The sequence below is a fragment of the Lepidochelys kempii genome, chromosome 3 (assembly GCF_965140265.1).
Source record: "Lepidochelys kempii isolate rLepKem1 chromosome 3, rLepKem1.hap2, whole genome shotgun sequence".
NCBI lineage: Eukaryota > Metazoa > Chordata > Testudines > Cheloniidae > Lepidochelys > Lepidochelys kempii.
In genome coordinates this window covers 11,503,853-11,574,958 of record NC_133258.1, presented here as the reverse complement: position 1 = coordinate 11,574,958, position 71,106 = coordinate 11,503,853, and the positions used below count along the sequence as shown (strand labels likewise).

General features: G+C 47.1%; 3 protein-coding genes across 3 annotated transcripts in view; 1 reads left to right on the top strand and 2 right to left on the bottom strand.

Annotated features, from left to right (window-relative positions):
• Positions 1 to 4,557, top strand: part of LOC140908370 (interleukin-17F-like) — a 5,137-nt gene extending 580 nt beyond the window's left edge. Inside the window, exons 2-4 of the mRNA XM_073335347.1 lie at positions 747 to 763; positions 3,278 to 3,536; positions 4,323 to 4,557. Of these exons, the coding sequence (XP_073191448.1) occupies positions 747 to 763; positions 3,278 to 3,536; positions 4,323 to 4,557 (511 nt within the window). The remainder of the gene's footprint in view (positions 1 to 746; positions 764 to 3,277; positions 3,537 to 4,322) is intronic.
• A 19,701-nt stretch (positions 4,558 to 24,258) lies between these two features.
• On the bottom strand, positions 24,259 to 29,088 carry LOC140908116 (interleukin-17F-like). Its single transcript, XM_073335083.1, has 3 exons — positions 29,056 to 29,088; positions 25,460 to 25,698; positions 24,259 to 24,496 (listed from the first exon to the last, which is right to left on the bottom strand). The coding sequence occupies exons 1-3, from the start codon at positions 29,080 to 29,082 to the stop codon at positions 24,259 to 24,261; spliced, it is 504 nt and encodes a 167-aa protein (XP_073191184.1). The 5' UTR covers positions 29,083 to 29,088.
• A 19,328-nt stretch (positions 29,089 to 48,416) lies between these two features.
• MCM3 (minichromosome maintenance complex component 3) lies at positions 48,417 to 70,282 on the bottom strand. Its single transcript, XM_073335702.1, has 17 exons — positions 69,998 to 70,282; positions 66,896 to 67,008; positions 65,629 to 65,837; positions 63,959 to 64,089; positions 62,825 to 63,063; positions 62,215 to 62,323; positions 60,928 to 61,081; positions 60,698 to 60,829; positions 59,779 to 59,987; positions 58,962 to 59,136; positions 57,152 to 57,278; positions 56,503 to 56,653; positions 55,600 to 55,740; positions 54,239 to 54,336; positions 53,610 to 53,704; positions 52,503 to 52,578; positions 48,417 to 50,377 (listed from the first exon to the last, which is right to left on the bottom strand). Exons 1-17 carry the CDS (start codon positions 70,076 to 70,078, stop codon positions 50,179 to 50,181), a joined length of 2,439 nt encoding a protein of 812 aa, XP_073191803.1. The 5' UTR covers positions 70,079 to 70,282; the 3' UTR covers positions 48,417 to 50,178.
• Positions 70,283 to 71,106: the final 824 nt, after the last annotated feature.

Sequence of the window (71,106 nt, the reverse complement as noted above, 5' to 3'; positions counted from 1 at the left end):
GAACTCACAACCCTGGGTTTAGCAGGCCAATGCTTAAACCACTGATCTATCTCTCCCCTAGGTTCAGTTGAAAATATCCTATACACACATCAGACAAGCTAGCCTTGTCTATCCTGGGACACTCTTAGCACGTCCTGTGTGTTGTTAAGTCCCATATGTTTTCCCTCTCTTAATGGTGTCCGAAGGAGGGATTCCTTCTGCTGGCCTCTTTCGGTCCAGCCAATGAGTCTAGAATGAAAAATCAACTGTAAAACAAGGCCCTGAATAATGAACCAATCTGCTCTTTGTACCAGTGTGTGATGACTCTTCTCCCATCTGTGAATAGGCTGCCTTAAGGGAAAGATTAGGCGCATGGAAAAATTCTTGTATGAAGAGCGGCTGAAAAGAGAAGGACTGTTCACCTTAGGGAGAAGGGGAACAAGAGGGGACCATTTCAGTTGAGGGGATCCAGCGATGGAACAAACTTCCAGAGGAGGTCAGACGAATCCAGAGTCTGACTGGCTTTAGGAAACAATGCAAAATCTTCCCCTTCAAAAAAAAAGCCTTTTCATCATGAAAATGACACAGATGGCCCCTTTTAACTTAAACTCCTACCACCCAACATGAGTTCAAGTAGCCACTTCACTATTGCCATTGATTTTAAATAGCAAGTGTTCAGATACTACGGTGATCGGTGGCGACGGATAGATAGAGAGATAGATAATCATAGAATCATAGGACTGGAAGGGACCTTGAGAGTCATCTAGTCCAGTCCCCTGCACTCATGGCAGGACTAAGTATTATCTTCCTTCCAGCATAACAATAGCACATCTCATCTCTGCCTATCCTCCCAACAGAGTTTAACTTGTTGGCACTCTGAATGACCCATCTTCCAGACAGAAAGAATAATGAATGGGATAGAGAAAGTGGATTGAGAATTTCTCTTCTCCCGTTCTCAGAAAAAAAGAGGCCATTCAATGACACGGAAGGCTGGTAAATTCAAAACAGGTAAAAGGAAGTAAGGTTTCACATCATGCATTATTAGTCTGCAGAACTCATTACCACACTCTTAATTGAGGCCAAGATCTTAGCAGAATTGAAACAGAAATTGGGTATTGATATAGGTAACAAGATCATCCTGAGTTATAAGAGTAAACGTTAAAAGAAACCAAGTGTTCGGGAAGGGATTTAAATCCTTGTGTGTCAGGGTATAAGCCAGCCTCTAATAAATATTGGAAGACAGGAGGAAACTTTCCTTGCGGGCAGGTTCTCCCCAAAATGTCCACTTCAGGGAGGTTGTACCTTCCTGTGAAACATTTTGTGCTGGCCACTGTCAGAGACAGGACATTGGACTGGATGGACCATGGGTAGGATCCAGTCTGGCAATTCCTATATTTCTGTAACGCTACCGCATCTATGATTCATGTGGTGTTGCCAAGAAAGACCACAAAGTATCTCAACATACATCTGATGAATTAACCACAGTTACCTGAATTCACTTAGCACCTAACCTTATTTCTGATCAATACAGCATAAGGATTTTGTGTCTGACTTCAATTTTGTTCCAGAAAGGGAGCAAATTATGCAAATATTCCAAACTGATGACACTAATTTAGTACTTATGACATTTTATACTCAAACTCCTTGAAATCAAACGGGTTTTAAGGTTAACGAGTAGCAGTTTGTCAGTTACCACAATAACTTCATTTCCTGAAGTTCATGGAGTGGAAGTTTTATGTAAAGTTTTATGTAAAGTTAAGTCATAGTCCAGAGCAAGAACCACAAATAAGGTTGGGAAAAACCAATTGCAATGGAATTGCAATGGAAACTAGGGCAGTGAGAGAAGAAGTCCTTATATAAAGCCCTGAAGTTCGTGCACACAGACAGGTTCAGTTGAAAATATCCTATACACACATCAGACAAAGTAAGAGAGACTGCTATATGATGACTTTTACAAGAAGTGCTCCATTGGTAAGTACTAGCTTTGTTAAATTTGATTGTAACCGATGTAATTTCTAATAGATATTTTTAAAAATCAATGTAATCTAAATTGGGACCAGCAAATATTAAAACATATGGCTATTGCATAGCATCACTACAGGGCAGAGTAATGGTTATTAGCACCTTTACTATGCATTTTTGTACCTTAAAATGTTTACAATTCACTGTAATTCTGAATTACTGGGTTTATAATGCTTGATTTTTCTTTTACCATTTAGTTACCGGTTTGTACGGTCAACCTTAACTTAGTTTTTTGTTTGGGTATTTCCTTTTTTTTTTTCTTAATTGTTAAAAATGTCATACATGAAAAGTAAACAAGGAAACCACAGAGAATGCTACTATGTGATATCACTAACCAATTGAAGATATAAAATATCAATCCTAAATCTTTTCTTTTTAAAAAATTCTAATGTTTAGGATCAGAATCACTAGTATGCTGTGGCTGCTTGGCGCTGTTCTGGATTAGTAGGAGATATTATTTTTGATACCCAAAGCTAGCACTAATTCAATATTAACTTTGAGAACTCAGGCACTCGAAAGTCAGGAAATGAAACAATAAGGTTGAAAACTCAACCTTACTGTGTCTCCTTGTGCTTATTTCTTAGAGTAGAGATCCTTTATGTGAAATTATTTGTTAAATTAGATTATTTATTATTTAATACAACCTGGAATTTCTTAGACTACTAACTTACAATAAAAAAACTTATGGTCTTCAGACTTTGTTTTATATTTAGTCTCAATGAGATCAACAGAACAAACTAAGTTTGATGTTTCTACCTTCAGCCATTGACGAGTTATCTCTGCACAAAATTTGGAGTCAGGGGGACAAATTCTCTGCTTGTGTAAATGGTCAAAAGTCCACACATGTTAATGGAGTTATTCTATTTACACCAGCAGAGATTGGGCCTGGAAAGAGGATTCCTAGCTCCCAATCCTAAACACTAACCCACACTCTGCTTTATTTTTGCAAAGGTGTGTATCTTCCTATGAACTTACTTATATATATTAGATGTTTACAAGTGCATCCATCTCATAAAAATCATCAGAATTGTCATGGGTTCTCTTTAGACACAAAAGGTTTCTGTGAATGAAGGAGAACTTCGTTCATCTCTGAACCTACCAACCACAAGCAGAGTTGGGCCTGCATGAGACCTCCAAGCCAAGAATTGAATTTCAGGATATAACTTGTTGCTGAAGCTATACAGCACATTCCTGCGTTCTGTGCTCTGCATTAACTAATCATGATGTTTATTTATTATATATGTATTTATTAGGTCATTAACTAATCATGGTGTTTCTCTATTTCAGTTCTGTTCACTGCTGTTAATGCTGATCCTGGTGCTCCAGGCTAAGAATTCAGCCTATGGAAAGGCAGTACAGACTGGATTCAACATAGAGAGAGGCACTGATGAGAAAAAGAGTGATGACTGCCCTCTCCAAAAAGATTCCGGATTCCCTCTTAGTGTGAAAGTTGACATAAACATCAGTAGCACAAAGCATGCTACCAAAGTGGGTCATGATGTCAATAACCGGTCTATGTCTCCCTGGGATTACAGGTACAGTTCATGTCCCCATTGTCTGGAAATGCACTGGGCTCTTCCAAAGCACTGCTTAGGCATACAGAGGGGATGTCCCCAGGACAAAACACAGTGCACTGCTGTATCCAGAAATATTAACTTTGACCTGCCAGTCCATGTGGTGATGGTCAGATTCCTCATGCAAAAATGATAACTGGAAATTTATTAATTATTATTTATTTGTATTGTGGTAGCAACTAGGAGCCCCAGTCATGGACTAAGACCCCATTGTGCTAGGCGCTGTACAAACAGTGAACAAAAGGATGGTCCAACTCAGCCCTAAGGATAGAAAACTAATTAGCTTTAGGATTTATCACTGCTCTTTTATTCAGAGCCATTTCTGGTCTGACATATCTGAGTGCAAATCCTGCCTCAGAAAGTCCAGCAAAATACCCCCAAGGGCTCAATCCTACACCATTTAAGTCAATTGGAGTTTTGCCATTGATGTTAGTGGGACACTAGGCTTTGAGAACATTGGGCCTAATACTGAAGTCTTCATCCAGTTGTAATCAATCCTTATTCAGGCAAAAACTCCCATTGAAACTAGTCAGACTCATGAGGTGACTGAGCATTGCAGGAGCTCAGACATTGACCCAGCACAAGATGACTCTATGAATCATGGGAAAAGGTGAATCTCAAGGAGGCATTTGCAAACTGTGTCTGGGTGATGAGCAAGATTTAGCTGAGGAGAAAGCCCTGCTGATTCAGGGCAGTGGCCAGGCTTCCACTTTGACCAATTCATTCTCTTTGTATCTTGCTTCACAGCATTAATGAAGATCCCAACCGGTTCCCCCAAGTGATCGCTCAGGCCAAGTGCCGCCATTACAGCTGTGTGGACTCCACCGGACAGGAGGACTACAGCATGAACTCCATCCCCATCCAACATGAGATCCTTGTTCTCCAAAGGGAGCAGAGAGGCTGCCAGCACACCTACCGGCTGGAGAAACAGCTGGTCACTGTGGGCTGTACCTGTGCCAGGCCCATCATCCACTACCTGTAGTAAGAGAAGCCAGCAGATCAGAAGAAGGAACCACATGGAGAACCAGCCATGGGCATCAGATTTAACAAACGGCCTGAGCCAACTCCCACTGATTTCACTGGAATTGGGCCAAGCCATAATCAATAGCCAGATTCAAAGACAGCTGGCAAGAAAAGGGGGAGAAATACAATTTTTTTTAAAAAAAATTCCTCCAGATTTTGAAATTCTGAAATTCAAAATTCAACCAGATCCATAAGTGGGAGATAAAAGTGTAAAAACTTTCATAATTTCATATCAACCTTTTCCCCATTTGTTTGTTGTTTTTTATTTCAAAATTCAAACCATTTTGACCAGCTCTAGAGTCAACCAAAGGCTTGGGGAAATCAACCTGAATCTGATTCTAAAATCCAGAGGCTTTTTTAAGTGCTCATAAAAGTAAATTATTATATTTGAACAGATCAAGACTTTAAAAAAAGCAAAATGTCATTTTCTTTCTTTTTCTGCAAATGGATATTGAACATAAAACCAAATTTGCAGTCATTTAACTATCTATGTAAACCCCCAGGAAAACAGTGGTGAAATGGTATATTTTTGCATCTCTATTTAAATGATCTATTTATAAAATTATTTATAGCATTAAGGGGTGAGATTTCAAATAATCTGATTATTATCTGTATTTATTCAATAAAAATCTGGTGAATAAATCTACTGTTTCTTTGTGTGCAATGTTGCCATCTAATGAGTGATCCACTGAGAGGATAAGGTCCCTACTACTGCTGTCTCTTAAAGGAAATCTCCTAGAGCTCAAGTGACAGAGGTTCCTTTTTGGTAGAGCTGAAGAAGCAGGGTTCTTCAGCTCTCTTGTTTGTGTATGTCTGATTTACCTACTAATTGTGTTTGCCATCTGCAGCACAGTTTTCACATTATCTGTGACACAACATCGCCAAGTCACTCAATTCCAGTGGCAGGTATGTTGGTAGAGAGGGGTATAGCTTATTCAGGAAGGACAAGCAGCGAAAAAAGGGAGGAGGTGTTGCATTATAAATCAAGGATACATATACTTTTTCAGAGGTCCAGAAGAAGGTGAAAGGCAGAGCAGTTGAGAGTTTCTGAGTAAAGATAAAAGGGGGAAAAATAGGACTTAGGTCATGGTAGGGGTCTATCACATGCCACCAAATCAGGAACAAGGCAATAAACAGAGGTTCTTTAAATACATTAGGAGCAAGAGAAAGAGTAAGGAAAGTGTAGGTCCTCTACTTAGCAGGGAAGGAGAGCTAATAACTGATGATATCAAGAAGGCTGACAAGTTTAATGTTTATTTTGCTTTCAGGTCTCTCAAAAAGGTTAATAGTGACTGGATATTCAACACAATTAATATTAACAGCAAGGGCAAAGGAACACAAGCCAAAATAGGGAAAGAACACATTAAAGAGTATTTAGATCATTTAGATATATTCAAGTCAGCAGGGCCTGATGAAATTCAGTGTAGGAAACCTACGGAACTAGCTGAAGCAAACTTGGAACCTTTAGCAATTATATTCAAGAACTCATGGAGGACAGGTAAGGTTCCAGAAGGCTGTAGAAGGGCAAACATCATACCCTATCACATTCCAGGGTGCAATCCAGACCAGAGAATCACCACCTGCCCTGCAACCTTGGGTGCCTTACAGTGCTTTGCTGTTGTCTCTCCCAAGCTGGGCCACTCACAAACAGCTAAACAGCATGCAGGTCACACCCTGAGCGTCAGTGTATAGCTGCAGTCCTGGTCCAGCAACTCTGGCCCCAGCAACCAGTCAGCAACACATCAGCCACACTCAGGCTTCCAGCAGCCTTGGTTAGTACTTGCAGGGTGACCCCAGCACACTCCCAGTCCAAATTTTCCGAAAAAGTGTGTCCTGCACGGTCCAGCCCTCTCCTGGACAGTTCAGATATTTAGGTCCATTGCCCCTCTGAGGGGTCAATATCCAACAGCCTGCAACTTCAAATGGAGTTACCAAACAGCTCAGTTTAAACACAGCACGGGATTTGCTTTGATTAAAAATATTAAAAGTTTATTTAATAATAAAGAGAGAGATTTTAAGTGAGTACAGGTACAAGGCATTAAAGAGAAATAAAGATAAAACACTTTCTAGTAGCTAAAACTTAACAAATTAGACTGGGGTCAAGGTCAAATCCTTACCACATGTTCCCAGCAACATTGCTAAGCAAATTTTCATGCCTGGGTCCTTCACAAAGTCAAAAGGCTGCTTCCTTTATCTTCTTAGGTGAAAGTGAAAGAGCAACAGAGAGACGGAGAGAAAGAAAGAGAGATCTTGGGGTGTTTTTGCCCCTCCCTTTTATAGTCCAATCCCCCTTTGGATTGCATTTTCCTGAGGGTTACCACTAGATAAATTCCTTCCCACTCTGAGGATGGAGATATGGAGTCTCGAGGTGAAAGAGGTTTCATGTTGTTTGCTAAAATGCAAATCGACCTGTTCCTGCCCTGCTTCATTGCCAAAGAATGGCCACTTGACCAGTGAGTGCCAATCAACTTTGATGGCACCTGGCTAGAGGTGTCAGCTTGTCCTTTGTCTTTGAGAAACAGGTTTACCCCCTCCCCAGACTTGTGTGGTAAACACAGTTCAGACAGAATTTTAGCTTATGTTCATAACTTTATATATAATGTTGCTACACACATTTCAGCATATGATTGACCAGTACATTATTAGGTTTCAAATGATACTTCCCAACACACATTTGTTTACAAAGATTATTACAGTGGTGTGTAGGATGTGAATACAGGAATGCATTCAGTCATAGTACCTATCTTTAAAAGGGAGAACAAAGAGGAACTAGGGAATTATAGACAAATCAGCCTAACTTTGATACCTGGAAAGATACCAAAATAAATTATTAAACAATCAGTTTGTAAGTATCTAGAGGATAATAGGGATATAAGAAATAGCCAATATGGATTTGTCAAGAACAAATCATGCCAAACCAACCTAATTTCCTTCCTGGCCTAGTGGATGGGAGGCGGGGGAGCAGTAGACATGATATAACTTTATTTTAGTAAAGCTTTTGACACAGTGCCACATGACATTCTCATATGCAAACTAGGGAAATGTGGTCTAGATGAAATTACTATAGGGTGGGTGGACAGTAGGTTGGAAGACCATACTCAAAGAGTAGTTATCAATGGTTCTATGTCAAACTGGGAGGGTAGATTTAGTGGGGTCCTGCAGGGGTCAGTTCTGGGTCTGGCACTATTCAATATTTTCATTAATGACTTGGACAATAATGTGGATAGTATGCTTATAAAATTTGTGAATGACACCAGGCTGGGAGGGGTGGTGAACCCTTTGGAGGACAGGATCAGAATACAAAACTATCTAAACAAATTAGAGAATTGCTCTGAGATCAACAAGATGAAATTCAATAAAGACCAGGGCAACGTACCTTATGTAGGAAGGAAGAAAGAATGAACAATTACACAATGGGGAATAAGCAGCTAGGCGGTCATACTGCTGAAAAGGAGCTGGGGGTTATAGTGGATCACAAATGGAAAATGGGTCACCAGTGTGATTCAGTTGCAAAAAAAGGCTGCTATCGTCCTGTAAGACATGGGATGTGATTGTTCCTCTCTGCTCAGCACTGGTGAGACCTCAGACGGAATTCTGTATTCAATTCTGGTGCCATACTTCAGGAAAGATGTAGCTCAACTGGAGAGACTCCATTGGAGAGCAACCAAAATGATAAAAGTTTTGGAAACCCTGGCCTATAAGGAAAGGTTAAAAAAAAACCCTGGGCATATTTACCCTTGAGAAAAGAAGGCCGAAGAGGGGACCCGATAAGAGTCTTCAAATACGTTAAGGGCTGTTATAAAGAGGACTGTGCGTAGCTGTTCTCCACGTCCAGTGCGGTAGGACAAGAAGTGATGGGCTTAATCTGCAGCAGAGGTAGGCTACGTCCACACTGTGAGCTCTGGGTCTGATTCCCCTGCTCAGACACACATACCTGCAGTAGTGCTCATCAAGCTAGCGATGCAGCTGTGGTAGCAGCAACGGAGGCATGGCTGAGCTGTGCCAAGTACGTACCCACCAATTTCAGGCAAGTTGGTACTCAGCCCAGCTCAGCCATGCCTCTGCGGCCGCTACCTGTCTTAGCACAGCTACTCGGAGCTAGCGTGAGCGTGTGCACGCCAGCCGGGGAATCACACCCTGAGCTCGTAATGTAAACATAGCCTTAGGTTAGATATTAGGAAAAGCTTGCTAACTATGAGGGGTAGTTAAGCTCTGGAATAGGCTTCCAAAGAAGGTTGTGAAATTCCCATCGTTGGAGGTTTTTCAGAACAGGGTGGACAAACACCTGGCAGAAGTGGCCTACGTACACTTGGTCCTGCCTCAGCAGAGGCGGGAGGTCTAGATGACCTCTCAGGGACCCTCCTACATGTTTATTATTGTATGAACAGTAGAGCTGTGCAGAGAAAGGTGATTTCTTTTTACAGAGGATTTTGATATTTCATAATCTGGGTTGGTTCCAATTGAGAAGGAAAACCAAAAAATGTGTAAGTTATCCATGAAAGGGACTGGAACTCCAAGACAGTCCACATGGCTGGCTGGCACAAGGTCATAGACCCTACAAGACCTGGGACACAGGTTGCCACAAAGCCATGGACTCGGCAGACAACCAGGCAGGCTGCTGAGAGCCCAGACAGGCAACCTGGCAGGAAACCAGCACTTTTCCAACAGACACTTACCTAGACTCTGTCGGTACTTTGGCAAAATCGGACTGCCCCCCACAAAAAAGTTCCAATTTCACTGAATCAGCAAATTCTGACCACCTCTGTCTCAGTTATCTCATCTATAAAACCCAGGTGATTATACTAATTTCCCTACCCCACAGATCTAGTTCATTTTCATTTTCGGTACATTGTTCTTTGAAGATAAGAGCTGTGGAAATGCTACATGTGATTTTTGATGTGGAATGTGATATGAAATGCACAACAAAAGGCAGCTAAACCCTTAAAATTAGTTATTTAGCTCACTGATAGCTTAAAAACATCTGACTGATTTTTTCTCTAGAGCTGGTCATAAATGTTTCAGTGATTTTTTATATTGATATGTGATTTTTTTTTCAAATTTGAACATTTTTGTGTGAAAAATCTATTTTCAACATTTTAATTAAAATTGTTAATCAAAATGTATATAGAACATTTTGCTTTATTGTGTTATAGCTTTTTCCTCTTTTCCTTACTCTCTTTTTTACAGTATAGTGGTTGGGCCTAGTTAAGGACTTCAGAAATCCATGTTTGAGTCCCTGCTCTACCACTGACTACCTGGGTGACCTTGAGCAAGTGGTGCCTCATTTTCCCCATCTGTAAAATGGGGCTAATAATTCGCAAGGGTGTTGTGAGGATTAGTGCATTAAAGATTATGAAGTGTTTTGAAATCTACTGATGCAAGGCACTCTGTGAGACGTAGGTATTATATTCTTGTTTCTTTTTTCTGACAGTCATTTTGGAAAAACATTTTCATTTTTGAAAGCATTTTTTTTTTATTTTTATAAATACCAATATTTAGCTCCAAATTTTTATTTAGTTTTTTTTAGGGTCTATTTTACTAAAAGCAAACAACTTCAACATTTGTTCATCAAATTGCTTTTTTCAATTTCCAGCCAACTCAATTTATCTCAAAACTATTTGATGCAAGCAGACAGATTATCTGTTGTCAGGGTTCATTCCATGTGGGTAAGAGGAACTATACATGAATTCATTAGACTGCTGAGGGTAGAAGATAACCACCAGTGAGGTGAAACGCAGACTTGCCCATCTCTGGAGTGGTTTCTTCCATACTCATGCCCCTGCAATGCAAGCCTCACCACCAATCAGTGCTGTGCAGAGGTGTTGAATGTAGGGCAAGCTGACAAAGCATTTCTGCAGTGGCTGTGATGAGGCGTAGGTGGGGTGGAAAGCTAGCGCTCTGTCTGTCTGCGTTTATTTAAAGCATTATTTTGTTGAGAAAAGAAAAACAAAAATGTCCCACATTTCAAACGTCTGGCTGGTTTGAGCAGTCCCGGATGTTAGATGTTGCTGTCATTCCTGGAAGGAGTAAGTCTGTGGTCTGTCATTGTCACCACTGAAATCTCATTTGTGAAAACTACAGAAAATACAGACCTGCGAAGGATGCAGAGGTCAGGATGGGTTGCATGTACCTAACAACTGGTTAGTTTGAGGTTGGGTAAGTTAGTACCTGAAAAGAATTGAGGAGGAGATTTTCCAAAACACCTCAGGAATTTAGGAGCACAAATCACACTGAAAGTCAATGAGACTTGTACTCCTGGATCCCTCAAGTGCTTTAGAAAAATCTCCTTTTGGACAACAAATAGGGACACATTTTTCATGATTTTTTCCCCAGCTCTAGCTATAGATCGGAAGGATTGTCTGGTGGTTAGAATGCTAGCTAGAAGATGCAGGTTCAATACCCTGCAGTACCACAGACTTCCTGTGTGACCTCGGGCAAGTCAGTCTTTCTGTGCCTCAGCTTTCAATCTGTAAAATGGGGACAACAGCACCTCGAAAGATGTTGCAAGAAGACTGTAAGATTCTCCAAGACTATGTGAATGGGGGCGATACGTACTTCAGATCCATACTGTTACCAGCTGTTGTGGTTATCACCTTTGGGAGCCCTACCGACCACAAACAACACTCCAGCTGAGGCCCAACTATGCTGGTTAGATTTTCTGTGAGCAGCACTGTGCTGAAAACAGCTTCTGAAGCCAGGGAGCCAACTATGTTCAAGCCCCCAGAGTTGCTAACATCAGTGGCAATAGTGCAGACAAGGTTAGAGATAGAGCTAGTTGAGAAATTTCAAATTATTCTGATGAAAAACAGACACATTTTGCACGAAAAGTATTCCCATTTTTCAACCAACTCGAGTTACAGAGTGGACAGAGAGGAGCGAGTTCCTTGTCAGAGGTTCAGTGGGTCAGGAGACCCCCGACTGAGACTTCACCTATGCAGACAAGACTTGAGAGTGCTGGGTTATCTAAGGCAAATGACAGCAGGGGAAACTTCTGGCTGTGGACAATAACCCTGCAGCAAAGGCTGACTGCAGGGTTTGAGCCCAGGACCTTCCACACCAAAACACAGACTTCTGTCACTTCAACTGGCAGACTCAGTACACAAGGCGGATAGCTCCAGTTCTAGCTTCCTGAATTCCAGGCTAAGCCCCCCACAAGTTAAAGCTAGTCAGCAGCAGCAGCTTTAATACTTGCCACTGACGTTGGCTCTTACCCAGGCAGAGGATGTCCCAGGCGTTCCGCTCCTCCACCGTGCCTCTTCCCCAGGCCTGAGATAACAGGCTGATGGTCAGATGCACAGGGCCCAGTGATGCTGTAACTACACCAGCAGGTAGCTCTCCTCCAAAAATAGAACTCTCCACTGCACATTTGCAGGTGGATTATGCCTCTTCAGTATTGCAAAAGGGCTATAAAGAAGTTTGAGAATTTGCTCCTCGCGCCGATAGGTGCCAACACTGTCAACAGCAGGCCATTATCAAAGGGCGTGTCTTCACTGCACAGTTAACCCAGTGATCGGTACCCGGGTCTGAGCACCGGGGTTAGCCTAACCCAGCTGTGAGTGTCCTTACCTCAAAGCCCTGCCTGCACTGCTGTAGCCCTGTTGTTTCTGCATTCTGTGTGTGCCTGTGGCCATATCCCATGGTTCTTTGTGCTGAGACACTTTAGGATGCTTTCCCAGTCAATTTCTGTCAACTGGAGAACTCGTCTGTCCTTCGGGGGAATTGTGGGAAGGATGTTGGAGAACGATCATCACTTGAGTGATTTAGCCTGCAAAGTGGGCAGATTCCCAGCCCAAGTTAAATCCAGAGCCTGAGTAACTAACACTCCAGGCTTGAAAGCTAGCCCAGGTTTAAAATACCTCCAAAACCAACTCAGAGGTTCTTCAGTGTGGATGGTAGGAGGTGTTGGAATTATTATTATTTATTCAGGGCATTAGCACCACACTAATCTAACCATAAATTCCTCTATTAAATCCAAAGATCAAATGGTATTTATACAATTGCTCTAAGCATGCCTAACAAGCCTAAATAATATGCAATTTACTACATCCAAACAGTAACAAAACTTTTATAAGCATTTGATCAAGAGACATACAAACAGGCTAGCCACAGGGGTGCTTAGACCCATATTGGTCAGTGCCAATGTGGTCAGGCAGGTGTTAGCAATGACACCTTTAAGCATTTACTTTTTATACCCTTTAACAAAGTCGTGATGTCATTGCCTATTATCAACTTTAGCTAAAAACCCATCTCAGACAGTTCACCCCTTATTTTCAGTCTTACATTTGATAAGATTTACAACCTCCTTTCTCCCACGGCCTTTTCTCTCTGTCTCTGCCTTCTTGCTGACCCACAGTTTTTGCTTTGCAGCTTGTGGGGTGGGAAGGACCATGTTGGCTCCCTCCCACCCGGCACTGGACACTGTCAGAAGACAGGATACTGGGCTAGATGGACCTTTGGTCTGACCCAGTATAGCCGTTCTTATGTTCTAATACAAGATGGTGACAATGTCTCAAGGGGCTGGTGATGGGCTTTAGCCCCTTTCCCCTTCAGGACATCCCAACTCTGGTCTACACTGGTCAACACTCCATTTACAAGCTGCAAAGATACCCATGTCACGCTCCCCAATGTATGACTCACACCAGGAACACTTAACAGCTCACTCGGCCAGCATAATGAAATCTTAATCCAAGCCTCGTTAGTGGAGCTGGGTGGGAAAAGGTTTTCACATCCCCACAAAAGTTTTCAAACACTCCATCCTTGTCCTGACACACTTTCCCCAACAAAAGTTCAGTCTAAACTGAAACATTTCCACAAACAGTTTTAGTTTAAAGAAAAGGAGGACTTGTGGCACCTTAGAGACAAACAAATTTATTTGAGCATAAGCTTTCGTGAGCTACAGCTCACTTCATCGGATACATTCAGTGGAAAATACAGTGGGGAAATTTATATACATAGAGAACATGAAACAATGGGTGTTACCATACACACTGTAAGGAGAGTGATCACTTAAAGTGAGCTATTACCAGCAGGAGAGCGGGGGAGTGGGGGAACCTTTTGTAGTGATAATCAAGGTGGGCCATTTCCAGCAGTTGACAAGAACGTCTGAGGAACAATAGGGGGTAAGGGGTGGGGGAAATAAACATGGGGAAATAGTTTTACTTTGTGTAATGACCCATGCACTCCCAGTCTCTATTCAAGCCTAAGTTAATTGTATCCAGTTTGCAAATTAATTCCAATTCAGCAGTCTCTCGTTGGAGTCTGTTTTTGAAGTTTTTTTGTTGAAGAATTGCCACTTTTAGATCTGTAATCGAGTGACCAGAGAGATTGAAGTGTTCTCCAACTGATTTTTGAATGTTATAATTCTTGACGTCTGATTTGTGTCCATTTATTCTTTTACGTAGAGACTGTCCAGTTTGGCCAATGTACATGGCAGAGGGGCATTGCTGGCACATGATGGCATATATCACATTGGTGGATGTGCAGGTGAACGAGCCTCTGATAGTGTGGCTGATGTGATTAGGCCCTGTGATGGTGTCCCCTGAATAGATATGTGGACACAGTTGGCAATGGGCTTTCTTGCAAGGATAGGTTCCTGGGTTAGTGGTTCTGTTGTGTGGTTGCTGGTGAGTATTTGGTTCAGGTTGGGGGGCTGTCTGTAGGCAAGGACTGGCCAGTCTCCCAAGATCTGTGAGAGTGATGGGTCGTCCTTCAGGATAGGTTGTAGATCCTTGATGATGTGTTGGAGAGGTTTTAGTTGGGGGCTGAAAGTGACGGCTAGTGGAACACTTCAATCTCTCTGGTCACTCGATTACAGACCTAAAAGTGGCAATTCTTCAACAAAAAAACTTCAAAAACAGACTCCAACGAGAGGCTGCTGAATTGGAATTAATTTGCAAACTGGACACAATTAACTTAGGCTTGAATAGAGACTGGGAGTGGATGGGTCATTACACAAAGTAAAACTATTTCCCCATGTTTATTCCCCGCCCCCGTTCCTCAGACGTTCTTGTCAACTGCTGGAAATGGCTCACCTTGATTATTACTACAAAAGGTTCCCCCCCTCTACCCCTCCCCCCACCCCGGTTCTCCTGCTGGTAATAGCTCATCTTAAGTGATCACTCTCGTCACAGTGTGTATGGTAACACCCATTGTTTCATGTTCTCTGTGTATATAAATCTCCCCACTGTATTTTCCACTGAATGCATCCGATGAAGTGAGCTGTAGCTCACGAAAGCTCATGCTCAGATAAATTGGTTAGTCTCTAAGGTGCCACAAGTCCTCCTGTTCTTTTTGCGAATACAGACTAACACGGCTGCTACTCTGAAACCAGTTTTAGTTTAGTTGATCAACATTTTCTGACAAAAAAAGTTCCATGGAAAAATTCCCAGCTGACTATTCCTGCCTGCTGCTCCTGTTGTACTCACTTGCTGAGTTCAGAAAGCTTCTTGGGTATTGCACATGTTTCTTCGGTAATACTGAACTCGACTTTTGATTGCCTGGATTATTTTGCTACTAGGAAGGATTTCTTTTCAATTCTATCCAAAAATCTCATACGACCTCCATCACCATGAGAAACAGGTCTGTCTTTTCATTTCAGTACGCACCCAAAATGTTATCGAATAAATGTAAATAAACGGATACTTTACCATCTAATGGCCATTTAGTGGTTTCATTCCAGTCTCCTGTGGCCAAACTTCCATGACCATAGTCGACGCTGTCTGAAGTAAAGAACTGAGGAGAGTTGGAGGCTGCATTATTCTCTTTAGCCTAGAAATGGTGCTTCCAGGATTGGGATGGGTAGAGAGGAAAGCTTGCTCTGTCAGGGCTCATTCTGTGAATAAGGGACATCCATCTCCAGAACTGTCCATCCACCACCTTCTTTTGAAAATATAAATGACCACCACCATTTTTTTCAAAGACTTCAGTCTCTCCCTGATTTAAGCTCATGGGATGGAATTATGACTGTGTGATTTTTGCCTCAGTTCACAGCATTGGCTTCCCTTCCAGTTCGGGTCCATGAGTTTCCTGTCAGCTTTGTAAAACGTCAGCAGCAGCAGCAGCCCTGCTAAACTTAAAAAGTGATAAAAAATCAATGATTAAAGACAAACAGAAAGGAAGGTTTGAGATTTTGTTAGTGTAGCAAAAGAGCAGATAACTATGACTTTGAGTCCCAGTTAAAAAAGGAAGATGATCAGATACTATAGATAGATAGATAGATAGATAGATAGATAGATAGATAGATAGATAGATAGATAGATAGATAGATAGAGCTATGTCATGTAATGCCAGTTGATGAGAGCTAGGCTGAGGAAATGTGATACATACTTTAGAAGCTGGATATGAGCAGAAAATCAAGGCCAAAATCTCAAGGGGGAATTTGGTGAGATCTCTGATATATATTTGAGTTTGCCTGAATAAAGAAGCTGGTTTCAGGTTGCCAACCCTCCAGGATTGTCTTGGAGTCTCCAGGAATTAATGATTAATCTTTAATTAAAGATTATGTCATGTGATGAAACCTTCAGGAATGCTATCAACTGACATGCCCATACCCTCTCACCACTGGCTGATTGCAAACTTTAGATGATACGCAACAGCCTGGTGACCATGACAAAGGAAGGCCACTCCAGGCAGTTCCATCTTTTGGGGCTCCTCAGAATTTACTTGTGGCCTGGGTTAGAGGGGGAGGGCCTTTAGCTTTGGACCCAGCATCTCCTGGCAACTCCAATAGGTCCATCTTCTGGGGGTAGTGCTGGGGTGGAATAGTCCCACACGCTGAAGGGATGTCCATGAGACTGGGTAGAGGAAGGCTGTTCCAGGTGGCAGGAGCTGTAAAAGAAGGAGATTTTCACGCCAAAGGAGGAAGGACTGTGTGAAGGGACAGGGAGAGTCAGTGTCAGGCAAGCAGAAGGAATAAGAAGTGGACAGTAGAGAGGCAAAGGCCCCAACACTGAACTCTGGCCAAAGACTGTTCAGTCCAGCTTGGGTTGCGGGGAAGCACCAACATGGTTTTATGGTATCTGTGTGGCTCCCCAGTGTTGACGCTAACTGTGGACTGGTCAGGTCCTTGAAGGCTGCTCACTAGCTGCCTGTGACCCCACGGGCAATTTCAGTAGCTGCAGCTTGAAGGGTAGCTTACGAACTCCTATTATTATTATTTCTATTTCTGTAGCACTTAGGAGTCCAAGTCATAGATCAGGATCCCCTTGTGCTACGTGCTGTACAAACACAGAACAAAAAGATGGCCCCTGTCCCAAAGAGCTTCCAGTCTAAGTGTAAGATAAGAGACAACAGATGGATGCAGACAGACAGAGGAGTACAAGGAAGAAAAGTGACAGTATTGATCAGCGTGACAGGCTGTGGTCTCTGCACATCCGCAGCTCTGTGCCACAGGACATGGGATCATCTGAGGCCTGGATCCACTGGCTTAAGGGCTGCTTTGCCCCACTGGAGCACTGGCTTAGCTTTGTAAGATCCGCTGAGGTGGATGCAATTTGAAAAAAAAGCAGAGCTATTTTGAATTGGACTCATTTGATGCTGGTGGTGATGAAATTATGCTCTTGACAGGGAGTCAAGGACAGGTTTGTCTGCCATTTGGTTAGTTAGATTCCTGGCAACGAAAGCCAGTCAGATAGGTCATTGAAAATTTTGGCATTTGCTTTAAAATCAAATAATCTTTCACAGATAAATGGTCCTATTGCTCAGCCAACTCTCTCCAGGGAAATGGTCTCTTTAGAATGAAATAAACCTTGATACTGGTTCTGTTCAGGCCCAGTCTACACACAGGTTTGCTCTAGTTTAACTAAAGGTGTGCTTTTGAATCAGTATAGTTAGACAAGTCCAAAACCCTGTGTGGATGCTCTTAGTTACCTGGTTTATATCAATTTAGCTAAAGTTAATAAGTTGCTGGCTCGAGCTAAATTGAGAGGTTAAATTGAATTAAGAGTGTCCACACAGCCCCTTGCACCAATTTATCTAAAATTATTTAAAAGCCAGTTTAACTCTATGTTAAGACAAAGCCTTGGGCTGTTTATTCCAGCGCAGCAAATTAGCAGGGGTGGCAACCAAGAAAGGGCTTATCAGGAGGCAGAGAATTTAGGTCACCTTAAGTAACAATAACTGGTACACAGCATGCTGCTCGCTTCCCTTTCAGAGGGTTACTGTAACAAGGGAACTCATATCACGTGGGGAGCTGCCAGAGCGCCTTGGTGGGTTTACGTGCTCGCCACATGAAGGGCTTGGCAGTCATAAAGAAACTGCTCTGTTGTCACAGCCAACCAGAGTTCGCTTTGCTTTGTAACTGAATGAGAAATGCTTCCCCTCTAGTCACATCAAAGTAGTGTGTTTTACTGGTGTGGCTAGACCCCACTCACACACCCCCACCCCCAGGGAGGAGAAACACACTGCAAACTAGACAAGGGCTAGGTTAGTCGTCCAGACCTACCTCACCTCCAGTTCGGAAGAATACAAGGGCTCCAAACCAGAAGTTTGGGTCACAGATTTGTAATAAGCTGGGAAAAAGACAGGGCTTATCTGCATGAAAAAGTTTCACCAGTCTGAATTGAAACTGATTTTCTTACAGTCTTGTATGGGCACTCTTTTGGTTTAAGAGTGGCTTCTCTCTCTCTCTTTCTTTTTGGCTTAACTTAAATCAATTGGGAAGAATTTTAATTTAACTATTCCTAAACCAAAGATAGAGTATTAGCACAGGGATTTACACCAGTTTAAAAACTGATTTCATTTAAAACCGGTGCAACTTTCCCCATGTAAACAAGGAAACAGCTGACTTAAACTGAAGTTACAGCTACGCAAATTTACACCAGGGAAGACTCTAGCTCCCACTATGTCTAGAAAAAAGAATAACACTTTAAAATAGAAACCCTCAACAATCTAATCAAATAATAATAATTAATAATAATTAACAATAAATAGCAAGTCTTAATTACCAGATTATTTCCAGACTACAAATCGGAGTAAAAATGTAAAGGAGTAAAGGAAAATGAGTCAGTGAAGAGTAGGATATGCTCCTGCCCCACAGAAGATTCAGGGGGATCCCCTGCAAATTTCTGTAGGACATATAGTGATACATATGATAGCCCCAAGCTTGCAATCGGTTCAACGTGACCCTTAAAACAATTTGGGTCTGACTGCAGGATCAGGACCCACGATTGTAACTGGCAGCTTCACACCCAGGGCCATGTGCTGAAATAAGCATAACACAAAGGAAATACTCCGAAAACGCAAAGGTTTAGGGAGAACATAAGAGCAGATATACTGGGTCAGACCAAAGGTCCATCTAGCCCAGTATCCTGTCTTCTGACAGTGGCCAATGCCAAGTGCCTCAGCGGGAATGAACAGAACAGGGCAATCATACAGTGATCATCTGTTTCTAGCAATTAGCGATTTAGGACACCCACACCATGGGGTTGTATCCCTGATCATCTTAGCTAATAGCCATTAATGGACCTACCCGACAAGAACTTATCTAATACTTTTTTTAGCCCAGTTCTACTATCGGCCTTCACAACATCCTCTGGCAATGAGTTCCACAGGTTGATTGTGAATTGCGTGAAGACATTCTTCATTTTGTTTGTTTTAAACCTGCTGCCTATTAATTTCATTAGGTGACTCCTGGCTCTTGCGTTATGTGAAGGAGTAAATAAGATTTCCTTATTCACTTTCCTCACCCCACTCATGATTTTATAGCCCTCTGTCATCTCTCCCCCTAGTCGTCGCTTTTCCAAGTTGAAGAGGCCCAGTCTTTTTAATCTCTCCTCATACAGAAGCTGTTCCATACCCCGAATCAATGTTTAATTTTTGCCAGGGCATGGCAGGCCTGAACCCCAGCACCTCTAGGCTTGGCAGTACATAGCCCTGGCACCTCTGGGCTTGCTGCATCAGTTATGAAAGTAAAAAAAAAATTGCTTGAGGCCCAGTACCTCTCTGTTTACAAATTAAGCACTGACCCTAATCATTTTTGTTGACCTTCGCGGTACCTTTTCCAATTCTCGTATACATATTTTTTGAGATGGGATAACCAGAACTGCACGCAGTATTCAAGCTGTGGGCCTATTGTGGATTTATATCGGGGCATTATGATATTTGCCATCTTATTATCTATCCCTTTCCTAATGGTTCCTAACATTTGGGTAGCTTGTTTGACTGCTGTTGAATATTGAGTGGACATTTTCAGAGAACTATCCACAATGACTCCAAGATCCCTTTCTTGAGTGGCAGTAGCTAATTTAGACCCCATCATTTTGTATGTACTGCTGGGATTATGTTTTCTAATTTGCATTTATACACATTGAATTTCATCTGCCCTTTTGTTCCTGTAGCGAAGCGCCAACTCACCGGCGGGGCGCCTCCTACTGATCGGCCTGGGAATTAGCTCTCTAGTGTAGGGAGCGCCCTCTGCAGGATCCTCACCTGCCGCTGGCCCCTGTGTCCCTCCTGGACCCCAGTGCCCCTTACCTTGGGGTTCTGCCCCAGCAGTACCCCCTTGCTCTGTGTCTCCCCTCCCAGGGGACCCCCAACCCTCTAAACCCCCCTTGCCTCAGTGGCTACTGCCAGTCATCATCTAGCCCCCACTCACTGGGGCAGACTGCAGTGTAATAGCCACTCATCACTGGCAAAGGGTAGGACCTGCTGCCTTTGCCTACCTCTGGGCTAGCCCTCTGCAGCCCCAGTACCTTTGTAGGCCTTCACCAAGGCCTGCAGCCTGGGATTTTAACCAGGCTAGAGCTCGCTCGCTCACCATGGCTCCACCTGAGGTACCTTACCCCCAGGCAGCTAGCCCTTCCCACGCCAGGGCTAGCATGAGACTCCTCCACCTTCTGGCCCACAACCCTCTTATAAGGGCCAGGTGTGGCCTGATTGCGGTATGGCCGCAGCTGTGGCTGCTTCCCCCAATCAGCCTAGCTGTTCCCAGCCTCAGCCCTCTCCAGGGCTGCTTTTACTACTGGCTCCCCCAGGCAGCCATCTCCCAGGGTGGTTTTAACCCCTTCAGGGCTGGAGCAGGGTGACCACCCCACTACAATTCCCCAGTCACCCAGTTTTGTGAGATCCCTTTGTAACTCTTCACAGTCTGCTTTGGACTTATCTGTCTTAAATAATTTTATATCATCTGCTAACTTTGAAACCTCACCATTTACCCATTTTTCCAGATCATTTATGAATATGTTGAACGGCGCTGTTCCCAGAACAGATCCCTGGGGGTCACCGCTATTTACCTCTCTCCATTCTGAGAAATGACCATTTATTCCTACCCTTTGTTTCCTGTCTTTTAACCAATTGCTGATCCATGACAGAACCTTCCCCATTATCCCATGACTGCTTACTTTGCTTAACAGCCTTTGGTGAGGGACCTTGTGAAAGGCTTTCTAAAAGTGCAAGTACACTATATCCATCAGATCACCTTTGTCCACATGTTTGTTGACCCCCTCCATGTTTGTTGACCCCCTCCAAGAATTATAATAGATTGGTGAGGTCTGATTTCCCGTGTTGACTCTTCCCCAACAAATCATGTTCATCTATAAGTCTGATAATTCTCTTCATTACTGTAGTTTCAACCAATTTGCCCAGTGCTGAAGTCAGGCTTACCAGCCTGTAGTTGCCGGGATCACCTCTGGAGCCTTTTTTAAAATTTGGCATCATATTAGCTATCCTCCATCATCTGGTACAGAGGCTGATTTAAGCAATATGTTACATACCACAGTCAGTAGTTCTGCAGTTTCATATTTGAATTCCCTCAGACATGCTGGGTGAGTACCGCCGGGACCTGTGACTTATTACTGTTTAATATATCAATTTATTCCAAAACCTTAAGGAGGAAGGTTTAGCATATTTTTTGGACAAGGTGCATAAAATGTGCATCTTTATTCATAACATTACTGCAATTCATGTAATAAGTAACAATTGCAGGCGTGAATGGCTGTGAGTCTCGCAGCACAAAGGTGTGACGGAAGCATCTGAAGGCACAGTAGCTTGCTAAACATAGCAGACTGAAAAAGTGAGTGAGGTCGTTTTTATTGGACTAACCGCTGTTGGTGGAAGGGACAAGCTTCCAAGCTACACAGAGCTCTTCCTCAGGTCTGGGGAAGGTAACCAGTGTCTGAACTAACTACAAGGTGGGACAGACTGTTAAGCATAAAGAGGTTCACAAAGGCTGTCGGAGACTACTTAAACTGAAGTGGGCAATAAAGGGTTAGATGGTTAAGCATAAGGGGTTCAGATGCTGCAGGGACCACCCCTACCTTCTCTTTCTCATATCCTGGGACCAACACAGCTACAACACTAAAAACTGCAGGGTAACCATGGTAGCTCCAGGACAAGCTGCGGCTCAGGCTAGCCTCACAAGTACATGCCCAGGGCTCCAGGAAGGATCATAGCGGGGCGGCTAGTGCATGCCACTGTGACTTCACTGCTATCTTTAGCGAGCTAGTGAGATCAAAGCTAGCGGGGGTATGTCCTCACCTGCTGCAGTCACACCTCCCAATTGCAGCGTGGACGTACCCTTACACCTCAAACCATCCAGTTTATCTCATGTCAGTCCTGAGCCAAAGCCACCATTGTAGTCAGCAGGAGTCATTTCACTGACCTCAAGGGGCTTTGGATCAAGGCCTTCGACCTTTCGGATTGTGGCTTTTAAAAATCAAAGGGCGTCGTGCAGAGGGTCAATTTATCCTATTTCTACTCAGCCATGGCCCTGGCAAGAGGAGATGAAAAAATAAAGACGCTTAAACTGTAAATTTGCCCAGAGAATAGGAATATTGGAGTGACCACACAAGATCAGACCAATGGTCCATCTACCTATGATCCTGTCTCCGACAGAGGCTAGAATATCCTGTAGCAGTGAGTTTGGTGGGTCTTGTGTTGAAGAGGGCACAATGGGAGTTTCTCTCTCTCTCTCTTTCTCTCATAGTACACCCCAAGCCGGCATACCTGCCTGTACTCTTATAAGGCAAGCATGCTGCACACTTTGACATGGCTGGTAAGCAGCTGCCAGGACACCTAAGTCGCAAGCTGGTAGCCTTGAAAATAAGGGGCTAATACGGTGATATCGGAGGAGGGAGGGGCACTACAAGTATAATTAAATTTGACAAGAAGAGGGGGGCGAAAGAGGGAACTCCATCGGCATGTGGAGATAGGGGTTAGGAGAAGAAGGGGTTTCGATCAGAACAGTAGTTGGGGAAGAGGGGAGGAATCATTTTGGCGTATAGGGATAGCCTGACTGGTGTGAAGGGCTTCGGAAAATGCTTGCTTGTTTAGCCTGTTGAAACTAAAAGCAAGGCCAAAAGCCAAATTATTATTGTTTAGTCTCTACCCTATTTACTTCACATTCTCCTCACATCAGTGTAATACTGAACACAGCTTCTGACAAGGTGAGAGGCAGTGTCGTTCGGAGTGCGAGGGCACTGAACTGGATTCACAAGACCTACTCCCAGCTCTGCCACTGACCTCCTGTGTGACCTTGGGCAAGTCTCTGGGCCTCTCTTTTCCATCCCATCATTTTCATGCATTACCTATTTAGACCGTAATTTCAGGGCAGGGATTGTCTCTTACTATGTGTATGTACAACATCTATCACCACGGGGCCCTGGTTTTAGTTGGGATCTGTAGGTCCCTACTGGAATACTAACAACTTTTAATTGCCTGATTTCTTTCCCTGCCAGGAAAATAACATTTTTTAAAAGAAAGAAAACAGTAGCAAACAGGAGCCTGTCCTTGTCTTTATTGAATAAATACAAATAAACAGATACAATGTCCTTATACTCTGAGCACTTACAGGGCCATAAATACAGTCATATAAATAGATCATATAAATAGAAATATAAACATGTAACAGTTCTTTGCCATTTCTCCCGGAGTTTTTCATTTATGTCATATTTATTGCTAAACTCCAGCAGAAGCCAGTGGGTCCACTTCTCTCACTTAATCACAGGAGTTACAACAGGATAAAACCAGTGTAAATGAGATCAGAATCAGGCCCAAAGTCTCTTAGTCAGAGCTACACTAGAAACAGTTGCTGGAATAGCAAAGTCAATTAGAGGTGGGATTTTTTTTGGGGGGGGTGTCAATATTTCTATAAGAAAAAGCCCTAGTATAGATGCAGTTATATCAGCATAAAGATGCATTTGCCAGTATAGTTTATTTCCCTTGCTGAACCAGTATAAGCCATACTGGCAAAAGCACTCAGAGGGTGTCCTGGCAAACTCTTCCTAGTGTAGAGCTAGTCTTACATTGATTTTCAGTCTTCTATGTCAGATACAGACATGTACACACACAAAATGATTTGGGAACATAGCTGTGCTCTCTCACAAATCAGAATTTACATCTCCTGCTTCCCTTCCTTTTGTTTGTTGCTTGTCTTCTTAGACTTCAAGCTCTTCAGGGCATGGTCCATTTCTACTTTTATGTCAGTACAGCACCTAGCACAAAGGGGTCCATGATCAGAGCCTGGAGGCCCTACCATAATGTAAATATTAATTCATAACACTGATAATCAGCACTGGAAAAAATCCCCACCCCCACCTCCAATTCTGTATTGAAATTCAGGTTAAATTTCATGAGGATCTGGCAGATCAGAGTAATCACGAATTTGTTACACATGTCATTTGTTACATTGGCTAGCTGTCCATGTGTCTTCCTTGTCCTGACCCTCTTAGGACTGATGATGGAGAAGAGGCACAGCACAGGTACAGCCTACGGTGATGAGCTGCTTCTCCAGCCGGTAGGTGTGCTGGCAGCCTCTCTGCTCCCGTCGGAGAACAAGGATCTCCTGCTGGATGGGGACGGAGTTCATGCTGTAGTCCTCCTGCCCCAAGGCGTTCACGCAGCTGTAATGGCGGCACTTGGCCTCGGCGATCACTTCGGGGAACCGGTTGGGATCCTTGGTCATGCTGTGAATCAAGACACAAAGAGAATGAATTCTGTGAAATTGCTATTCCTCGGAGGACAATGCAGAGTGGCAGGGTCTGAGTCTCCTCCATGAATCACTCAACAGATCAGTGTTTATTCTCACCCAATAACCTATTTCCAAATGGGGTGACCAGACAGCAAGTGTGAAAAATCAGGGTGAGGGTGGGGGGCATTAGGCCCCTATGTAAGGCAAAGCCTCAACTATCGGGACTGTCCCTATACAATTGGGACAACTGGTCACCCTATTTCCAAATGAGGTCCGTGAAGGATGTTTCTGGAGAAGCATAGAGATGATGCACTTAGGAACCACGCAGTATACAATCTTGGGGCTAATTCATGAGCCTAAGCTTGTGATCAATTTTTAGCCTGAAGCAAACAGATTGATAGGCCTTGTAATTTTATTCTACTTAATAAATAGATGCTATTCTTAGTCTGGACATGGCTATGTTTACTGTAAATTTGCCCAGAGAATAGGAATATTGGAGTGACCACACAAGATCAGACCAATGGTCCATCTAGCCCATGATCCTATCCCCGACAGAGGCTAGAATATCCTGTAGCAGTGAGTTTCCTAGGTTCATTATGCACTGTGCAAAGGTACTTCCTTCTATTCATTTTATATTTTTATCCTTTTTCCCCCTTACATGCCTACTGATCTGCATTAGGAGACACAGTAAAAGGAATCCCCCTGTGTTATTTAGTTTAGAGTGATTTCCTAGAAATGGCTGAAAATTTAGGAGAGTGTTTTTAATTCCTCTGTATCAGATAAATGTAGCAGTGCTCTGGCTGAGGACACCTAGTGGAGTTCCATGGCAAATTCACCCAATACCCTTTGCAAATGCTGGAAGCACACAACGACCTTCTTGTTCACAATGGGAACATGCGGATAATTGTGCAGTGCAGCGTGGCCAGTGCATTTCCAGGCAATGGGATGTGCCTGTTACCTGTAATCCCAAGGAGATATAGACCGGTTCCTGACATCATGAGCCATTCTGATAGCATGACTGGGGCTGCTGATGTGTATGTTGACTTTCACACTTAGAGGGAATCTGGAATTCTTTTGGGTCTGGCAGTCGTCGCTCATTTTCTCATTAGTGCCTCCTTCCTTGTTGGGTACAGTCCGTACAACCCTCCCATGGGCTGGTTTAGCCGAGAGCACCAGGATCAGCAGCAGTGTCCTGAACTGAAAGAGAGAAACATCTTTCTTGATTCTATTCAGATCAGAGTTTGGAATTGACAAGGGCATCAAACAACTCCAGTGACACCTCACTCGGGAATCTCTTGTGAAGGAAGAGCAAAGCACAAGCGAAGCACGGTGAACAGTGATTTAGAGTGAAGGCCAATTCATCCATCCCGGGGAATCAGCGCTGGATTATGGTTACCATTCACCCGCAGCTCTAGCTCAGCTGGGTATAACATACTGGCCAGCACAGCAGCAGAGGCTTATGCTGCTTCCAATGGAAGACAATTCAAAGGTGGACAGAGCCCAGAGTTTTCAAGAAAATCTTTGTTTATGGTTATCTTTGTCTTTAAAATAAATAGTTGCACTCAGTAGAGATGCCTCTTCTAAGAACTATGACAGGTCCTGCTCTTGGGGGTTGATTATTATCAAGCTAGGATGCACAAGGCTGGATATGGAAGAGAAGCAGCTAGATGGTCCGCACCTCTGCAAAATCGAGCCACTTAGGAGCCTAAATATGGATTTAGGTGCCTAACTTTAGACACCCACATTTGAACATTTTGGCTACAGTGACTTGCCCAAAGCCAGCGCTGGCAGAAACAGAACCCAGGATGCTTGACTCCCTAGCTTGATCCAGAAGGCCACAGCTGCCCACTTGCATTGTCCCAGTCTCTTTTACACTTCTCCCTTTCCCCTACTCCCTTTTACTGCATCTGGTAGAGTACTTTTCAATGCAAAGTCCAGTCCATTTTCCCTGGTCTCTCTGTGCATGCAGGGGGCTCCAGGGACATAACCAAACATTGGAAATGCTGGGGAGGAGGGCACAGTGAAATCCAGCAAGGGGGGAGGCAGACACCATCACAAGGAGCAAAGCTAAGGACAAACAACAGAATCAGATAGTGGTGCTCTAAGCAGGATAAAGGCAAAGGAGCAAATCCAAGCCAATGAGAGACAGACCAGCCAAAGAAAATCTCTGTCCCTGTTAAGCAGAAAAGTAGGATCAGAGAAAGCCAGCTCCACAGCGGTTGGATTTGGATCCAGGACTGGATCGTTCCTATCCGATCGTTTCCCAAAGTCCAGGGGTGTTCAGATCAGGGGGATTTTCTGCAGATCCATGTCTACACATGGCCCAGGACATGAAGTGAGTGCTGGGTGAACAGGTTTGGATGAGATTCAAGGCTGAAGATTCAGGCGATCGAATCGCTCCTGGAAAGGTTATATCACACGCGGGCACCTGAGGAATGCTGCGCGTTCTCTCTTGGCTGAAGCTTTCAAAAAGGGGAGTACAATGCTAAGCTTTTAAATCCACACTGTGGGACCTGGTTCTCCAAAGTGTCCCAGCAATCAGGGAGGGCCTAATTTAGATGCTCAAAGTTAAGCTAAGCTTCAGAGAGGCCAAAGTATCCTCTACACCTCTCTGCCCCAGCACATCAGCTCTAACTGGCAAGTAGCATCCCCAGCTCTGTCAAGCCCAGGCCTCCCTACAGCCCTGCCCCAGCCTGCAGGATTCCTGACCTGCAATCATCCCTGCTAGGCTACATCCTTGGCCACGGTGCTACTCTGCCAAAGTCCCTCCGCCCTCAAACAGCCCCTGCAAGCCCTGAGGCCTCCTGCACCGCTCTGCCAAAGAAACTCAGCCCGGAGCTGGAGGAATTACCCCCTTCTTTTCCAGCCCCCAGCCTGCCTTTGGCAGAGTTGGCAATCGTGCCAGCTGGGTCCTGCGGTTTTGTGGCACACACAAAGACAGCCCTGCCATCCCAAAGCACTCGGCAATCACGGGTCAGGCCCCGACAATCATGAGATTTTTTTAAAAATAATAATGATTATTATTGGCTGCTTTTGATTTGGCTTCTGGTTTGGGGGGCGGTTGGGGTGCACTCGTGTCATGTGCTCAAGCTTTGCGGTGCTAGACACTCCCTTTGTCTTTGGAGTAAAAGCTGAGACGCTGACGCACCAAAACAGGGAACATTGCAAGAGTGTTGCTGCCATCCCGGGCTGTGGAAGGGGAAAACCCAGACACATTCCTGTTGAAGACAGGATTCAAACCCACATTCGTCAAAGGTTACAGCCGGGTGGCGGGGCAACCCAGCATCCGGGCAGGTGCCAAGGACTAAACGTGCCCGGCAACCCAACGGGGGACAGTCACAGCTGAGCGGCTTTGGCGGCACTGTGGGAAGAGGTGCCTGCCTCGCTGAAGCTTTGCGTAGCTCCATCAGGCTCGCATTGACTCCCCTGGGTATGCAGCCCTTTTGAAAAATCAGTGGATAAGGGCAATGAGCTGAAAGTCAGGGTTCAGTTCTCAGCTCTGACACTGACCTGCTCTGTGTCCTTAGGCAAATCGCCTTCCTGTCAGCTTCTCTTTCCCCACCCAAGCTTTGTCTGCTTAGATTGTAAGCTGGTCGAGGCAGGGGCTCATAGACTTTAAGGCCAGTAGAGACCACCATGATCATCTAAGTCTGACCTGCTGCACATTGCAGGCCACGGAACCTCATCCACCCACTCCTGGAATAGACCCCTAACCTCTGGCTGAGTTACTGAAATCCTCAAATCATGGTTTAAAGATTTCAAGTTACAGAGAATCCACCATTTACACTAGCTTAAACTTGCAAGTGACCCAGGCCCCATGTTGCAGAGAAAGGTGAAAATAACTGGGGGTCTCCTCCAATCTGACCCAGGAGAAAATTCCTTCCTGACCCCAAATACGGGGGTTAATTTGATCCCGAGCATGCGGGCAAGATCCATCAGCCAGACACCTGGGAAAGAATTCTCTGTAGTCACTCAGAGCCCTTCCCATCTAGTGTCCCAAAACTGTCTCTGTCGATGAACTTATACAGTGCCACTCCCAATCCGGACCAGTAAGTGGCACTGTCATTACAACTAAATAACAATAACGCACAGTCCTGTCCCCCTCGGAAGGGCTCCTTTCAAAACAGGCTTGGGGTAGGTTATTGAAACAGCGAAGGGCAGCTTGCACCGCCAGTGGAGAAATGGCAGAGGTAAGTCCCCAGGGCTATCAACCCAGCACTTCTCACCAGCCCTAAATCCACTTGAGAAAGCTTTAAAGAAAATCCCAAACTCGTCCCACTGCCCGAGGGCTTAATCATGCTGCCTGTGAGTAGCTCCCACTGCAGGCAAGAGGAGTCACTCATACGCACCTCTGGCATAAGTGGTCCCTTGGTAGGGTTACCAGATAGCAACTGTGAAAAACGGGACAGGGGGCTGGGGGCAATAGGCGCCTATATAAGAAAAAGTCCCCAAAAACGGGACTGTCCCTTTAAATATGGGACGGATGCTCACCCTCGCCCTTGGTGTCCAAAGGAGTGAGATTTGTGGCCACCTGGGTTAAATAAAAGTACTCACCAGTGAGGGGTGTCTTGCAAAAGCCATGGCGATCTCTCTTCCGCTGCAGAGCTGGACTGTCTGAAGCAGTAGGTGAGTATCCTTCTGCAGGAGGTCTTTCACTGCGAATATATCGATCAGCCAGCTACAGCTCCTTTTTATAAGGGTTTTCAATCACTCCCATCATTTCCATTGCAGCGAAGATGTGGCTTCTCCACCCTTCCTTGCGGTTCTGGGTCAGGAGGAGCTGACATTTGACGTTTTCTATGCCACATCCTCAAGCTGTTACGGGGGGGAGGCAGAAAGGAAAATACACGTGATGAACCGACTACCCAGATATCAGAATCCCAGACCAAATGATCAGATGCAGATAAAGTGATAAATAAGAGATAAAATAGCCCGAAAGAGATGTAGACTGGTGCCATCCGTTTTTGCACTTGTGTTGTCAGCATTTTTTTCTTTCTTCATATTAGTCAGTTCTCTCTCCATGCGTCTGCCACAGACACACACACCTATGTAGACAGACCTAAATACTGCCTACAAAAATCTACGTACAAGAACATTAAGATCACAAAGTCAAGCACTCAAAAGTTAGATTGCTGGTGCCACTTTAATTAAGTGCCCATGTACCTGAGCATGACAGTACAGTCTTTAACTACATGATCACCTGCTAGTTCCTCTACCGGTCCCCTGCCTCATTCTGTGCCCAGGCTGGACAGTGCATGGGGCAGCAGGCTACAAGACAAGAAAGGATGTTCCCTTGTGGTTAAAGGCACTGGGGACTAGGCTATATTCCTGACTCATTTCTGAGACGAGAAGAAAGTATTTTGTTTTGCCCATGATAAAAAAATTCCTTTGGAAAGCTCTTGGACCCCTATATTTTGGGGCATGGACTTGAAACTTGTCAAGGGTTTCGGTGTTCTTTGAAAATTCTCCCAAATTTGGCCAAATTATAAGCCTTTGAAAAACCCCAATTCCCACATGCTCAGTAGAGACTTCTCAGCGCTGAGCCGTTAAAATCCCTGAAGATTCTGACCTCACTGTGCATGTTGGAGCCTCTCTCAGGTCCTAGTACCGTTGACCAGACTGCGCATCCCCACAAAGTGATTAAGTATGGTCCTTCCAGTTCAGGGCTACATGGGACAAGCTGGACTTTCCCTGTAATGGCTGCTCAGGACCAAGGTGGGGCCGGGCACCAGAACCGAGAGCAGGGACCCTGCCTCTCCTATGTTCTCCGTGACTTCTCTGTTGGCAACCAGGCAGTGTGGAAGAGGAAGTCACTGGGTTCAAATGCAGAGGGGACAAGAGCTGGACCTAGGAGGGGAAGGTGTGAGAAGGAGATTGGGACAAGAAGCTGGGGTGGAGGAAGACTGGGATTGGTGGCTAGTGTGAGGGAGAGAAGGAAAGTGGGATTGGGTGTTGGGAGGAGAGTGGGATTGACTGGGCAAGGAGACTGGGACTGGAAGCTGGGGATGGAAATGTGGGATACTGGGAGCTAGTCGGGGGGGACACTGAAATTGGAGGAGGTGCCTTTGTAGAGTCTGGAACTGGGAACCAGTGGGGTGCAGAGAAAGAGGTGGGAGAGGAGAGACAGATCTGACAAGGAGCCAGAGTGCAAAGGGAGAACTGGGACTGGCTGGGCAAAGAGACTGGGACAAGACACCAGGGGAGGTGGAAACACCACGATTGGACAAGAAGCCTGGGTAGGGAGACTGGGAGCTGATGGGGAACATGGGTGGGTGGTGACTGGAGGCCAAGGGGGAGAAAGATGGATTGGGAGGGCAGAGAACTGGGACTGGCAGGGCAAGGAGCCAGGAGTGTGTCGTGGGAACGGGGAATGGTTTGGCAAGGAGACTGGATGGGGGAAAGACTGGAACTTGCTGGGCAAGGAACGTGTACAACCTTAATTCACCCCCTTGTGCATACATATTATGATATAGTTTTTAGTTACATGGTCACATAGTATTCTTTTTCCCAGGACCTCTGCCTCATTCAGTGCTCAGGATGGACCTGCTCTGGGGATGAATCAGGACTGTGCAGTGAAGGAGACATCTCTGCAGGGCCCCATCCTCCTTTGTTGCAGAAGCTGGAAGGTGTGCAGTGAATAAGGCAGGGGACTGCAGGAAGAGAAAGGATGGTCTCACGATTAAGGCAGTTAAATGCTGTCCTGGAGAACTGGAGTCTATCCCTTCCTCTGCCAGAGTTCCTGTGTGGTGCTGGGCAAGTCACTTAAACCAAACTTTTCACAGGTGGTTACTAACTGCGTGTGTCTGGGTACCTGCCTTGAGACCCTGCAGTCTGATTTGCAGAAGTACTGAGCACGCATAGCTGCAATGGGACCTGTGTTTTGACCATGTAGAGGGCTATACAATGATAAGTACCCTGAAAAATGAGGTTCCCTAAGCACCTTTCAAACTGGGCACTCAAAATGTATGGCTGCTTTTGACCTTAAGCTCCCTGTGCTTCAGTTCCCCCTCTATCAAATGGGGATAATACCAGCCCTTCATCTCAGAGCGGGGATTGTAAAAACATATGAATTGATGTTTGTGTGAGCACTCCGATACTATTGTGATGATCAGAGAAGCGCGGGAGGCACTCAGTGATTCAGTCTTCTGGGCAGGGTTCACACTGAACAATGAGGAGAAATCGAAATATTGAATGACTCATCTATCCTCACACTGAATGAGGCAGGAGTCTGTGGGGCAAAATAGTATGTGATCACATAATTAAAATCTTTTTCATAATGTACATGCACAAGGGGACCATACTGAGTTTGTACAAGCAACCATAACTTTTGTATTTCCTTCTTTCTGAGTGCTTGATTTGGCAACCTTAAATAATGTTGTTGTTGTTGATCTCAGGAGGGTTTTGCTTCTAATTCATATTTAGGAGATGCATGAATATTGCAAAAAATCCAAAACACATACTTGAAAATTTGTTAGAATAAAGCATGTGCACCCTCTTTGACTCTATGATGGGGTATACGATCCCTCAGAGGCTGGGGATGGTCAGGGGGATGACCAAGAAAGCCTTGTAAATTTCCCTTTATGCATACATTGTGCTTGAGAGGGCATTTGCCCTGGGTTAGTGTGTCTGGGCAAGGGTTCTGAATGGGCCTGGGGCCCCTGCATTGGAAGGTCATGCCATGCATAGAGGGCAGCATGGAGGATCCTAGTAAAGAAGCCCTCAAGACTGCCATCCTTGGCAAAGTGTCACCTGGAGCTAAGACGTCAGATATAAGCTGTGGGCTCGGGCCAACTTTTGCCAGGACTTGAAGGTAGGCTAAGGGAGTTGAGCTTACTCTGGTGGGCAAGATGGAGCCACTGAAGGTATCTGAATAGAGGTGTGAAGTGAATGGCTGGGGGAAATAATTTTAGCAGCTGCACTTTGGATGGACTAGAGGGGAGCAATGAAGAGCAAAGAGGGCAGAGAGGAACAGCCAGGCAATGGAGCATAATGGTTAAAGCCCTGGCCTGGGACTTATGAGACTTGGGTTCTGTTCCTGGCTCTACTCCCTGCTTGCTGGGTTATGTTGGGCAAATAATTTCACTCTCTGCCTCAGTTTCTCTATCTGGAAAATGGGGATAATAAGATTGCCCTTTCTTAGTAAAGAGCTTTGAGATCAACAAACACACTAAATAAGATTATCCTTGGATCATTATAGTAAACAGAACCATTCAACTCCATTCAGCATACACTTATTGTGTTGTGAGCTCTCCCAGATGGATCCTCATTCACTCCTGGACAGAGCTCATTACAGGATGAGACCCTTGGGCCCATTTTTTGCAAGAGCTCATCTTAGCATTGCTGTACATGCTTTTATTAAACACAGTGTAAAGGATCACAGTATGTGAAGTACTAAAAAGCAATGCTTATGTACCTGCCATTAACTCCACATGCGATGGGCTGGCAGCACTGAAAATACTCAGAGAAATGTGGTCAAGGAACCCTGGATTTGGATCACTGGTTTTGAATTTATGGTGGTTTCCCAGATTAGAAATGAAAGCTCAAAAAACCCCAACCCCTCAAAAGAAGTGGGAAAGTGACAGACTGTCATGCCGTGAAACAGCAACAGACACCAGGCTGCCTATCTCGGGGTTTCATCCCGGAGCCATCACAGTTACATTAGACAGCTCATTTTCTTAGCATTGTATTTTTCTTTGGTTAGTGAATTTGGTACTGGTGGACAAATAATTGCACTGGAGATCGGGGCCTCTCTTTAACCACTGAACTGACGTATCATGAGCCCTGAAAACTCTCCTCACAAGCACCTCATCCCTGTTGCCCAGGAACCCCCTCTAAAGCTTTCTGTCTGTCTAGATACTTACATGGCCCCCATCACCCATGCATCTTATTGTGGATTTTGGCCTCACAACAGCCCCGTGAAGTATTTGGGGAACTGAGGCACAGCATAGGTTAAGTCACTCACCCAAGGCCACCCAGGCAATCTGCGGCTGAGCGGGGAATTGACAACAAGTTGCCTACGATAGTGGTTTTCAAACCATGGGTCGCGACCCAGTTCTGGGAATGGAAGGCACTGGGTCATGGCCGCTCTGGTCAGCATCGCTGACTGAGCCATTAAAAGTCCCATTGGCAATGCTGCCCAGCTAAGGCAGGATAGTCCCTACCTGTTCCGACATCGCGCTGCATCCCGGAAGCAGCCAGCAGGTCCGGCTCCTAGGCAGGGGGGAGGCATGGGGCTCCACGTGCTGCCCCTGCCGCGAGCAATGGCCAATGGGAGCTGGAGGAGGGGGAGATGCCTGTTAGCGAGAGCCGCGAAAAGCCACTTGCACACTTCCACCTGGAGCGCAGCATGGGCCGCGATGCCAGGACAGGCAGCACGCCTGCCTCTGCACCCCAGCTGCGCCACTAACCAGGAGTCACCGGAGGTAAGCCCGTGCCCCAAACCTGTACCCCAATCCCCTACCCCAGCCCTGAGCCCCCCCAAACCTGAAGCCCCTTCCTGGAACCCAAACCCCTCATCCCTGGCCCCACCCCAGAGCCTGCACCCCCAGCCCAGAGTCCTGACCTCCTCTGGCACCCCAACTCCCTGCCCCAGCCCTGAGCCCCTCCCACACCCCAAAACCCTCATCCACAGCTCCGCTGGGTCGCGGGCATCAACAGTTTTCTTTAATTGGGTCGCCAGAAAAAAAGTTTGAAAACCACTGGCCTAGGGGGCACACCCCAACCCTATGCACTCAACCATCCTTCCTCATGCCGCTCATCAGGAAGCAGATTGGTGATAAGCGTGATGGTGGTCTCTGTGCTGTGACCTGGGGGGAGCCCACCACGCTCATGGCCGTGCATAAAATTTCCTAGCAGAGCTGCCCAAAACAAGCGCTCCTTTCGCTATTGCTTTGCATGGCTTTTTTTGAGACAATAAGACCAGGCTCCATTTCACCAACCTCAATGTTGAATCAAGAATTGCACAGACACTTTCCATATAACTAGAACTTAGATGCCAGTCGTTTCTCTCCACCCCCACCATTAGGGGAAAATACACCACTGATAGAACGTGATGCTGAGTTCTTGTTGACCTTTATTCACCCTTGCCAGGACATGGAGGGACCATTTCTAGGTGTTCAGATACTATGGTGATGGGCCCTGTACAATAACTAGTGTAGAATAATCGAATTGTTCTAGCATGAATGTAGTACTTCACATGTTCAAAGCACTTCATTATTGTTGCTTTGGTCTGGGGTAGCAACCAAGGGTTCCCAGCCCACTTTGCTAGACACTATACAAACATACGACAAAAGGTGATCCCTGCCTTGAAGAGCTTACAATTTAAGTATAAGATGAGAAACAAGAGGTAGATGCAACAAATAACTGGGGGAGCACAGAGCAACACTGAGACAATTACGATTATCATGATAAGCAGGGGTCACTCAGAGATAAACACTGTACAGATTATTTTAGAATCCTGACAACATTACTGTGAGGTGGATGGGTGAGCGTACTGCAGTACTAGGCATAGGGAGACACAGGAAACTGACCATAACAGCTGTTGCAGATAGCTCCCTGTGTGGACACTCGATTCCAGAATAAAAGTCACTCGATTCCAGAATAGTTACCCCACCGTGGAAGCGGAGTAATTATTCTGAAACAATAGTGACTTTTACTCCAGCCTAGAGTGTCCACACACAGAGAAGTTCCAGAATAGCTATTCCAGTCAATTCCCTCCTTGTAGACAAGCCCGGAGACAGAAGGTGAAGTAACTTTCCCACAGCCACATGGTAAATTCCAAGGCAGTACATTAAAACACAGGACTTCCTAACTCAACTTTGTGTTCGTTCCTCCAGTCCACACTACCTTTGTAGAAAGATAGGGACTAGAAAGCCATTATAGAGTCAGATTTTTAAGACCAAGAAGCCCCATTATGATCAACTAGTCTGACCTCCTGCAGAGTATTTCATTGTTTGCCTTATAATTCCTCCTTAAAACTCTTCTTCACTGGCATGCAGAGTCCACTGCCCATCATGCTGATCAATGTTTCCTTGTGCTCCCCTGTCTGTCTGTATCCATCTGTTGTTTCTTGTCATACACTTAGTTTGTATGCTCTAAGTATCTGGAGGGGCTGACTTTTTGCTCTGTGTTTGTACAGTGCCTAACACAATGGCCTCTTGCCCGAGAACCATACCCATCAACCCTTAGTGTCATTGCCACTTGTAATCTTGATTTTTGGACCCGGACACTTATCTGGTAGGAATCATGTTGACACCAGCCACTCGTGTCACATTAACTTTTGATATTTCAGGTCACTACAGTCACCATCCCGCTGGCTCCTCTCTTTGGATGACAGCAACTTTCATGACACATTTTCTCTTCTGACTGCTTCCTGTTTGCCAGTAATGGCCCAGACTGTCATCAGTCTCTACATCCACAGATGAACACGACGACAAATGGAACGTGGAAGGAGACCGAGTGACAGTAGAATTACCAACGTTGCACATTTACAGGTCAACAATTGACCTATTTTCTGGTCTTTTCTTTTTCCTAATTGACTGTTTGAGGTAAAGGAACAGAGCAAAGCGTTGCGTTGTATATTGGGTTAGATTTTGCAGGTATCTCATCAAATGGAAATAAGTACAGGCAGCGCAATGGTGACATTTTTTAAGGTTTCCAAACACTTTCCATTATCGCCCCCTATTTTTGATTACGTAACTTCAGCAAACTTTGTAACTTCAGCAAATATTAACTTCTCGAGCTGAAATTTTCCATGCTCGGCACTTGCCTTGGGTTGAAGTTTAATGACACATTCATCAAGAAGGTTGCACTCATTTTCCAGGCGGTCCATCCAAAAGAGGTGATTTTTTGATACATAAAACAAATCTCCAGGCACTGTTTGAACAATTTTCACATCACAGGCTAAAGGAGCAGGGAATCCAGATTTGGCAGGGATGTAGTGCAGAGGTCAGAGGGGTGCCTTTTACTGGTGTCATGAGAATCTGCCCATATTTGACTGAGTTACAATTAAGAATATCACCATTTTCACAGTGGAATTCATTGCACTCTTTGGCTGAAGTTTCTAAGGCACCTTACGGAGTTATGTGATCAACAGCCATTGAATTTCGTAAGAACATAAGAACGGCCCTACTGGGTCAGACCAAAGGTCCATCCAGCCCAGTAACCTGTCTTCTGACAGTGGCCAGTACCAGGTGCCCCAGAGGGAATGAACAGAACAGGTAATCATCAAGTGAGCCACCCCCTGTCGCTCATTCCCAGCTTCTGGCAAACAGAGGCTAGGGACACCATCCCTGCCCATCCTAGCTAAAAGCCATTGACAGACCTATCCTCCATTAATTTATCTAGTTGTTTTTTGAACCGTGTTACGGTCTTGGCCTTCACAACATCCTCTGGCAAGGAGTTCCACAGGTTGACTATGTGTTGTGTGAAGAAATACTTCACACAATATCAGTTGAATTTGCATGCTGAACTCCCTTAGATGCCTTTGAAAACTTCTTCCTACCAGCCCACTGAGCCTCCTGCATCGCTTTGAGACAAATGTATGCAGTGACAGCTCTGAACAGGACATAGACACTGGTGCTATTGAAATACCTTTTGGCACAGAGGAAGGCCTATGAGCCAGGGGACTGTGAGTCAAAGACTCATCTGTTCCACTTACTGATATTAATAATTTTCTGTAATTCATCACCTTTCCTACTGAGCAAGGCAGGTATCATTCCCCGATGGGTAGCTAAGAACACCCAGTGCACAAGTGCGCTGCTGACAGTGCTGAGAATAGAAAGTAGGTGTACAATGTGGCAGACCCAAATTTCATCCACTTACTTGCCCTGCCTTTCAGAAGGACTATGCAGTCTGTATGTGCTGGGCTATGGCATGTCAGCTAGTTCTACAGAGCCACAAAGTATGTTGAGACCCCCATGGTTAGATGAACGAGCACTATGCAACACAAATCACAATTAAAAAACCAAGGAGGACCCAGGAGTCCCCGTTCTCAGCCCTTTTCCAAATGTCACCTCTAAGATCACATCCCCCTTCCGGAGTCGGGAGGTCTACTGCTGTTGAGCACAGGTGCATGTGATGGAATTGCTTTGTTTCTCCAGTCTGCTTTAAATAAAAACACCTTGGAAATTTAACTCAAAAAATGAATTTCAAGCCCATCAAGGGGTGAGCAAACTTTTTGGTCTGAGGGCCACATCAGGGTTCTGAAACTGTATGGAGGGCCAGGTACTCCCACACCTATCCAACCACTCCCTATCCCCTGACCTCCTCCCAGAACCTCCGCCCCATCCAACCGCCCCCTGCTCCCTGTCCCCTGACTGCCCCCCAGGACTCCCACACCTATCCAACCACTCCCTATCCCCTGACCTCCTCCCAGAACCTCCGCCCCATCCAACCGCCCCCTGCTCCCTGTCCCCTGACTGCCCCCCAGGACTCCCACACCTATCCAACCACTCCCTATCCCCTGACCTCCTCCCAGAACCTCCGCCCCATCCAACTGCCCCCTGCTCCCTGTCCCCTGACTGCTCCCCGGCACTTCCACACCTATCCAACCACTCCCTATCCCCGACCTCCCCCCAGAACCTCCGCCCCATCCAACTGCCCCCTGCTCCCTGTCCCCTGACTGCCCCCCAGGACTCCCACACCTATCCAACCACTCCCTATCCCCTGACCTCCTCCCAGAACCTCTGCCCCATCCAACTGCCCCCTGCTCCCTGTCCCCTGACTGCCCCCCAGGACTCCCACACCTATCCAACCACTCCCTATCCCCTGACCTCCCCCCAGAACCTCCGCCCCATCCAACCGCCCCCTGCTCCCTGTCCCCTGACTGCCCCCAGGACTCCCACACCTATCCAACCACTCCCTATCCCCTGACCTCCTCCCAGAACCTCCGCCCCATCCAACTGCCCCCTGCTCCCTGTCCCCTGACTGCCCCCCAGGACTCCCACACCTATCCAACCACTCCCTATCCCCTGACCTCCCCCCAGAACCTCCGCCCCATCCAACTGCCCCCTGCTCCCTGTCCCCTGACTGCCCCCCAGGACTCCCACACCTATCCAACCACTCCCTATCCCCTGACCTCCTCCCAGAACCTCCGCCCCATCCAACTGCCCCCTGCTCCCTGTCCCCTGACTGCCCCCCAGGACTCCCACACCTATCCAACCACTCCCTATCCCTTGACCTCCCCCCAGAACCTCTGCCTCATCCAACTACCCCCTGCTCCCTGTCCCCTGACTGCCCTCTGGGACCCTTTGCCCCTTATCCAACCCCCCCACTCCCCGCCCCCTTACCATGCCACTCAGAGCACCAGGACTGGCAACCGTATGCCCGGCCGGAGCCAGCCAGGCCGCCACGCAGTCTAGAGCAGCGGGGCAGGCCAGCAGCTCTCGCAGCCGTGCTGCCCGGCAGGAGCTCGCAGTCACGCTGCCTGGCAGGAGCTTGCAGCCCCACCGCCCACAGCTCTGGCAGCCCGGCGAGCTGAGGCTGCAGGGGAAGGGGGACAGCAGGGGAGGGGCCGGGGGCTAGTTTCCCCAGCCGGGAGCTCAAGGGCCGGGCACGACAGTCCCATGGGCCGGACGGAGCTTGTAGTTTGCCCACCTCTGCCATAAAGCAAATCACTCATGGTCTTTAATCACCTGACTGCACTCTATTTGTCACCGAATAGTGGCACTATAAAGTATGGGATCGGTAAAGGCAGCCTGCCTGTGTGCTGTAGCAACATTGTCATGTCAACTGCTATATGCCAGTAAAACTGGCCCTGGGAAACCTTTCCAGTGCAGACCCGGCCTTAGCAATCCTTGCCCCATAAGGATGGTTTTGTAGGGAAGGTATTTTGGCCTAGGTTCAATGCCCAGTTCTTCCACCGATGCCTTACTGACATTTAATCTCTCCATGCATTAGTCCCTCATCTGTAAAATGGAGACAGGAATACTTTCTTTGTCCATCTTACCGATTTCGATTGTAAGCTCTTTGGGATAGGCACTGGTTTTCACTGTGTGCATGTATGTACGGTGTGTAGCAAAACCTTAATACAAATAAGTAATACTTATTCTGAGTGATTTCGTTTTCCTTGACTCTGCTACCTCCTGCCCGTAATATACCTCACCCACAGACCATGACTGCATCCGCACAACTCTACGCGCCGCTTCTTTCCCTTCGCTACCCGAGACTCTCTAAAATAACATCCTATTGGTTTTCCTACAAGCTCTCCTAGTGCATAGACATTTGCACTTGTTTGACTTGCTTGCAGTTCTGAACAACATGGAAAATCAATGTAATCAAACGGCGAACCAATCAACAAAGAACAAATTCTGGCGGACAAAGAGGTTGCCTAAGTATTTTGTCTTTCCTAGCTCCCATTGAAGTCCACAGCACAACTAGATAAATTCATGGAGGATAGGTCCATCATTGGGAACTAGATAAATTCATGGAGGATAGGTCCATCATTGGGAACTAGATAAATTCATGGAGGATAGGTCCATCATTGGGAACTAGATAAATTCATGGAGGATAGGTCCATCATTGGGAACTAGATAAATTCATGGAGGATAGGTCCATCAATGGCTATTAGCCAGGATGGGAAGGAATGGTGTCCCTAGCTTCTGTTTGCTAGAAGCTGGGAATGAGCGATAGGGGATGGATCACTTGATGATGACCTGTTCTGTTCATTCCCTCTGGGGCACCTGGCATTGCCCACAGACAAGATACTGGGCTAGATGGACCCTAGATCTGACCCAGTATGGCCATTCTTATGTTCTTATGTTCTCCCTGGGTTCTTAAACATTCACCTGTCTGGTACAGCAGCCACGGCCAGCTCTGCCTCTGTATTGTCAGAACCAGCTTTCTTAAAAGATGAGGAGGGATTGTTGTGATGTGTGGCTAGAGCACTCTCCAGGGTTACAATGCAAACCTCACCATTTATTACTTCTTGAGTGTGCCTTCACACCCTGAACAAAATTATGCTCTCAGATTCACACTGTGGGTAGAACGAAGCATTGAGCGGTTAAGCTGTGGTCTCATAATCAGTGGCAGTGCCTGGACTAGATCTGGGAATCCTGACTCCCAGCCCCATGCTCTAACCACCAGTTAAGACACCGTGCTCATTGGCAAATTCTCTTCTGAGGCAGAGGACAGTCGCTCCTGGTTCCTGGTAATCAACACCAAGACATTTTCATTTTAAATTAACTTGGTCATTTGTCAAAAACAGAAGCACATTTCACTCACCATAGCCTCAGTAACAGCTCCTTGATAGAGACAGTGTCACCTAGTGGACAGACCGCTGGCCTGGGACTCAGATATTTGGGGTCTATTCCCAGCTCTGCTGCTGGGCAATCATGGGCAAGTCACATCACCTTTTTATGCCTCAGTTTTCCCATCAGTAAAATGGGCGTGATGATACTGCCCTCGTGAGTAAAATGCTTTGAGATCTCCTAATGAAATGTGCTATGTAAGCGGTAGGTGTTATTATTAATTGTCATCCTTATGCTCACTAAGTGCCCAGGTCCATGCTCCAGATCAGGGCTGACCGTTCCTCCACTCCCAGCGATCTCAATGGAAGTGTAGGTTGCGTAAGCACCTTGCAGCACTTAGCAGAGTCTAACCCACACAGCAGGGAGTTTTTCTCAGTCTGATTGCCACCGTCATCATTGCCACCTGACTCCTTTCCACTCAGATAGCTGTTAGTTAGCATATTATCAAAAAGTTAGTTAGCATATTATCATATTATCACTTTCCACAGTATGCATCCGATGACGTGAGCTGTAGCTCACGAAAGCTTATGCTCAAATAAATTGGTTCGTCTCTAAGGTGCCACAAGTACTCCTTTTCTTTTTGCGAATACAGACTAACACGGCTGCTACTCTGAAACATATTATCAAAGACACTCTGGGGAAAGTCCATGTCTGTATTGAGCTGCTCTTCCTCGAAGGATGCAGCTTGGTTTTGCTGTCTAGGTACTAGCACTTGCTGATTTACTTACAGGCAAGGGCCTTTGTGCCATGTGGCACTGTGGAACTCAATCACCTAGCCGATCCTCTTTTCCCCTCTTGCAGCAGCAGGGGAGCCTGGAATTATGCAGCGATATCAATGAATATCGAAGCGAGTCTTGGCTCTTCAAAGACATCAGTGTGTTTCTTCAAACATCCCACAACATCTGGCGCTCTCAGCGCCCGTCCCCACACAATACAGAGATTATTAGTGAGGCAGTAGCACGGGGAGAACACTTTTGGATTTTCTGATATTTCTGGGATGAGCAAAACCATTGCAAAAAAGTGAAAGATGCCTCCACAGGCCTTAGATCATGGGGGTCTGCTCTTGGGTCTGCTCGTGTCTGCCAGCAGCAGCGAATCAGTGGTGTAGCTGAATCAACGCAATCCCCGAGTTTAGACAGGCAAACCCGCTATATGCCCCAGTGCAACTTACACTGGTTCAAAGCAGAAATAAACTGCAACAGTGGAAATCACCGCTTACAGCTGCTTTGCCTGTCCACACTGCGGGTTTGCAGCAGCACAGCTAACCTGGTGGTTAAACCCCAGTGTAGATAAGGCCTTACCAACTGTAGAGGCTCTAACCAGAGGTCTGGAAGACAGGGAGAGGGTCTGAGAGACACAGGGTGTCATCTAACCTTGTTAGACAGTATGGTGATAAAAAGCCAAAGCCTTAGCTATACTAGAGTGCCCCCTGGTGCACTACATTTGGAACTGCACGATTACTGGGGTATGTGTAGGCCTGAGAGAATGTCCCAGCTCCTCAGCAATAAGAACCAGGAAAACAAAGCAGGGAACAAACCAGCTGGAAGAGTGGAAGATACAACAAACAGCAGCTAATTACAAAATGGCCGCTGTAAGATTACAGCTGTCTGGCTCTGCTCAGTTTAAAAGTCCCAGAAAGCCATGCTGGGGGGCAAGCGAGAAACGTCCTTACAAGAAGGGAACCCTGTGCTGGTGAAAGTTAGGTGGGACCAGGGAGTCACTTAGAAAGAAGCTCCTGGAGATATTGCTATCACCGTTGTATTCCAGGGGCCACGTGTAGACAAGAGTGAGGACACAAAAGATGCTGTGGCAAAAGTCTTGGTGATGGTCCTTTCAAAACAACCAGGCTAGCCCTGTAGCTTTGTAATGAATATCCAAAGCCACCATGCAAAAAAACCAAATCTTATTCTCGGGCCCAGTGTCTCACTTTCCAGATGATCAGGGGCTGGGAGCGTTGTGAAAACAGTTCTCACCTGTCCCAGTAGTTCCAGGGCTACTAACTGTACCCAGCACTGAAATCACTTGTAGGCATTACTTGCCACAACTTCAGGTGCGGGTGGAATGGTGTTTTGTAACAGCGTTTTGGCATTACATCCCAACACAATCACACTGCTTCAGGAACCTGCCTCTTTAGCTCCAAGGGTCCCCAGTTCAAATCCTGCTGCGGTGGCCATCCCAGCTAGAACATTGCAGAACTTTCCCCACCCACTCCCGTAATTGACCCATGCTCTAATCCTTGCTCTGGTGAGCTGGCGCTAGTGCTGTGTGTTTGGTGCCTGGCTCAGAGAGGATAAGGGCCCTATTACTAGTGCCAAGTGAAGGCAAATTTCTTTACCTCAGGTGGTTGAGGCCTATAGCACGGGAGCTAGATGATCAAGGTTCCAGTCTCAGCTCCCTAACTGGGTGAGTGTTGCTTGCGTCTCCTCTCTGAGGCCTACTTTCCCCGTCTGTTCTTGGCAGTACCGACCCTCACAGCTGTGGGAGGTTGATGCTCGGAGTGTGGGAAATGTGCACGAGTTTGAACTGGGTAAGGGGCTGTGGGAGACCATTGGTATAAAGGACTCCATAGAAAGTGAATCTGTATTCAGTGTGTCACATCCTTATCCTCTGGTTCTGTCTGAGGAGATGAAGCTCACTTTGGGCCTAGAAATTAGGTGATTAAATTAAGTTGAGCACCTACCACTGCATTTAGGCACCTAAGAGCTAAATTAGTGCTGATTAAAGTGCGTGGGAATTGAGGGCACTCAGAAGTTCCCAAGATCTCATCATAAGAGAGATGGGAACTGCCCCAGTCATCTCAGTGGGCACAATTAACTGTGAAGCCTTATGAAAAATTAAATATCAACATTGTTAGCCATTTTATTACTGTTGTCTTCAGCAGAAACAACCAGCTACCGTGGGATTGTGGGCCGTCTGAGCAGAGAATCAGCAACCTAACCCTTGCTTTTGGTGCTATCTAATTTGCTAACTGTTATTATTTTCCTTTGGTCCATCATTTGTGAGCTCGGTTCCTGATTGTGATTTGCATTTTTATCCAAGTAAGGAGAGGGATGGGGTCTGCGCTAACAACACAGAGAAAGCCACCACAGAGATGCAGCTCAAAGTCTAAGCCTAAATGTAGGGCAGGAACGCTTCGATCCCAGCTGTGGGGGAAGAATGCCTTCAATTGCGAGAGTCTTGGGCTCAGATCTTTGACCCAAACAATCAAAATGTTGCTGACTCGACCAAGTGCATTCGCTTCATGAGATGGGAATCGAAAGTTTGGTCAGCATAATTAGGTTAAACTGTTTTCTTGATAGTACTGTATTTGCATATTACATAGCCGAGCTTCAGATTTTATCTGTAAATAAGCCCAATTCGGGGCCTCTAGCCATGAAAGTCAATGGGGGGAGGAGGGACTATCTAGGCAGACTTGGGTGTCAGATGGATAATCGCCCCATGACAGGCCCTAGAAGTCAAGGCCTCCAACTAGATCTCATAGCAGCTATGCCAAGAAAAGAGCAAATGTGGTCTTTCATTGAATAGCAAGAATGCTATCCCAGCGCTCAGGAAACATGGTGATGTTAAGATATGGCTGTACGTTCCACTCATCTATTTTTTGCTACCATGATTATTTGCATCTGGGGAAATACAGAGTGATTACAGCTGGGTAGAATCTTGCAAACAAATCGTCTTTTATCGGGGAGGCAAAAAAATGACCTTTTCAGAAATGAAACATTTTGTGAAGCCAGTAAGTTCGTTTTCTTTTGGCAATGCTTAACTTTTCAAAAGTTTTTAATAGAAACTACAAATATTTTTTTTAAAGCTAGCCTGTTGGGCTTTTGTCCTTCATTTTTTCAATTATTAATTATTTTATTAATGAATATTATTATTTGCACTACAGTAGCACCTAGGGGCACCAGCTAAGGACCATGAACCCACTGTGCTAGGCACTATACAAACACAAAACAAAAAGAGAGTCACAATCTTCATTTTAGTTTTTGATCTTCTTCTCCTTGTACATTTAGTCTTCCCACACAGTTGTCTTCTTTGGGCTGTGTGTTCTAACATCCTTATGTTCAGCCATCATTGAACCTTTGTGTTTAGCAGTTCTCACTATACCTCCCTTCTTTTTTGTGTGATTGCGTGCGTTCAGTCAGTAAGCCTTCTTCGTCTTCAGGCATCGACACTGCTGGTTTGTTTTTGCTGTATTGCTGATTTTGATTGGACAGCTCAGCCACCGGGGGTTCCCAAAATCAAACAAAGTGTCTTTTTGAAAACCTGTGATTTCAAACTAAAAAAAAATAAATCATTTTTGAAAATGAAAAATGTGTGTGACAGGGTGTATCTACCTTCCACTGGACCTGCAGGGGTTAATGCAGACTGAGGAAGCCATGCCCCTCCCTCCCTGCTGGACATACTCAGCCTGAAGACAGAGTATAAAGGGAAGCCATGCTGCTCATTTGGGCTGGACTGCCAAGGAGGAAGGATGTGTATTGCAAGCTCCCTCTGGAGAGCTGCGGGAGCCCCAGTCTACACTGACCAGGCACACCAAACCCCAGGCGGACCCTGGACTGCCTACAGAGACCTGCGAGGGAACTGAACCTGTCAGAAACCTCTCCAGGTGGAGATCCCTGGGACCAAAGGACCTGCGGACTGCTGCACCGAAAGACAGGATAGGAAGTGGCCCAGGGAAAATAGACACTGGCCCAGCCATAGTGTTGTGGTGGGATCCCTGCTGACCCAGTAGCGGAACCGTCCGCCACTGTTCGGGGCCTGGGCTGAGATCCGGTGGAGTAGGGTGGGTCCCCTACCACCAGCTACCAACCTCACCCCTGGGGTGGCAGCCTCCTCACATCAGGCCTGTGTTTGTGTGCTGCCTGCCAGAGCTAGGACTACAGGCTGTTTGCTGTTCCACCCTGCCTGAGGACCCCAGACTGCATGTTTGTTGCTCTACACTATCTGAAATCCTAAGACCGAACTGGTTGGGTGCTCTACCTGGCTTGAAGGTCTGAGACCCTGCATAATGGCCCCAAAGAACTCTGACCTCTAGGTCACACTGCCTGAGAGAAAGGGTAGCCCAAAGAACTGACTGCTAGGCCACACACTCCTGTTTTTGTGGCTTAGGCCATCAGAGAGACTCTAGCAGCTGGGGAGTAAAGCCCCCTGCCAACTGTACATGACTGGATACCCCTGAATCGGGTGTATGTACCCAGTGACAATATGCAATAAAAATTATGCAGACAATATCAAACAACAAATCATTCTATTTTGAAAACTAACAGAATGAAAATGAGCTTGGGGATTTTCAACCAAGGTAACAGTCTAATTATGTGGGTACAGATAAAAGGGGCATGCGGAGGGGGAGAACCTAATATGGATGCAATTATACTGCTATAAAAAGTGCTTATGGTAACATAGCTTATTCTGGTTTGGTGTAATTGTCTATACTAGGGTTTTTACAAGTACAACTGTTGTAAAAAATTACATCCCTACCCCATACAGTGACACCAGTAGAATGTCTACATCCAGTCCAGCCCTAAATAACAAGAGTGAAATCCAGGGAAGGTGAAAATGCAAGTTAGTGCTACTGCTGAGACTACAGTAAAGATTTAGGTCTAGATTGTGCTTGAGTAGTTAGTTACATCCACAACCCCACAATGTCTCACTGAAGCCAATAGGTCTATTTGTGTGAGTAAATTCATCGAGGTGTGTAAGGAGTCCATAATTACACAGGCTTACCTCTGGGATCGAGGCAAGAGGTGTTACATTTGCTCCTTGTCTGCACCAAAAATAGCAGGCTGAGGTCAAAATGTTTTCTGTCAGGGACAGCCAATCTTTTTACAAAGCCTGGGACTCAGAAGTTGCTGTAGTACAGGTTTCTTTCACCCTACTCCAACTGCCTGGAAAAGTGAAGAGTTAGGCTAGTTCTACCATACCCCCTTTCTCCTTCCCCATTTTCCTATATCTAGAAAAAAGAAAAGGAGTACTTGTGGCATTTCCATGGTATGCATCCGATAAAGTGAGCTGTAGCTCACGAAAGCTTATGCTCTAATAAATTGGTTAGTCTCTAAGGTGCCACAAGTACCCCTTTTCTTTTTGCTATATCTAGAAAAGAATTTCACGTCGAATGGGCTGAAAAACAAAGTACTAAATTTTTAGAAATTTCAGATGGTTGGAAAAACGGAGGAAGAAAGAATTTTCATTGCAAAAGTTGAGCACTTCCTCAAAAAAATCAGCACAAAAAAAAGTAAGATGGACTGGTGACATGAAGCCTATCAGAGAAGGGATGTAACTGAGTGAGCTCTCTGCTGGCATCTGCTGCAGAGCAAGGGGAATCAACTGAGTGAGGTTGTACCGGATTTAAATACCAACTGTGTTCTTTGCTGTCACCTGCTGGAGAGCAAGGGGAGTCAACTGAGAGAGGCAATACCTTATTTACATATTAACTGGCTATTTTGGGGACATTGGGGTATCATTTGGCTACATTTTGTACTTGGGGACAATATTTTGGAGATTATCCTGTTGGGAATCACCCGGGCAAAGCCTGGATACTGACTGGGTTGGGATCACCCTGAGGGAGACTAATGTTTGCTGAGGCTGGGGACAGAGGCCTGGGACTTACTCTCTCTTTCTTTGAAGTCTGATTATGTTCTGAGTTGCTGTTAGAAATGTCTTTTTGGTGGCATGGGCGCTGCTGGATTCTTTAGATCAGTGTTTCTCAATGTATCAGCAGCGTTCCATGGCAACCTCCAGGCCGGTCCCTGAGATTTCCCTGAGACATTTTAGGAAAGCAGCAAGCTGGTCCCTGGTATCAAAGAGGTTGAGATGCACTTCTTTCAATTACTGGTCCTTTTGTAACTGAAAGAGCTGAGCTGAGAACTGCAGTTGCCTTTGTGAGCAGAGCTCAGCTGTGACTCCTGCTGTTTGACAAGAAGGAGGCAGCGCTCAGCAGCCATTTTTGTCAGCTGGCCAGCAGTAGGTAGAGCAAAGTGGCAGGTGGGTCCAACCACAGTATCCTGCAGACAGAGCAATTGGGTGGACTACGGTGGGAGCAGAGGAGTTTGCAGGCCGTTTCACTGGTCCCCTCTAGTGAGGCCTCCCTGTCCTAGCTGCTAAAATCATTATAGCAGGACAGGTGGCAGAGCCTGAGAACTGCTTAAGAAACAGGGACCCTGATTTTCTTGGGACCACAAACAGAGTGGGGAAAGTGGGAACCCATGAACTGCAAATAGGGGATTGGGAGGTGGAAAAATTGCATCAGCCACTCAGGATCCAATTGTTTGTGGCTGTGACACATGCCCCCCTGAGGTAGTAGGTGACAAAGTGAAACTGCAAAATTTGTCCGAGTTCACCCTTTCCTTTCCCCAATAAAACTCATTTAAACCTCTGTTGAATGTGCTTGCGAGTGGGTCCAGTTTTGCCTATCAAAAGGTGGCCAGAGTGGATATGGGTTCCCAGATTACTGCGGGGGGCTCCAGCTAATAGTAAACAAATGGTAGAGAATCCCCTAGAAAGAAGGACCCAGCCCTTGTTACTCCCAACACCCCTGGCAGAAGTGTTATAGTACATTCGCCTTCCCCCAACTGCTTCACAGCTAAATTACACCTTCATGGTACCTCTGCTTGGGTCAGGGCTGGTCCAATCCCACAGAACATCCGCAACATAAGGCACCGCACTGGAGACAGATGATCTTGACATTTTATTATTTGAATAAGTATTGTAGCATCCCCATCACTGAACACAAGACTGAGATGCCAATTACACAAAGGAAAAAGCAGTATTAGCTGTACAGAGAGTGAAACAGTAAGGACCACTTTCAACATCCACTCCTGCTGAGAGCCCTTTACAGAGAGTTACTAGTACAATTCTGATAGACCTTGCACCAACGCTGCTAGGCAGGCATTGGCACCATGAGAAAGTTACTCAGGACAGGTTCCATTATACACAAGTCATCGGACACAACTCTGGGCATATGGTTTTAGAGCTTTCTATCAATATCATCTCTCTGTGTATAAACCTATTACACCATATAATGCAGAAGTCCAAACCTTCAGTCTTACAAATCACTGGGCAAAAGGGAGTTAGTAACACTTTGCATCCTTCTCTGCTTGCCCCTGGAGAACACTGATAGAAATGAGCACTAATTCAGCTGACAGTACTTATGGAGTTGCTGGGTAAAGTTTTCATATGTGCTTGAGTCCTGTTAACTTTAAGTGGGACTTGGTGCTTAAATCCCTTTGAAAATTAATGGGACCTAGGCTCAAAAGCATCTAAAACAATTAGACATTGTTCTTTCAATGTATCATGTATCTTGTTCTACTCATTCTACAGGAAGACTTATTAACATGGATGAGAACTCTGGACAGAGATCTGGAACCACATGTATCCCTTAGAAACTCTGCAGCCTTAAATTCCTTGATATGTAGAACCCTGGTATTGAAACAGGTTACCAGCTCAACAGTTCCTAACCTTTCCAAACCCTGTCACCAATCTGGTTTTGAAATTCCAGATAGGGCTGTGAGATTCACTTATCCTTGGCTTCTCTTACCTACCATCAAGTCTAACATTGCACAGCAGGAAGAGCCTTTGAATCACATCTGCCAAGTCAAACCTGCCTACTCCTGGGAGCATCAATTAAAATCCAGTTGTAGAATCATTGTTCAAAATGGTCCGAATATCACAGCTCAGGTTGAGTTTCCCTGAATACTTATGCTGCAAAAGGACAAATTATCTTGACTTGTAAATGAATCAGATTCAGGTCTTGAATCACTAGAGATTATGGAACCCAATGTCATTTTGACAGTCATTTTCCTGACTAAGTGCATATTAATATCCCATTTAAAAACCTGAAAGTATGAGAATTTATAAAACTGTCGCCACCAAATGGTGAATTTGTGCATTGCCATTGTAAAAAAAGTAAAAATTACACTTTAGGCAGACATTTAAAAAATGGAGGAAGGGTTTAAAAGGACCACCTCGGAATGAGAAATCTATGCTACGTGAAAGTGTACAGCAAAAACTTGTATCCTGAGCTCTCCACATGGAGATAAAAATCTCAAATCAGCCTCAACTATTGTGTCCTGAATGAAGCTCGTTAGAGATTGCATACAGCTGAGACTCACCTAAAGCACATTTAGAAGACAAGTAATTTGTACTTAAGGGCTTTTTGCTACTCATAAAAACAAAAACACTCCAATGGTTTTGGAATCAAACTAATCAAAACAGACTTTGGATCCCCAGGCCTTCAAGAACCAGCTTCTTTATTTCTTCTCAAACTCCATGAGACAGTACAGAGCTACAGCTGCAGAGTTTGCCAATTCCAGCTTGGGCTATAAGTGGCAGAAAGTTCAGTTCTGCCAAGTAAGGCATTCAGGATGGGCCTAAGGACTCATAGGAGAAGCGTTTCCAACTCCAATTCATGAGAACCTGGCATCTCCCACCCCGAAGCTCAGATTAAGAAGATAATGTCATCAGACATCATGATCTGGTTATCGTCTTGCATGCGCTCCAATGCCACCTTGACTTCAGCCGCCGAGAAGGGGTCAGGGTTATCCAGGTTGATGGACTCCATCAGGCTCTTCAGACCCACCGACTGCGCATGGGCAGCTCTGAACACCTCCAGAAGACCAGCCTTGAAAGCTTTCAGCCTAGCCAAGCAGGAGGAAAGGTAATTAGAACCAGAAGCTAGACTCAAATCATTCTTCATTCACAGCCATTAATTCTTCCCCAGAGAGAGTGTCACAGTTCCCAGCATGAGATCAAAGATTGAGGACCCTAGCACCTGCAACCTACCTTGGGAATTTTTAAGGGGTCACCTTATCAATATTCTGTGATTCTGTGAAAATGGTTAGTCTCTAAGGTGCCACTAGTACCTTAGTGCCTTATCTGCCAACCACGTGAGTCAGGGTCAATGGTATCAGCTATCTGACAGAGTGCCTTCCAAGCAGTAGGATTCCAAAGTGCTTTACAAACTAGATAGAATTGCTGCACCCGACCTGGAAATGCTGTTCAAGACAGGAAGCAAATAATACCCCAACTGAACTGCAGATGGTATTTTACCCACTTCAGAATCTGGTCAGCTCATAGGGGTTAAAGTCCCCTAACTCTTGTGACTGCTATTAAATGTATGAATGGTTTGTGCAGGATTGTGTTCTACTCCACGGGGGAAAGGTCACCACAGCTCCACCAAGAACTAAAAACAGTGGGGGGACTAAGGCAAGTCACTAAGACTGTAAAACTTCCCCAGAGAAGGACCATTTTCTGGGGTGGTTTGGCTCAGACTGGGTTTGCCAAAGCCCAAGCAAGAAAAAATGAACATGGGATACATAAGTAGACCCAAGGCTTCAGCAAACAGATAGCGACAACTCTCATGGAAGGGTTGGAAAGCACGTTGGCCAATCAGACTCCCTATGTGGGAGACGGGTGATTTCTGACAGGTTTAGTAAGCATGTATGACCTGTCATTCGATACGTTTCCTATGTAACGCTTTTACTCAAAGAATAAAAGTACTTTGCTTTAGCAAAGCTGTGTGGTGACCTGTAACAGTCTTTGGTGACAACGCACAGCCCAGATGCTGGCCTTAAGGCAGACTGGCTGGCTGGAGCTGTCACAGTGCAAGGCAAGGAGCTGGGCTGTCTTACAACCACCAGTTAGAAGGGAGTGGGACATGGGACCCTGCTCAGAGACACAGGATGGCTGGAGACCTGAGAACACAGGGGTACAGGCACCTAACTGTCATAAAGAGTGCCATGTGATCTCCCGTGACCAGAAGCCCTGACCATATCTTACATCTATCCTAAGTGGCAGCATGCACCTCAAACAACACAGTCCCCCCCCCTTAGCACCATGTGGGGCAAGGGCTCAGTACCTAATCAGAGATGCTAAATGGGTCACTCATACCCCTTCCTGGGTATTTACCAGAGGTTTTCCATTCAAATACTGCTCTAGCTCGACGCTGCTGAGTTTATAAGGCCTAAGGGGATTTAAGCCAAGATGGGGCTACGGATGCATAATATAGTAATTAAACTTCCACCTCAGGCAGACTTAGTGCCCAGAAAAAGCATGGTGCTCTGGGTATATCTGAGCACAAGATACCAGTGGAGTGCACACATTTCCCTGGCACTTGGAACCGCAGGCTCAGGTGAGACTTGCAAGGCCACAGCTGGTCTCCTTATTCTCTTTACTCTAAGGAATGGACGTCTTCCAACGCCCAGTCTGCTCCCCCAGCTGGAGTTAAATCCCATGAAGACACGTACATTATCCTAAATTCTGTCTGCAATATAAGCCCCTAGCCCATCCACCCACCCCCCCAATTAACATTCAATATTGCGAGCAGGGCAAAGAGTCTGTTACCTACATGGGGTCTGGCTCAAATCCACCCAAGCCAGTAATGACCAGGAGTTGCTACCATCCAGATGCCTATTTGAAGTGAGTCAGGGCTAGTTAAGTATCTGCATCAAAAGCAGCCTTTCTATACACACTCAGCAGGAAGAGGAAGGTCTGGACTGCCCCTCCTTCTCCCCCAAGCAAGGAGAAAGGCCATACAGAGTGGGTCAGCTCATACTGCCCGATTAGGCTGAACCTGTTTTGTGAACGTCAGTCTCCAGGATTGTCAAGCTGGCTCAGTATTTTATTTAAAAGGAAGAGTGGTGAATCCCCCAGAATTTCCATCTTTGTTTCTGGATAAGAGTTTATTTGATGCTAAGCCACAGAGCTGACCCGTTTGAGATCCAATGACATAACTCCCCACGGCTTCTTTAGCCCACCACTCACCTTGAGTCAGCCAACTCGGTCTTTTTGCTCCCTCCAGTCTCCGCAGGTTCAGGGGTCTTTGGGGTATGTGCCTGGACTGGAAGCAGAAAGCGAAGATGAGACATCTGGCAACTAAGAGCTACACGTCATCCCTCCAATGCCTGCGCGCACACAAGATACAGTAGCATCTGCTGCAGCAACCAGGGGTTTAGTACCATGTTTTACCCTGTATCTGTACAGTATCTTGCAGCATGGCGCTGTCACTAACTTCTTTCCAGAGCAAGGATAGTATTCCTTCCATGTAGTTTTACAGTGGCTAATTAGTCTTACTGTTAATTCAGCGTCTAGCACAATGGGACTCTGGGATGCTACCATAATAATTAATTAATAATTAATATCCACCCTCTCACCAAAGCCATGGAAGGAATAATGCCACTGGTACACCCTGGTGATTTCCATAGCTGTATCTGATTTCTGTAGTGGTTACTTTCAGATGTCTGGGGAAATGGGAGCATGACGATGACACAGCATTGCTACCTATAGCATACCATCCTGGTACTCAGTTTGGATTTTAGGAGGTCTTTAGCACTCATGTGCCCATCATGGCAAATAAACTGTTCCTCAGCCCAAGACATCTCCCTCCCAGGAAGACTTGCCCTATGCACACTCTTTGAGATGGGAGCAGGGTCTTCATCTCTGGTTGCCTAAAAACAACAGCCCCTTGAAAGTGGGCCCTTGTAAAGCACCGCAAGAGTGCAACATCAATGTGTAATGACCACGGTAAACTTTTGCTAACAGCAAGGTTGCTATATCCTGGACCAGTCTCCCAAGCAAAGCGGTGGAAGCCCACTTTCTACAACTGGACAGAGGCTATAGGGAACAATCCTGCACTGGCCCCAGGGGTTGGAGCTGATCATCCAAGGTGTCTCGCTCCCACTTTCCAGTGTCTGAGAGAAGCTCAGTTCATCTGTTGCCCCAAAAGCTGTGTCAGCAGGCAGCTTGAAACACAGCATGCCATCCAGTGGACTCTTCCACAGCATGCTCAAGTCCAGCATCAGGCAGGAGACAGCAACTTACAGCCCCTTGTGCACACAGGATCCAGGAAGAGAGGGAAAGAAAGCCACTCACCTTCTGGCATTTCCTCTTCTGTGTCACTGAAGTCATAGGGGTCATAGGACTCCCCCTCTTTCGCTTCCTGATCCCCAGGGTGCGCCTTCTTCCTCCTGCAGGGCAACAGAAGGTTACTGCCACTCCTCACCACTCTAGGCAATACACCTCCAATTCCACAGGGGAGGCACTTCACACCTCTAACCACTGGGCGGGGATACAGCCGGGCCACCTGCAGATTGCTGGGGAACTCAGTGCTTCTCTTCAAACACTGAAGGAAGACACCCGGGTTGGTTCTGGTAACAAATGAGGAGCAGCCCTGAGGCTGGCCAAAGCATTTGGAAGTTTATAAAAAGATTCAGATTTCCACCCCTCAAAAATCATGACATTTTCTAAAGCTTTCTCCTCTGCCTCCAAGTCCCAGACAGAGGTTCCAAACCTACAGACAGTTGGTGAAATACCCTCTAGCCAACAGCCTCGGGGGATTTAGCTTTGTTAAATGCAGTCTGACCTCTCCAAGAAAATCGATTCCTGGAGTTGTTTCTGCACACAGATGCGGCTGGTCAAGTTCACAGTCTCTCCCATCCAGTTGGGTTCGCCAGTCCCAGCTAGTGCTCCCTCCCAACATGCATCTCCAGCCCCCAACACACCTCTTTTTCTTTCTCTCTCCACCCTCTGGTTCCTCTTCCTCTTCAGTCTCTGTATCATCCTCCGCCTGCTTCTTGCGTTTCTTTTCCTTTTCCAGCACCTGCAAAAGGGAGCCAAACAACCCAACCCAAGCAGATTAACAGGAGAGTCAACCCCTCAGGCACTGAAGTTTTGGAATAGCCTTCAAAGGGAAGCAGTGGGGGCAAAAGACCTATCTGGCTTTAAGATTAAACTTGATAAGTTTATGGAGCAGATGGTATGATGGGATAATATGATTCTGGCAATTAATTGATTTTTAAATATTCATGGTAAATAGGCCCAACGGCCCATGATGGGATGTTAGATGGGGTGGGATCTGAGTTACTACAGAGAATTCTTTCCTGGGTATCTGTCTGGTGAATCTTGCCCATATGCTCAGGGTTCAGCTGATCGCCATATTTGGTGTCGGGAAGGAATTTTCTTCCAGGGCAGATTGGAAGAGGCCCTGGAGATTTTTCGCCTTCCTCTGTAGCATGGGCCACAGGTCACTTGCTGGAGGATTCTCCGTTCCTTAAAGTCTTTAAACCATGATTTGAGGACTTCAATAGCTCAGACATAGGTGAGAGGTTTATCGCAGGAGCGGGTGGGTGAGATTGTGGCCTGCATTGTGCAGGAGGTCAGACTAGATGATCATAATGGTCCCTTCTGACCTTGATATCTATGAATCTATTTGATACATGCTGAGTCTCCAACAGAGAAGTCACAGCCGTGGTCTGGGAACGAAAAGTATTTTACTCAGCAGTGGAGATCTCAGAGTGTTGGGTATCGTAATTAAGCCTCAACACCCCAAGATGTAGCCTATCATGCCCATTTCATACAGGGAAACATGCACAGAGGTGGAGTCACCTGCCCACAGTTAGCAGCATAACCAGAAATAGAACCCAGGAGTCCTGACACCCAGGATTCCAAAATTACTACAATGCTTACTCCTATGGTACCTCTTGCTGCAGTCTCCAAGCACCATGACCCAGGATTAAGTCAACTCGCCACGAAAAAGAGCAAAACTCCAAATCCTTCCCAGATTAAAGACCGCCAAGAGCAACTGCCATTGCTTGCTTCCTAGACCACGCAGCAAGGAGCCCATTGCAGCTGGGGTCTTGGAAGGTGGCTCGCAGCAGCGAGTCTTCTACCCCGCGCTACAGCTGCCAAGCCCCAGCACTCAGCCTGGACTCCAGCAACAGCCAGCACCACAGCTGAGAGCCACACGAAGAAAAGCCAGATCCTGGAAATTCCAACAGGAGGTTTGCCCCTTTAATTTAATCCTTTGGCAGCCGGAGTCCTGGGTGGTTGCCACGCCCTGCGGGCACCCTGGCTACACTCTCACCTTTTTGAAGTAGGCGAACTGCACCAGCTCTACGGCAGCTTCCGCGTCCTGCAGGTCGATCGTTTTGTTCATCCTGGCCTTTGCGTGGGCCGTGGAAAGCCTGATCAGCGTCTCCAGCGTACGGGCCGTGACAGGGGAGGTCTGGGAGGGGAGAGGAGAAGACAGTCCAGCAACTGAGGGATCAGACAATGGCTCCATGTTGCGGCAATGCCCACATGTTCATTATGGTCCATGCTGGACAGCTGCAGGCAGAGTCCCAGCACAGATAGAGCAAGGCCACACCCCCGAAAGCCTTAGTCACGTGCTGCTGTAGTCTACATATGTCTTAGGATGCAAAGGAAGCCTGTGGAAGACACGCCCCTCAAAGAGTTGAGGGACAGTGCCAGTCATGGAACAGGAATAGTATGCACATGATATGCTGTGGGCTATAGCCTCACGTGATCCATAGCATCCCAGCGTACTAGGCCAGAGTGAGCCTTCGCTTGAGGCTCAGCATGTGTCTTTGGAGAAAGGACCATGTGAAACTTAAGTGCATGCGATTTCCTCCTCTGTACCCCCCGCCTCCCCATCTCGGGGAATCGGCATCGGAAATGTGCTGCTCCGAGAAGCACTGGCAGGCTCCAAACTGCAATTCAACTGCTTGAAAGCCAACTTTAGGGCAAGGGAAATAGACCAACATTCCCCCCCCCCCCCCCCCAGAGAATTATTAGCAAAAGCCTGGGAGAATGAGAGGAGTTCACCTCTCTGGAGCATCATGCCCCTAAGTGGGCGTCTCACAAGAGAACATCTCAGGGCCGGATGTGTGACTGTTTCCTTGGCCCATGGGAAAAGGATGGAGCTGACCCATTCTGGTCTCTTTCCTTGTCTGCGCCTGCCTCCCACACCCCGGAAAGATTTGCTCACCCTGGCAATGTCGGAGCTTATCTGGTCCTGGCTGCGGAGGCGGGAGTACTCCTCCGCTATGTAATTCGCTGACTCTTGGGTCAACACCGGCTTGATGATCTTGGCCACATGGATGTATTTTCTCATGAACTCCATGCTAACTATCTTCTCTCTGGCAGAGACACACAAACATATACACAAGTTACGGAATGGAACCAGGAGACTCCATTTTTACTGTGCCGCTCCCTTCCAAAAGGAAGTCGTCCCCCTGGCAACATGAGCAACACACAAAGAACAGGAACACTCCGGGCTGTACGTGGAACATACACATGCATGGAATGCTCAGCCACATACAATGTTCTTCATGATCCTCTTACAGACTTGTGGTATGGGCCAGGTGCAGAACGGCTGCTGTGTTCCATCCCAGGGCTGGACACCTGTCCATAGAGGGCTAGTGATCCTTCTATGGATCCTTCCACACAAATGGCACTATATAAAGGCAAGGTACTGCTGCTGCAGGCGACATTTCTCCCACTCCCTTGACAAGCCCATAAAGGAGCTTAGGTGCCAAAGCCCCAGCAGTTTACAACCAGTCATACCGTGAACCTCCTCAAAGATAAAAACCATGACTGAATCACTACAGGGATGGGGCAGACAGGGACACACTCACTTGTGCCTCTTGGGGCCATGCAGAAGGTTGTCGTGTTTTTCATACACTTGTAGCTCCTGGTCCTCCTCCTGCACCACATTAGGATCATCCGTAGCCAGGATCTCTATTGCGCTGCCCAGGGGCATGGCTGGGGGAGACATTAGGAGAGCAGGATTTACGCATCATCCAGGCCCGAACCCTTGAGAGGCTAATACGTAGCTTGGCTAAGCCACAGATATCAACCCAGAAACCTCTACAGCTGACTAGCACTGAGGTGAGAGAGCCAAGGTTTAGGGTGGTAACAGGGCGTGTATAACTAGGTAAAATGGGATGCGACTGAACAAAGCAAACTGTAGACTAGACATCAGGGAAAGCTCATTTCCTGCGAGATCCGAGTATCCTTCCAGGGGGAGTGGAGGAAACGCCCAACTGGACAGGACAAGCCACTGGAGAACATGCTGCAGACAACAATTTGCACTGGCCCTACCCCGGAGATGGACTAGATCCAATAGGATTTTCCTCTTATTTAAGACTCTAAGAAAGGAGAAGCTCGAGACCAATTATGCTGCAGGTTTTGAGCCCTCAGGAGTTTTGCATATCACTCAGCTGAGCTCACCCGGTCACTAAATCAACCAAGACACAGAACAATGCAGGAGAGCACTGGAGATTAGTATGGCTCTGCCCGAGTCAGATACCTCAGCCACTCCCAGTAGCTCAACCTGCTGTTTATTCTGCTGCTGGTTTTCACCTACCACTTTTGCCACGACTGTTCGGATAACCAGGCATGCAGCAAGCTACTGGCGGGCGAGAGCTAGTCTGCTTAACGGTCAATGCACTACAATGGGGGAGATCAGAGTCCAGCCCCTCAGGGCACAGGAATAAAGAGAAGCTTCCGACCAACGACTACGGGTCCCCAGATGGCGAGTGCAACATAAAGCCTAGAGAAATTTGGGGGTGGGGTGGGTAGGAGGGATCCCACGGTCTTGGGCAAGGGAGAAGAAACACGGTCAGTTGGATTGGGTCAGACCAATGGTCCATCAAGCCCAGTAGCCTGTCTTCCGACAGCGGCCAGCGTCAGGTGCTTCAGAGGGAACGAACAGAACAGGGCAGTTATCAAGTGATTCATCCCCTGTTGTCAAGTCCCAGCTTCTGGCAGTCAGAGGACTAGGGACACTCAGCATAAGGTTACGTCCCTGACCTTCTTGGCTAATAACCAGAGATGCACCTATCCTCCATGAACATATCCAACTCTTTTTTGAGCCCAGTTATACTTTTGACCTTCACAACATCCTCTGGCAATGAGTTCCGCAGGCTAACTGTGCGTTGTGTGAAAAAAATACTTCCTTATCTTTGTTTTAAACCTGCTGCCTAATACTTTCATTGGGTGACCATTGGTTCCTGTGGTATGTGAAAGGATAAACAACACTTCCTTATTCATTTTCCCCACATCAGTCATGATTTTATACACCTCTATCATATCACCCCTTAGTCGTCTCTTTTCCAAGCTGAAAAATCCCAGTCTTTTTAACCTCTCTGCATATGGAAGCTGTTCCATGCCCCTCATCATTTTTGCTGCCCGTCTCTGTACCTTCTCCAATTCTAATATATCTTTTTTGAGCTGGGGCGACTAGAACTGCACACCGTATTCAAGGTGTGGGCGTACCATCGATTTACATAGTGGCGTTATGATTTTCTGTCTTATTATCTATCCCTTTCCTAATGATTTATAATATTGTTAGCTTGGACTGCCACTGCACACTGAGCAGATGTTTTCACAAAGGAGTCAAGATGAAAGCAGGTAGGGGGGAAAAAGAGAAAAGACTCAACTCACCATCCCCATCCTGCTCGCCAGGTCCTCGATACCGGTGCATTCGCAGGACGTGGTCCGAGATCTCCCTGTCATGCTCCGGGTCCATCTGATCCAAGACTATGAAGAGCAGATCGAATCGGGACAGCAAGGAGTCTTGAAGGCCAATGTTCTCCATGGGAGTTTTGTACTGATCGTACTGCAAAGAGCAGGGAGATGAGTTACAAGAGACCCTGAAACTATCAGAAGCACTTGGACATCGTGGCTTTTCGAGGGACTGGGTGTCACAGGATTTAAGAACGAAGGTGCTAACACACCATCCTGGTCTGAACGCTGCCCCTGGAAAATAAACCCAGCAGTATTGCTCCGCTTCACCATGCCTTGTTGCCCCATTTACAAAGGGAACTGGTACATTTTACATTCTGCCTCCCCCAGAGTCGACACCAAGCCAGGCACTTTCCAGATCAGAGCTGAAAACCTCGTGTTGCTTTAATTGCTCAGTTTAACAGCTCTTGAGCTGAGCTCCAGAAAATGGCCTAGAGGCCATGTTCAGTCTCCAGCTCATTCATTTCAAGATGGGGTGCACTGGACGTGAGGGCAGAGTCTGGGCCCAGTGTGGACATTAGGATATGTTTTTGGCATCCACAGCTGCATGGAGACCTACCCAGGACCCTTTTATTTTGATCAAGGGTTTTTACCATCTAGAATTTTTATCCGAGCCTCTTGCTCACCCCTCAGGAGATCAGATGATCCTCTCCTGGAAGGTGGGTCCGGTCTCAGTAACTACTAGGAGAAGAGCTGATCCGAGAGAGCCCCACCGACAGCACTCGCCCTGACTCACCCTGCCGTAGACAGGATTGGCTGCAGCCAGCACACTGCAGCGGGCGTTGAGCCTGGCATGGATGCCTGCCTTGGCAATGGTCACGCGGCCCTGCTCCATCACCTCATGGATGGCCGTGCGGTCGATGTCTGACATCTTGTCGAACTCATCAATGCAGACCACGCCCCGGTCAGCCAGGACCATGGCTCCAGCTTCCAAGCGGCGTTCACCTGGGGGGTGGAGCAGGGAGTAATCCAGGGTTATGTACGGGCCATCATCCCCAAGCCCTCCCCTTCGCTCTGAAATTCACAGAGATCTGACAGATCCCCGGCATCTGGGGTTCAAATCCCCAAAACTCTGGTGCCCAAGGAGTACGTGAAATTCTGGCTTCAGAGACCGCTCTGCCTAGCTCTCCGCAGCGGAGAGTGGTGGGGGCAACGCAGGGGAAGTCAGGGAGATGAATCTTCAAGACAGAGAGGCATGGGAGGACCTGGGGGTGGGATGGGACCACCTTGGGTGAAAAGTAACCAGACCCTATTCAAAGAAGCAAAGTTCTCGCACAGGTACTCCCAGCAGCAGGAAGGCCAAGCAGCTCTGTGCGGTGATTTAGGGACATGGCACTACCAGCTCCTGCTGCCGATTGGGATCCCACACAGGATATGGGAGAGCTGAGAGCCATCTACCTAGCTGCCCGGGCAGGCGCCACTCAGTGACGTGCAGCCTGAGAAGATGTAAGAAGCTGCACCCCAGCGGACATCCGCCAACAATGCTTTGGCACCAGAGAAGAGGTTCCCATCATGTAAAAGCTTCCAGCAAGAGCAACAAGTGGTTCTGTGATGGCGGACAGATGTTACAGCAGCCTCGCATCTTACAAGCCATTCCCTTTACTTCCTGCCTCACAGCATCCTCTGCCAGCAGAGCGCTTCAACGATAACCTTACCGGTTTCTTGGTCCGTGGTGACGGCAGCAGTCAAACCAACCCCGGAGGAGCCCCTACCGGTGGTGGGGATGGCCCGGGGGGCTGTGGAGAGCACGTAACGCAGCAGCTGAGACTTGGCGACTGAAGGGTCTCCTGGAAAGGACAAGTCCGAGCAATAATGAAGTGTCCCATCACACAGGCTTTGCCCTCCCGTCACCATAGCATCCCAATGCCACTCCCCTCCACCCTACCTATCAGCAAGATGTTGATGTCTCCTCGGATGCGGCTCCCGTTCTCCAGGACCTTCTCCACCCCTCCAAGCAGCATGCAGAGAATCGCTTTCTTGATATACTCATGCCCGTGGATACTGGGGGCCAGAGACCTCGAGAGTTGGTCAAAGACATCCTAAGACAGAGGAAACGAAGTGTACCACATAAAAAAATCCAGCCAACAAGAATGGCTTCCCTTTCAAGGGACATGATCAGGTAGTTCAGGCTTTGCTAGTCTAATGAGTGGGCTTAAAATCAACAGGAAAGGAAGGGGCTTTCACTGGCAACTGTTACACATCAGGCACGTTCCCCTGCAGGACAGGAGCCCCCGACAACACGGGGCTAGGTCAGGAGAACTAGAAAGAGAGACACTGATTCAACTAGTCCACTGTATCTCAGCCAGCTGAGAAAAAATGGGTGTTTTAAATCCCTTCAGCAGTGACCTAAGGGGAAGAATTTTTACAATGCGATTTTAACCTGGGTGCACCTCTGAGAGGCAAAAAAGGGAGGTCTTTTCTTTGTTTTGTTTTTTTTATATTGGGCCAGACCTTACATCAATGTTATTTACAGAAGAAAGATTCTGAGCTTCCTTTAACATTCCTGCCCATTGCTCAAGTTCCCTCCCTCATGGTAAAGCAGCAACCCCTTTAAGAGCAAGGTCGCCTGGGAAATCTCTCCAGGACATGGTTCTGAAGGGAAGGTCAATCTGAGGGCACTCTCTGGTTAAGAAAAGACCTGCAGGCACTGCAGTAAGAGAGGAGGGGTATGGATTAGGGTTGATTTGTTTCTCTAATAGGTAAGTGTAGGATATGACCTTGTATCCTTTGAGTCAATGCTCAAACTTTGATCAGCTAAGGAGAAGGGGAGGGTCTGAGAGTGAGAAAACCTAAGACTTCTGCGAAGAGCAGACACGACTGGATTCCAGTGTGATCAGTGCATGCACAAGAGAGACGTTTGATCAGATAGACGCTGAGCTAGTATCTGAAGAGCATCAACATGAAGCAAAGAAATTGTTTATGCTGGGCCGAAGCGATGAGAAGAAACTAAGCAAATGATACAGGGACGACTGAGTAAGAGCCCCCATACACCTGCACAGGATAAGTGGGGGAAGCTATATCTTTAGAGCCATTTAAAGCTGGACAAAGTACTAGAAAACATTCCAAGCTACCCTGCCTTGCGCCATGGGGATGGGTTAGCTGACCAGTGTTTATGTTCCCATTTCTAATATACAATTTTCTACAAGGTGTGTTTGAAAATAAAGCTTAATACCTTTGAGCGACTTTTGCTAAATCTCTTGATCTTGGCCACATCAGAGGCAGAGTAGAGAGGCCGAACCTCTTTGCTCATCTGCTTCACATGGCAGGCGATCAAAATGGTTCTGGAAAGGAGAGGGAGCTTGGTCAAGTCTAGAACACAAAAACCCTGCAGACAGACCCAACCATCCAAGGTTACATCCATTACAGCAATCACCCACAGCGTCCTTCCATAAGGGTCCACTCCTCAAGCCGAGTCTTGGAGACTCTGGAAAGCTCAGAAAACGATGTATCCTGATGCCCTCATGTCTGCTTAATTAACTGAGCAATAAGACCATTTTTCATCTGTGTCCGCAATACTACGTCTCTATCCTTTGTTTGGTCCTGGCCATCCACAGTCACTAGAGAGCTAATGGAACCTTCCAAGAGATTCAGGGTGTTTGACTCGGTGTTCTGGCCTAATTACAACGCCATGCTGCTGTTCAACAGCTATTACATCCCACCCCAGAGCTGGCTGCATCTCAGTGGCAAGTGAAGCGCTCCTCCTATAAAAGGTAGAGCATTCTGGGATCTTTCACGATGAAAGCAGCAATATGAAGGGAAGGTGATTACACTGTGTGCCTCACCTGAATGTCCCTGATGTGTAGCCCCCCTTCTTCCCCGGCAGACAGCGGTAAGTTCCAACAACCTGGATTCGGTCCCCAGGCTTCACCCTGTCCACCAGGTCATCATCCAGAACAACGTCCACAGAGCGAGGAAGCTGACCAGCTGGGGCCTTCTCAGGCATCTCCTGGATGGTGATGGTTTGATGGTCCTTGTAGACAGAGAGGCCAAATTCCGTCTCCAGGGGATTGTTCTCTTCATCCTGGATGAGCGACACAGTAATGAGATGCCTCATTCACAGGAGCATGGCAAAGGAGTCTCTGGGATCAGATGGGGTCACCCACACAGGGAAGGGAGGCTGGAGTGTCCCTTGTGGTAGCAGTGAGACAGGACTGTGCTGCAAGGGGCTTCTTTATTGAGGCTGCTGGACACAGAGACCTTGTGGTTCATCCAGGCTCTCCAGCTCCCAGACTAACAGCCTGTACTACCTAGCGTGAGCCCCTTGGGCCTACCCAAGCACTAGGACAGACTAAGCAGTCATGGAGAGCTCTGCTGGCTACACCAGACAGGCAGTCACAGATCACCCGTGCAAGAGCAGTTACACAAGCAAGACCTTCAGGTGAGAAGAGTGTTATTTGGTCACTGGCAGCCCAATTACCCACTATGTTCTCCAGAGACCGAGTGATCACTCTGCCTAACAGACCATTTGATCCAGTCTGACTAACAGATGCTTCTGTCTCACCAGGAGCCTAGGTTTGAACTCCATCAAATCCAGCACAGACTGCGAAACAATTCATAAGCTGCCTCCTCTGCGCTGCTGCCTTCAGGACTGAAACGGTGTTAACCGATGCAGATGTCTGTTTCTTGGGAGGGCATTCAACTGGCCGAGAGGAGGGGCTCCACATACATCGGCACCTCTGCTACAGCAGAGCCGATACATTACTGTTGTTTAATCAACATGCATGCCCCACAGATGAAGCCAGAGGGAGGTAACTCGCTCCCAATAGCTATATGGGACAACTGCAGTGAGGTCCACTGGAGTCAGGAGACCTGGGATCTATACCCAGCTCTACCACTGGCCTACTGTATGGCCTTGGGCAAGTCACTTCCTTCCCCAGGTCTCTGGCAAATATTTGACGCTGACTCCGTTTGCTCACCTTAGTGGGGTAGACAGAGCTGGATGGAAAAGCTTCGAGAGTCGTCATGTCCGTGTATCGGCGTTCAATGGTCTTCTTGGTAGCAGGGCAGTAATGGACGCTGCGGACGATCTTCGGACGTACCAGAGAGCCTGCATTCAGATTTGTTTGGTGGGAGGAAAAAGTTAGGAGGGAAGAAACCCTGTAGACCTTCCCCACTCATAGAATCTCAGTTGGAAGGGACCTCAGGAGGTCATCTAGTCCAACCCCCTGCTCAAAGCAGGACCAATCCCCAACTAAATCATCCCAGCCAGGGCTTTGTCAAGCCTGACCTTAAAAACCTCTAAGGAAGGAGATTCTACCACCTCCCTAGGTAACGCATTCCAGTGTTTCACCACCCTCTTAGTGAAAAAGTTGTTCCTAATATCCAACCTAAACCTCCCCCACTGCAACTTGAGACCACTACTCCTTGTTCTGTCATAGAATCATAGAATATCAGGGTTGGAAGGGACCTCAGGAGGTCATCTAGTCCAACCCCCTGCTCAAAGCAGGACCAATCCCCAACTAAATCATCCAGTGCAAACCAATGCAAGCTGGTTAGCCCAATAGTACGTTTAATTCTAGATGGGAAGATCTGCTACCACTGAGAACAGTCTAGATCCATCCTCTCTGGAACCCCCTTTCAGGTAGTTGAAAGCACCTATCAGATCCCACGCCTCCCCCCCCCCCCCCCGCCCCATTCTTCTCTTCTGCAGACTAAACAATCCCAGTTCCCTCAGCCTCTCCTCATAACTCATGTGTTCCAGTCCCCTAATCATTTTTGTTGCCCTCCGCTGGATGCTTTCCAATTTTTCCACATCCTTCTTGTAGTGTGGGGCCCAAAACTGGACACGGTGCTCCAGATGAGGCCTCACCAATGTCGAATAGAGGGGGACGATCACGTCCCTCGATCTGCTCGCTATGCCCCTACTTATACATCCCAAAATGCCATTAGCCTTCTTGGCAACAAGGGTACACTGTTGACTCATATCCAGCTTCTCGTCCACTGTCACCCCTAGGTCCTTCTCTGCAGAACTGCTGCCTAACCATTCGGTCCCTAGTCTGTAGCGGTGCATGGGATTCTTCCGCCCTAAGTGCAGGACTCTGCACTTGTCCTTGTTGAACCTCATCAGATTTCTTTTGGCCCAATCCTCTAATTTGTCTAGGTCCCTCTGTATCCTATCCCAAGCCTCCTTATCTACCACTCCTCCCAGTTTAGTGTTATCTGCAAACTTGCTGAGGGTGCAGTCCATGCCATCCTCCAGATTATTAATGAAGATTTTGAACAAAACCAGCCCCAGGACCAACTCCGCTTGATACCTGCTGCCAACTAGACATGGAGCCATTGATCACTACCCGTTGATCCCGACAATCTAGCCAGCTTTCTATCCACCTTATAGTCCACTCCTGTTCACCATGGCTTCAGCAGTGGGGTTTCTACCTGTTCCACTGGGAGATCATCCCACAATAACAGATCTCGGGGCATGTTCCCTGACAACAAGCCTAAATTTCTCAGCTACCTTTCACTCCATGACTCCTAGTTACACCCTAGAGCATCCCTGACGTTCCCACTGCTCTAGTGTCTACAGATAGCTATCAATCCCACGTGTGCATTCAGAGGGAACATCTCAGCCCCCGCACACCATACTCACATTTTGTCACAATGCCCTCCACGCAGACCACGCAGCCCAGAAAACAGGATGTCAGCGTCCGGGGCGTCACGTGTTTGGAACCAAAGCTGCCCTCGAGCCCGATGTAGAACTCCTCATACTGCTTAGCGTACGTGGCATCGATGGATGCAACAAAGTCCTTCAAGGCACGCTGAAAGGCGACCAGCTCCTCGAAGGCATTGCTCAGGAGCCTGTAGCAAAAGGCAGCAGGACTCTGGTCAGTTCAGCTGCTAGGAGAGGATCTTGCCAGCACATCCGCAGCAGGAAGACCCTTCCTTCACACAGTGGCAATTCCGAATGCCTTCACAAGTTAATAGCAGAGCTGGGCAAACACCAACAGATATTTCCCCACCACTCACATGAGAATTCACTTCAGTCAAGAAGTGAGTGTGCTATGGACATTAAGTCCCTAACCAGGTTACGCACCTAACCCCCACCGCAAGTCTATGGGATTTAGGAACCAAAGTGACTGAGGCAGTTTTGAAAGTCTCACTAGGTGCCTATCTGTAGGTGCTGAAATATTTGTGTAAGTCTGGCCCTAAACCCCATTAGATTCCTAAATTACCTGGGTGCTTTTGAAAGTGTTCCCATCCCTTATATTCGCTTTCTGCTTGCCAAGGTCAAACCCAGGAGGGGAGCATAGCGTTGACATCATCTAACTACATCATGATAAAAGCTACCTGTGACTCATCTCCTGTGATTTTACATCAAGATGGCTAATGCACAGTAAAAAAACCAAAACCAAAAACACACTACACACGCACCCCTTTTTGGCAGTGAAGGCATAACCTTAGGTCAGGTCCACACAAGAAACTTTTGCCAGTATTGCAAGTCTGTTCGTGGTAATTTTTTTTTTGGGGGGGGGGGGGGGCACCATTTTAATATGGCCTATGGTAGATGGTTAAGTGCTTTGGCTGATATATCTTCTGTTGCTCAGGGACCCGTTATAAGGTATAGTGGCAAAAACACTTTAGATGTCAGTGTAAGCTGCATCTACATTAGGATGGTTTGCTGGTATAAGTACACAGGCAAACCTTTTCTAGCGCAGACTGGGCTTTAGAGAGAAAGTAATAGCTTAACCCATTGGCCTGCCTACAAAGTTTGCCAACAGGGCAACAACTGTAATGGCTCTCCTCTCATGCCAGTCACAAAACCTAAGGACATTCAGAAGCTTGCGTGCTATGCAGTAGCCGAATGGAAAGTATCTTGCTAACCGCTCTTATCCAGTCCCTTCAGAGGCCACTCTTACCGGTTGGCTCTCTTCTCATTCTTCCTCCGCAGGTCATTGATGCTGACAATCAGACGATACTGATTGTCACTGATCACATCCCGGACTTTGCTCTGGTAAATCCCCTGATCCTCCTGCAACATGCCATGGGAGAAGGGTTCCATTTTACAAAGTTAAGCCAGTGAGATGCAGCCCTTTTGATCTGATTCCAGAGTCTTTAGTGGCTCAGAAAGTCCCCAACTGTTATTGATGCCAGAATCTCTTTGTTGCAAGGTGTCATAAATAGGAAGGGTAGGGTAAACACCTTTAAAATCCCTCCTGGCCAGAGGAAAAACCCTGTCACTTGTAAAGGGTTAAGAAGCTAGGATAACCTCGCCGGCACCTGACCAAAATGCCCAATGAGGAGACAAGATACTTTCAAAGCTGCAGGGGGGAGAAACAAAGGCTCTGTCTGTCTGTGTGATGCTTTTGCCGGGAACAGAACAGGAATGGAGTCTTAGAACTTAGTAACTAATCTAGCTAGATATGCATTAGATTTGGTTTTGTTTAAATGGCTGATAAAATAGCTGTGCTGAATGGAATGGATATTCCTGTCTTTGTTTCTTTTTGTAACTTAAGGTTTTGCCTAGAGGGATTCTCTATGTTTTGAATCTAATTACCCTGTAAGGTATTTACCATCCTGATTTTACAGATGTCATAAATATAAAGGGAAGGGTAAACCCCTTTGAAATCCCTCCTGGCCAGAGGAAAAATCCTCTCACCTGTAAAGGGTTAAGAAGCTAAAGGTAACCTCGCTGGCACCTGACCAAAATGACCAATGAGGAGACAAGATACTTTCAAAAGCTGGGAGGAGGGAGAGAAACAAAGGGTCTGTGTGTCTGTCTATAGTCTGTCTTTGTCGGGGATAGACCAGGAATGTAGTCTTAGAACTTTTAGTAAGTAATCTAGCTAGGTACGTGTTAGATTATGATTTCTTTAAATGGCTGAGAAAAGAACTGTGCTGAATAGAATAACTATTTCTGTCTGTGTATCTTTTTTGTAACTTAAGGTTTTGCCTAGAGGGGTTCTCTATGTTTTTGAATCTAATTACCCTGTAAGGTATCTACCATCCTGATTTTACAGGGGGCATTTCTTTATTTCTATTTACTTCTATTTTTATTAAAAGTCTTCTTGTAAGAAAACTGAATGCTTTTTCATTGTTCTCAGATCCAAGGGTTTGGGTCTGTGGTCACCTATGCAAATTGATGAGGCTTTTTATCCAACATTTCCCAGGAAAGGGGGGGTGCAAGTGTTGGGAGGATTGTTCATTGTTCTTAATATCCAAGGGTCTGGGTCTGTAGTCACCTAGGCAAATTGGTGAGGCTTTTTACCAAACCTTGTCCAGGAAGTGGGGTGCAAGGTTTTGGGAAGTATTTTGGGGGGGAAAGACTCGTCCAAACAGCTCTTCCCCAGTAACCAGTATTAGTTTGGTGGTGGTAGTGGCCAATCCAAGGACAAAGGGTGGAATATTTTGTACCTTGGGGAAGTTTTGACCTAAGCTGGTAAAGATAAGCTTAGGAGGTTTTTCATGCAGGTCCCCACATCTGTACTCTAGAGTTCAGAGTGGGGGAGGAACCTTGACAACAGAGGTGATTCTTCACTTTTTCTTCTATTAAAATTCTTCTTTTAAGAACCTCGTTGCTTTTTCATTGTTCTTAAGATCCAAGGGTTTGGGTCTGTGGTCACCTCTGCAAATTGGTGAGGATTTTTATCAAACCTTCCCCAGGAAAGGGGGTGTAGGGTTTGGGAGGATTTTGTGGGGAAAGACGTTTCCAAGCGGGCTCTCTCCCGGTTATATATCGGTTCAACGCTTGGTGGTGGTAGCAATAAAGTCCAGGGGAAAAGGAAAATAGTCTCTACCTTGGGGAAGTTTTAACCTAAGCTGGTAAAAATAAGCTTAGGAGGTTTTCATGCAGGTCCCCACATCTGTACCCTAGAGTTCAGAGTGGGAAGGAACCTTGACACAGGGAAAGGCCAGATAGAGGGAGGCACTCTCAATCCCCCTCCCCACCCTGGGGTACGTCTGCACTTGAGTTGGAGGTGCAGTTCCCAACTTGTGGAGACATACCCACACCAGCTCTGATGGAGCTGGCTCACTAAATTCAGAGCATAGCCATACCAGTGTGAGCCGCAGGAGGGGCTAACCACCCAAAGAATGTACCTGTCTGAGAGCACAGGCACATACGTGAGGTGGCTAGTACCCTCCTGCCGCCAGAGTTACAATCTATTTAGAGCACATTAGCTCAATCAGAGCAAGCACAAGAATGTCTCCTCCAGCTGGGAATGGCAGCACAGGAGCAGTTTGTAATGGGGGTGGGGGGGGATCTCCACCCAGTAGAGGCCAGGGTGGGGGAGAGCTGAGAACCCACAGCTCACCCTGTGGGGCTGGAGGAGGAAACAGGAAACCCAGGAACAGCCCTCCCCTCCCCCCCCGCACCCCTCCGCGGCCTCCCCCCCGCACCCCTCCCCCCCCGCACCCCTCCGCGGCCTCCCCCCCGCACCCCTCCCCCCCCGCACCCCTCCGCGGCCTCCCCCCCGCACCCCTCCCCCCCCGCACCCCTCCCCCCCCGCACCCCTCCCCGGCCTCCCCCCCGCACCCCTCCCCCCCAGCACCCCTCCCCCCCAGCACCCCTCCGCGGCCTCCCCCCAGCACCCCTCCCCCCCAGCACCCCTCTGCGGCCTCCCCCCAGCACCCCTCCCCCCCAGCACCCCTCTGCGGCCTCCCCCCAGCACCCCTCCCCCCCAGCACCCCTCTGCGGCCTCCCCCCAGCACCCCCTCCCCCCCAGCACCCCTCTGCGGCCTCCCCCCAGCACCCCTCCCCCCCAGCACCCCTCTGCGGCCTCCCCCCAGCACCCCTCCCCGGCCTCCCCCCAGCACCCTCCCCCCCAGCACCCCTCTGCGGCCTCCCCCCAGCACCCCTCTGCGGCCTCCCCCCAGCACCCCTCTGCGGCCTCCCCCCAGCACCCCTCTGCGGCCTCCCCCCAGCACCCCTCTGCGGCCTCCCCCCATCCCCTCTGCAGCAGGGCCGGGAGCTCGGGGATTTCGGCCCCCCGCCGCCGCCGCCGCCGCCGCCGCCGCCTCACCTCGTCGTCCAGGAAGTCGAGGTAGTCGCGCTGCGCCTCCCGCAGCTCCGCGTCCTCCAGCCCCGCCGGGGGGGCCGCCATGCTGCCTGCGCTGGGGAGCGCGGAGCGCGCCCTGCCCGGGGCTCCCTGCGCTCGGGGCCGGCTGCGCGGGGGCGAGGGGCGGCGGGACGCGACCAGAGGCTGCTCGGGGCCGGGGGGAGGGGCGCGAACCCGCGGAGCAGAGGGGGGAGGGGCGCAGGCCGGGCCCGCCGCGCTCGCGCTCCCGCCGGCTCCGCCCCTGGCGCCAAAACGCGATGCCTTTTCCCGCCACGGAAAAGGTCACAAAAAGGTTCCCAGCCTGGCCTTCTCCCATTGGCCAGCCTCTGACGGCGCCGGCTCGCCGCCAGCCAATAGTCGAGCGTGAGGGGAGGAGCCCCACCGGAAGGATGGGACTGGATCCCAGCTCCAGCCAATCACCGGGGAGGGCGTGTGGAACTGGGGGGCGTGGTATACCGGAGGGGGAGTTCTTTCGAGCGAGTGAGAGGCCTCTGCTGTGCGAGCGCTAGTCCGCCCTAGGGCATGCTGGGATATGTAGTTTCTTCGAACTGCTCTGAGTCGGAGAGAACATTGCATGCTGGGAGGTGTATTACGGCCAGGGGCATGCTGGGATATGTAGTCCATCAGGGTTGGCTGTTTTTGGATCAGTTCCGATTCTCTGAACCAGCAAATCAGGCACTGAAACGTTGCTAACCCAGCCCCTGTCACTCAAAAGCCAGGAGTGAGGCCCCCAAACTCATGAGATTAGTAATAATAATAAATGGAAAGGTTTCAGAGGAACAGCCCTGTTAGTCTGTATTCGCAAAAAGAAAAGGAGGACTTGTGGCACCTTAGAGACTAACCAATTTATTTGAGCATGAGCTTTCGTGAGCTACAGCTCACTTCATCGGATGCATACTGTGGAAACTGCAGTAGACATTATATACACACAGAGACCATGAAACAATACTCTCTCCCACCCCACTGTCCTGCTGGTAATAGCTTATCTAAAGTGATCACTCTCCTTACAATGTGTATGATAATCAAGTTGGGCCATTTCCAGCCCAAAACCAGGTTTTCTCAAACCCCCCCCC

Bases quoted from the DNA above. Each gene is read 5' to 3' on its own strand.
- LOC140908116 (XM_073335083.1), bottom strand. From the start codon at position 29,082: ATGGCTTTTGCAAGACACCCCTCACTG. The intron at 25,699-29,055 runs GTGAGTACTTTT...TCTCTCTTTCAG, and splicing joins TTGCAAGACACCCCTCACTG to TTCAGGACACTGCTGCTGAT. The intron at 24,497-25,459 runs GTAACAGGCACA...CTTGATTCACAG, and splicing joins ATATCTCCTTGGGATTACAG to CATGACCAAGGATCCCAACC.
- MCM3 (XM_073335702.1), bottom strand. From the start codon at position 70,078: ATGGCGGCCCCCCCGGCGGGGCTGGAGGACGCGGAGCTGCGGGAGGCG. The intron at 60,830-60,927 runs GTAGGGTGGAGG...TGTCCTTTCCAG, and splicing joins CATCAACATCTTGCTGATAG to GAGACCCTTCAGTCGCCAAG. The intron at 55,741-56,502 runs GTGAGCAAATCT...CTCCCCTCCCAG, and splicing joins TAAGCTCCGACATTGCCAGG to ACCTCCCCTGTCACGGCCCG.